The sequence below is a fragment of the Haliotis asinina genome, chromosome 16, assembly GCF_037392515.1.
Source record: "Haliotis asinina isolate JCU_RB_2024 chromosome 16, JCU_Hal_asi_v2, whole genome shotgun sequence".
Taxonomy (NCBI): Eukaryota; Metazoa; Mollusca; class Gastropoda; order Lepetellida; family Haliotidae; genus Haliotis; species Haliotis asinina.
Window position 1 is genome coordinate 11,658,194 of NC_090295.1, and position 60,948 is coordinate 11,719,141.

The window sequence follows — 60,948 nt, forward strand, 5'->3', positions numbered from 1 at the left end:
AGTAAAGTTGTTTCTTAAACATGCATATGCATGTTTTAAAAAGCACCATAACTTCTATCACAGTATAGAAACAACATGTAATCTTTGTTTCTTACATTTTGCATTAGAGCTACAATTTTCACACTACCCTGAAAAATGAACACACACACATTCTTTATATTCTCAACAGGTATGAGATCAAACAAGGTTCCAGTTTCCACTTCAACAAAAATGAGCTGGTACATGTAAATGACACTTAAGTTCTTTGATAAATCTTTTGATTAAGTTACAATACACTGAACTTCTCAGTGAATAACACTAGGTAATATTGAATCTGACCAAGGTAACGTTTCTGATCCATTCCAATGTACTGAATTGAGGACATTTTCCTCCTCGTAACATTTTTGTACATTTCTTAATGAAACATAATACCATTGCATCAGTAGCGGTAAAACTGTGCTGACCTTGTTATTGGGGCATTAACAAATTAATCAACCAAATGTTGTATTTCAACAGACAAGTTACAAGGTTTAATTGGGTTTACAGTTAACATGTTATCCTTTATCAAAGTGACGTTTTTTTTTCTGTGATGCTATTCCTTTAAGGAGAGATAGATATATTCAGCTTAAGAGAATTTTGGGATAAGGGCACATAATTGAGGTAGCTGTTTATGTATTACTACTGCCACGGAAAATTGAAATTGTACTTACTGTGTACCATGAAAAAAACAATGATCGCAAGTCCCCACTTAAACCTTCATAGAAAAAGCAAGAGTGACACCATCAAGGTCCAAGATCTTCAACTCTCTCAGGTAAGTGGAGGAGTGCATGCATATTGGATGTCATATTTCTCTCTGAATATAAGAAATCAACAGATGCACAAAACTTGGCAATAAGCACCTTAGCTCTTGAAGCTGTTTGTGTGTAATTGACCTTTGTAAAAGAATAAATATAGCTTCAACCAAACGGAGATAGTGTGTTAGATATTCATCTGGTAAAATCTGATAATGCAGCAAACAGAATAAAACAAAAGAAAGGACCTGAACTCTGAAGCCTTCCAATTCTTCAAATCTTCAATGCACGTAGGCATTCTTGTGATTAGATTTGGTGGAGAAAGTCTTTGTAATCTTTCATTAAGTATTCATGAGAAGTTTGTTCATGTAAAATTTTTCATGTTTGTTTGGACTCTCTGTCCAAAGATTCAATGCATATAATCGACAGTAACGCATCTTATCATATCAAACAAGAGTCGTCAGAAGATAACATATCCCCCCATCCCCCACATATTTAAAAGGACAAATCATCGGACAGTTACTTATTGTGTTTTTAGACCAAGTCTGAATCGTTTCCATGGAATACATGAAAAATGTAAATGTCATATATCTGTAAATCCGAAAAAGTCCCCATTTCATGATGTGTCTCGTTGAAAGATATGAAATGGTTTTCGAGCTGTGCTCCAGAAACGATGCAACATGTCAGCAACATGTTCACGGAACCGAGAAAATAATACATCACAAGAAAAAGGACATACGGAAAGGTACCACTTTGGGGTCTGCCACTAACTACCAAGTTTTACTGACAGATGTTAAGATGTTTTTGAGTTCTGCTCCGGAAACGAAACACACCTCTCACATTTCAAATACGTTTCCATGGGAACTGAGAAAATGATAAATCACTGAAACCTGGAAATTGTAAAAGGCACCACTTTAGGTTCCGATTGATATATTTACCAGTTTTGCTGAAATACATTGGATGTTTTTTAGTTCTGCTCCGGAAACGAAGCCCATACCTCCATTTTTAGGCTAAGTCCGAAATGTTTCCATGGAAACCAAGAAAATAATAAATCACAAAATCCTGTAAATACCACTTTTAGGGCCTGCCACGCATATCTACTAAGTTTTGCAGAAAATATTGAATGGTTTTTGAGTTCTGCTCCGGAAAAGAAGCCCATTCCTCCATTTTGAGACTAAGTCTGAAACATTTTCCATGGAATCCGAAAAAATAATAAATCACAAAAGCCGGTAAATAGCAAAAGGCACCACTTTGGGGTCTGTCGCATATATCTACCAAGTTTAGCAGAAAAAATATTGAACGGTTTCTGAGTTATGCTTCAGAAACGAAGCCTGCCCCACCACTAGACTAACACCAAAATGTTCCATGGAAAATTACAAAAAAATGAAAATGCTAAAATTCTGTAAATAGCAAAAGGCACAAAAACCTGTACTTATTGTTCTTTTAGACCATGTCTGAATTATTTCCATGGAATTCATGAAAAATATAAATGCCATATATCTGTAATCAGAAAAAAGTCCCCATTTCAAGATCTGTCTCGTATATCTGCCATGATCTTTTGAAAGATGTGAAATGGTTTTAGAGCTGTGCTCCGGAAACGAAGTCAGCAACATGTTCATGGAGCCGAGAAAACAATATATAAACAATATCAACTTCAGTTGTTTAGGTATACTGTAAATATTGTTCACATTTTTTTAAGTTCTGCTTTTTAAATTGAAAAGGTTATCTTACACAGTACTATTGTTATCTATTTTCTAGAAAAGTTCATTATTCACATAATTGTGACTACAAATCAGTAAATAGAATGTAGAGTTAATGGATTGTATTTGACATAAAATTATTTCTATTTCAGATGACCAAAATGCATTTAATGTGATTTACTGATCAATAAATAATTTTCAGTTCAAGAAAGTGTGCGAGTTGCACGTAAGAAGGCCGCCCTCCTGAAAGCTCGTCAGGAGAATGCTGAGACCTTGAAAAGATCTAAAGAGAGGGTCCTGGAGGAGATGACCGACGAAGAAACAAATTTTGAGGAAGATAAGGTACAAAGCATTTACTACATGAACGCTATGCCGCACCTCCTTAGGCCGCAATGGTGGCAATCCTTTGTCGCACTTTCGCGAAAAACTTTTAAAAAAAACTTGGCTTCTTTATACTTATACCTACATATGCGCCCTAGTTTCGTTATCATTATATTCAAAAATAAATATTTGCAAGCCATCAAACATCTCAGTCGATCGATCGCATGAGCGGCGCCATTTTTAAATTACGTGACTCGAAGGGATTCCCTCCCTAAAACAGTAACACACCTGTTCCAGACCTCGGTGCTTGTTTGTAACAAATTTTTATACATTTTTAGGTAATAAAAAGGATTATGTGGAGACTTTCTTTCCCAATCAAGATTGACTGACCACCCAACCCTTTCAACAACTGTTTTGAAAGTAATTGCTCTGGAGCTTACAATGCTTTCTTCAATATTCATTACATTGGATCATTGCTGCCACCTTGACAGTGCATAGGTGTTTCTGTACTACTCCTAAAAGTTTGGCTACAAAACATAGTTTACTAATAAGACACATTGAACGAAGGAACTATATAATTATTGAGTTATCGAAATAATTATCTCTAATTTCCATTTATGGTTTTAAAAAAAGTTTTAGTTCAGAAAAGTATGCTTTTCAAGGTGCAAATTTTACAGACTTATATTGAGAACTTTAACAATGATGAGTATATGAAATTGTACATGCACATAGCTCTCAAACGGTTGTTACTTTTCAGCATAAATTGGAATAAATAAGGATCAGTCTAAAGTGGTGCCTTTTGCTATTTGCAGATTTTTTGCCTTTTTATTTTTCTTGGTTGTTTTGGAAACGATTTTACTAAGTGAGAAAGAGCAGGATCAGTCAGTGTTAATTGGAAACGAAAGTCTCCACAAAATCCTTTCAATTTTTTAAGATTGTATGAAAATTTGTTGTAACAAACAACGAGGTGTAGAACACGTGTTACTATTTTCGGGTGGGAACGCATCACGTGATTCACAATGACGCCACTCACATGCGAGTGATCGACTGAGATGTTTGATGGCTTGCAAACATTGATTTTTTGATAACGAAACTAGGACGCACATGTAGGTATAAGTTCAAAGAAGCTATCCACATAAGTCTTTCGTGCGCAATAGTCGTAACGAGTGCGCAAAAGTGCGACAAAGGATTTCCACCATTGGGGCCTGTGGAAGTGCGGCATAGCGTTCCTGTAGTGAACGCTATGTATCTTAGCTAATTTTGATGGTAATTGAGAATCAGGAATCAAATGTGTATTTGTTACTTCCTTAAGTTGTTTTGAATTGCATGGTGATTGAAGTATTCTAAAGATAAACATTTGGAATCAATGTTCTATGGTCAGTGTAAAACCTGAAACATCTCATATAGCCAACTTTAAATTTGTTAAATTGAAAATGTATACGTGAATTGTATGCATCTCAATGACGGCGGTCCTCAGGAACAACATTTCGGCCTTCCGTTGCCGGGAAATAAAGCAGCTGAGCAAAGTTGAAGCTGTACTGTAGACCCTGCCCTTCCGTGACTATTTCTTCCCTTTGTCCATGATACCGATGTGTGTAGGAGGCATGTGCACAGGCTTCTGTGGAGGTGCATTTGTTGGTTTTCATTGAATCACTGAAGACTGAGTTGCCGGAAGTATACAATTTTCAGTTGTCAGCACAATCGAATTGTTTGATAAAATAGCAATCACTGAAGACTTGAGTTGCTATGCCGGAAGTATACAATTTTCAGTTGTCAGCACAATGAAATTATTTGATAACATAGCAAATATAAGTGAGAAAATAAGACGAATTTCAAACATCTTTCATACAAAATCTTGGTAAGAAGAATTTTGAAGATGAAAGAAAATATACTTTTACAGAATCACTTAAAAATCCATTCTTTCAGTCTAGTGTGTTGGCAAATCAGATCATCATTTGAGTTTGTGAAGTCAAGTGCTGACAATGTAAATTTGTATACCTCCGGCACAGCAACTCAGTCTTTGGTGATTTTATTAATAATAACAACAGATGCCTCCCCATGGAAAGCCTGTGTATATGCATCCTATACACATTTGAAAAATTGACAACAGCTTTTGATACTTGTTAAGCTTCTAAAATACAGTATATTAATTGATGTGTACATTATTGTCTGGTTGCCATATACTTCTGTGACGGACCTTTACATGCTATCTTCTAGAGAGGTTGGATAGTACACATGGGCTCAGTTTATTGATTTTCTGACCTTACGGTGGGTCATCATTTTCTTAAGGAAAAAATATATGCACAACTCGCAATTCTAACAGTTGAATAACATTGCATGGTAAATGCATATAAACTTAATGTGTGGGTACATCAGGGGTATATAGCATAAACTAATTGGTCTAAATTATCCAGAGAACATCTCCCTCTACACATTCCATGTTAAGTTTTATTCAGACCACTTATTATACCCCCACTAGGAATTAGCAGGGTCCATAGTGTTCATTCCGTCCTGCCCATCATTCCATCCTTCTGTCCTGAAACTTTGTCTAGAGAATATCTCTTAAACTTTACATGCTGGTTCACTAAACTTCACAAACTCTTAACCATAACCCATTGATGTGCCTTTTGCTATTTCAATTTTTAAGATTTTCTTTTGTTGTTTCCACAGAAACATGAATTGGTGCAAAGTATGTGTGATGGTTACCCGGCCACAGCGTATCACCAAAACTATACATGCTAGGTTCACCAAACTCAATACACAAGTAAATAATGACCCACAGATATGCCATGTGCAATTAATTTGCAAAATGTAATTATTCCAAGTGATGTTAACTTGTCATGGTCTTTCTTCACGCCAAGTGTACCAATATGTGGTAGATTCTCTGTATCTAGATTAGTAGTTTCCTTCATCTTATCAACATGTGATATATTTTCTGTATCTGCATGGGTCGTTTTGTTCATGTAGTAAGTACAAATAAAGTTCTGATTGATTCTAGTGAGTGAGTTTAGTTTTACGCCACTTTTAGCAATGTTCCAGCAATATCACTTCGGGGGACACCAGAAAATGGGCTTTACACATTGTACCCATGTGGGGAATCGAACCCGGGTCTTCGGCGTGACGAGCGAACGCTTTAACCACGAGGCTACCCCACTGCCCTGATTGATTCTGGATAGTTGTTTCATACATGCCTAAAGGGGTTCATGGCAAAACTATCTAACATGTATTTAAAATTTAATAAAGTCGAGAAAATCTTGTGAGCTGCTGATCACATATATCATTATCAGTCATTTCCATGTTCCAAAGTGGGAGGTGAGGTTATGTGAGCTGTGCTCACTTTTGCATTTGTAATGATGTTGTACACTGATGATTTTTCAACAAACGAAAGTCAATGATTGTTCATGGAATCAAAACGTTTGACGAGGTGGATTTATAGATTTATATAGCTGTACTTAAAAAATATATATATATATGTATATAATTCTTTCATTTTATGAAATTTGTTTATTTATTACATATATACACATCTGAAAGAAGCATTAGGGGGACCGTATGTAAAACCAGCATTAGTTAGACCAGATTTTATATGTTTAATATAAAAGCGTTAGGGGCACCAAATCGTATCTATACACACATGTAAAAGCAGGTATTAGGGGCACCAAATGATATATAGTAGTATAACTAAAAATAGCATTAGGGAGACCACGTGTATATTCTGTTACAAAACGTTTACCGACTTTAATGATTTATTGTCACTCCAAATCATCTCAACAAAAAGGATGATGCCAAAAATATTCATAAAATAAAGCATACACGTGTTTTTCGGTCTCCTTAATTCTCATACATACAGAACCAGCATTAGGGAGACCGGAATATATATCGGGAACCAGCATTGGGAAGACCGTATGTAAAACCAGCATTAGGGAGACCAAATGGTACATATGTTTAAAATCACCCATTAGAGAGACCAGTACAGTATATATATTTATACACACATTTTAAAAAGGGGCCTATGGGTACCAGATGGTATATATAATAATTTAAAAAAAACATTAGGGGTACCAGGTGGTATATATATTTAAAAACCAACATTTGGGGGTCCAAACAGTAAACATATTTAAAAACCAGCACTTGGTGGACCAGATGGAAGATGTTCTTGTATTATTACTCGCCCGTTGAAGATACAGCAGTGTCATATTTTCACTTCAGTATTTCACTAGTGTAATACCGCTTGACGTGTGACGTGAAAATGGTTCAAAGTTGTGACGTCACAATGCTAATGTTGATGTCGCGATTTTACTAGACCTTGCTTGACTTGAAAGCTGAGAGTCCTCACACGGAAGGTCGTTTAGTATCCTCTATATACCCAGCATTAGGGGGACCAGATGGTCGACATATTTAAATTTAAAGACCGGAATTTAGGGGGACCAGATGGTATGAATGTTTAAAGACCAGCATAAGGGGAACCAGGTGATACAGTTACGAATTGATTACCACGGCCGGAGAATTCAATCGAGATGGCGTTTTGTAACAGCGACGTACAAGTAAGTGAAGGCACATGGACACCGCATAAATTGACATACAGAGATCCGGCGACTATGAGAGCATGCATTCAAGCACGTCGATCCCAATGCGGAATTCGTCAGTTTTAGTGTGACTCTTCTAAACCGAAGTAGTCATTTGACAAGAGCCAGGCAAGAGGCAGATGCGTGATTGGCAACGTGTGATATTCACCCACAAGAGCAGGTTTTAATTTCACGGTAACGACAGCCGGATTTGTGCTCGCAGACGAGTAGGTAAACGCTTGGTGCCTGACTGCGTTCATCAAGCCTCGCTATTTGGAGCCTATAGCACAATGGTATGGAGTGAGCTCTGCGCGATCTAAAACAAGATGGAATGCTCGAGGATTTAGTGAGAGTTGTGTTACCTTAAATGTTAACCAGCAACAATCATGTAGCATTGTCTACCAACATGATAACGCAAAGTCTCATACAACAAGGCTAACAGACGACTTTCTGCATAACGCTATTGTTATGTTGCCGTGACCAGCATGTTCTACCCACATGAATCCGATAGAATTCTAATGGGACTCTGGATCGACAAATCAGAAAACCATCAACTGCACCTGTCAACGCTGAGCAACTGGAACAATGTTCCCTTCAGGAATGGCAACGGACCAGGTGTAACGTCATGCGTCCTGTTGCGTCATCATTGGGTCGACGTGGTTTGGGGTGTATTGAAGCCACACGCACGACTGATTCAATATTCGATGACATTTGTTACAAGGAACAGATGCCTACTGATGTGAAGATATACCAGTACTGATCATTTACTAATGAGCTGTATTGGCTCAGTTGTATAGAACATGTGTAACAATTTTGTACATTGTTTTTGTTCACTATGAGAATAAAGTGCTGTCTTATTGGTTCAACATCGTTTGTGTTTGTTACAATAAGTATTCAGCGGTCCCAGCGTCAGAACACCATTACCTGTTTTGGGAAGGGGAGCAAAAATTATACGAGAAGCAGGTACCACTATATATGACAGTATATTGATTATAGAGTATAAGAAAATACAAAGTACTTTGTATGATAGATTGAGTGGGACATATACGAGGTTTGGATAAGTCAGTTTTACTGTCCTGAGTTTGCGATGTTTGTGTAGGCCATGTCCGTGTAGGAGGCTACTGATCAGAAGTACTCTTCAAGCATCCTGCAAAACCCCATGAATGATGGAATCCTTGTACCGGGCATGGTTCTTTGATTACGTGTCCTCCATTCCTTTGGTATGTGTACCAAGTGGGGCATGGGAACAATTCTAACCATATCTGTTAACTGGAAGGGTCCACATATGGAGTGGTTCCCTGGATATTGTGGCACTGTCCGAGCTCACTTCAGACCTGTTCCGGTCGTAGAGACGAAGGCTTTGTTCGGTCGGTTAGTGGTTGTAGATAGGTCTTCAGACGTGCCACGGTTTTTAAATATTTGTCACGCTGTCACGGCCGACATTGATAATCTCACGCTTTGAAAAAAAATTAACATACATTTATCACTACCAAAACCTTTTACTGATTTTTACAGCACTTTTAAGGTGTCAAAAACACTACTTTTCTTCAGCTTCAGGAGGGCTTCCTGACCCCCCACCCGGTCTCCCCTGGACCCCTGGACCCCGGCTTCTCAAGCATTTTTTCTTTCAGGGTTGGAAGCTCTGGGTCTTCGATGTCCAAATATCTATCCAGCGGCGTGTTGATGTGACAAGCACGTGATTTCCGGAAGTGACGTAGGCAGTCATCCTCTCTAACATATCCGTAGACACACGCAAACGTGCCTGATGTTGTTGTGTATCGAATCAAAATGTCCTTGTAAAGTGTGAAGTACTTTTGATACAATATGCCATATCCAAACAACCAGGTGGCTTTCTGATGCGGCATAGGTTGATGACATCATAGTGTTTTGACATGGTAATAAATGAGTACAGTCGACTAACTTCAGCTTAACGTATCAAAAGAGATAGCTAGACCAAAACTGCATACCTCAGCTTAAACATTTGTCAGTAAGACCTTGCGGTTGGAACGTGGGTGTGGCTAAAATCTGATGCCGAATACGAAAACATAGTCTTAATATCTTCAACTCCATTTTGTGAGTGCACTGTTATACATAACCCATGCCTCTACACAGGCTACCTTTCTCTAGTATTCGGCAGTGTTTATAAACATCACCACGTGCTATTCTATTTTTAGCATATATTCACTGCGGATCTAACACCCGGAAGCTATTGAGTAGTGTGTAAATACACAGTCCTCACGTGAGTTGATAAGTAGTTTATTACGTCTTTGACAAATTTACACCTCCCATATATATGTATGCATTTATGTACTGCTTACGTGACTTGCTAGCGGAAACGCATCTGCTTGGGGTTAACGGTGAGTCGGTCAGACTAACAATGTCAATCTTCTCTGTCAATTATGTTCGACCTCGACCCTGAGGTCATGTTTATGGTTTTATCAGCCGGCACGCTTGTTGCCATTGGCTTCTGTATTGGGTATGAGAGTGCAGCGTCAATGCCTCAACTATGTTTTCTGTTTCTGTACATATTTTTGTTTTTTACTCCTTGTGTTTTCTTCGAAAAAGGGACAGGCCCAGTATTTTCACAACACTACCTTTTTTACATTTTTGTTCTCTACCACTTACTAGTTATGTTAAAGCAAAACTCTGTTCCCATTCTTTGAAAACTGAGATGACAGACTATCCGCAAACAACTTTTCCCTTTGTATGCTACATGAAAATTGTTGCTATTAATCGCTTTAATTTAAATATAAAAAAAACCAACTTTAGCCTTTGACGGTGGATAAAACTAAGGAAATTTGACTGATTTCCGCTAACTGCAGAGGCTTTGCTGATACAAATAAAAGGAGAGAAGTCATGAATCTGTACAGTAAAAAAAATAAATTCAATCATTTGTTTACAGGACATCCATGTGGCTACAGAAGAGGTAAATAGGATTAAAAATGAATGGGGTATAATTGCACCATTTACATCTAACTCTAGAGGGATGGCTATACTTTTTGATAATGACATTGATCTTACCATACACAGAACATTAGAGGATGAAAATGGTAATTTTATAATTGCCGATATAACCGTTGAAAATAACAGATTCGCTTCTTACAAATCTGTATGGACCTAATAATGATGATCCAAATTTTTATGTAAAACTTTTTGACAATATTTGTAATGTTGATAATGAATCCATAGCTATTGTCGGGGACTGGAATTTGGTTATTGATCCTGCCATTGATTTAGAAAATTATTTCAAAATATCAACAATCCCCAAGCCAGAAATACTGTGTTAGACAAAACTGAATGAATTGATCTCATAGACACCTGGAGAGAACTAAATCCTGATCTAAGGAAATATACCTGGTGGAGAAAAGAAAACAGATAACATCTTTACTGTTACATCCTGAATATACTGATTTAGTAAGATCAATCTTGAGGGATACAATTAACGAATACTTAGATTCTTAATGTACTGGTGAAAATGTTGACGATTCTGATATGAAAGTGGAGACTGATGACAGCTTATTCTTGGAAACTTTCCTGATGAAAGTCGGAGGAAAATCATTTTCCTTTTCATCCTTTTTCAAAAAGAAACCAGCAAATAAGACCAGTGAATTGGAACTTAAAATCAAAGATTGTGAAGACAACTTTAGAAAAGGTTTTCGTAATATCAGTGAAGCCCTCCTAGCTGAACTTACAAAATTAAAATTGGAACTGCTACAAATTAAAAAAGAGATAAGAAGAACTCAACTCAGAAATGGTATGACGGAAAGAAAGCAACAAAATACTTTTGTAATTTAGAAAATAGAAACTTTGTTAGCAAATCAATAAATAAGATTATTACAGATAGAATTGTGGCAATGATGCCCACCTAGACAACATAATAACTCCAGTCTTTAGTAACCAAATTAGAGACAATCTAGACAAAGAAATAGACATGACCGAAATAACACTGGCAGTCAAAAAATGAAGAATAACAAAAAGCCCCGGAATTGATGGATTTCCTATAGATTTCTTTAAGTACTTCTGGAAAGAACTCAAGGTTCGGATTCTTAGATTTATCAATGATGTTTCAAGAAGAAATAAGATGTCTCCTACTATGAAGAGAGGAGTTATTACTTGCATCCCTAAAGCTAATAAAAATAGAACCTTATTAAAGAACTGGAGGCCAATTACTTTATCAAATGCTTTGTATAAAATAGTTAGTGCTTGTATCTCTAACAGGTTGAAAATCACCTTACATTCTTTGATACACAAGAACCAAACTGGGTTCTTTATACCAGGTAGAACACTTTGTGAAAATACAAGGTTATTATATGATTTAATGTTTGAAACAAAGAATAGAGATGTCCCTGGTCTGCTGATTTTAACTGACTTGGAAAAAGCTTTTGACACAGTTTCTAAAGATTTTATCAACTTTGTTTTACTAAAATTTGTTTTCGGACCTAAGATTATAGGCTGGATTAATCTATTAACATATGATACAACGTCATGTGTTATTTAAAATGGACACCTCTCCGATTTCATCCCTAATGAACGCTGTTGCAGGCAAGGTGATTCAATATCTCCGTATTCGTTTCTTTTTGTAGATGAAATCCTTGGATGTTTGATAAGACAAAACGATAATATAAAGGGTATTCTAATTGATAGTCAGGAATATAAGTTAGGACAATATGCTGATGATACTGAATTATTTCTGGATGGCTCGGAGGAGCCTGCTATTGATACCATTAATACTTTTTATAATATTTCAGGGTTAAAGATAAATATAGATACAACAAACGCAATCTGGATAGGGTCAAACGCATGTAGCAGAGATAGAATTTGTCATGATTTCAATATGGAATGGCAAAGAGAGGAATCTGAAGTTCTGGGTATAAAAGTCACCCCTGATGTGAATGACGTATGGGTAATTAACACGAGAAAAAGAATTGAAGAAATTAATAGATTACTGGCAACATGGAGAAAAAGACATTTGACACTGATTGGCAAAATCACTGCAATTGAAACATTGGCTATTTCGAAATTGGTTCACATTTTCAGTTCATTACCTAATCCACAGGAGGAATTTATCTCTTCCCTTGAAAGACTATTTTTCAAATTTATTTGGAATGACAAAAATGACAAAATTAAATGGAGTACCTTAAAAAAAGATTATACAGAAGGAGGATTACGCATTATAGAAACCTCATATTTGCCAAAAATAGGAAGACCTATTTCATCATATTGATATGGACTGGCATATGAATTCCAAAACTTGAATCTGACCACGTGATACACAGCATAATGAGATTTTAGTATATCGTCATCGCAGGCTATATATCGTTAGATATCATAATTCACCCCTTGGCTGATTCTTTGAATAACTATTGGGCAAGCATTCTATGACTATTGCTAAATAGATTTTGTACTGATTCTGTCACCTGTAGTTAGAGAGACTGTTCTCCATCGAACACACGGCGTTAACATTCCTCACGCCCACCACTGACGCCTGTTCATACCAATAAATAGAGTCCTCTTGATACTAGTCTTCGTTCAATGTTCTTTTTGGTTACTTATTATTTGTATCTGAGAGTGTGCGGCCCTTGGTGTGAAATGTGAATAAATTGTTGTAGAGAAGTGTCTTGTGCGTGAGATACCTGAGGTGGGGCAACGCAGTGATTAGAGCGTTCATTCACCACACGCCCAGTGTTTGGAGCCCATTTCTGATGGTGGAGGTGGCGGTGCCTAGTGAGTAAAGCTGTCGCTCGTTACGTCTCAAATCCGGTTCTATTTAGAACACATGTGCACTGTGTGTAGTCAGTTTCTGACGTACCATCACTGATATTGCTTGAACTAATTGTTAAAGAACAGTTAAAACCTACTCACTCAGTGTGTGTAGTCAGTTTCTGACGTACCATCAGTGATATAGCTGGAACTAATTGTTAAAGAACAGTTAAAACCTACTCACTCACTCACTTATTGAGACGGCTACATTCCACACGGACACTGGTTACTTTTACACATTCGAGTTGTTTGTATTTGTGGTCACGGCTACACTGCATACGGACACTGGTTACTTTTACACATTCGAGTTATTTGTATTTGTGGTCACAGCTACACTGCATACGGACACTGGTTACTTTCACACATTCGAGTTATTTGAGTTATTTATATTTGTGGTCACAGCTACACTACATACGGACACTGGTTACTTTTACACATTCGAGTTATTTATATTTGTGGTCACAGCTACACTGCATACGGACACTGGTTACTTTTACACATTCGAGTTATTTATATTTGTGGTCACGGCTACACTGCATACGGACACTGGTTACTTTTACACATTCGAGTTATTTGTATTTGTGGTCACGACTACACTGCATACGGACACTGGTTACTTTTACACATTCGAGTTATTTGTATTTGTGGTCACGGCTACACTGCATACGGACACTGGTTACTTTTACACATTCGAGTTATTTATATTTGTGGTCACGGCTACACTGCATACGGACACTGGTTACTTTTACACATTCGAGTTATTTGTATTTGTGGTCACGGCTACACTGCATACGGACACTGGTTACTTTTACACATTCGAGTTATATATATTTGTGGTCACGTGTATTTATTCACAGCTCTAAATTAAATGAGTATTCGTGATTAATTTCTTATTTTACGCAAGCCGCAGCGTATGTGGAACTATACTGAGATAACATATATTTATTAATCTCGTATTCTAAGTTGCTAGTTGCTATGTGTGTAGTGATATAATATAGCCGGCCATATTTGCTCATGTGTTATTCATCTCTAACCTGAACCATGAACATGATAATAATGAACTCAAGAGACAAATGACTTCAGTATTTGTTGAATTCATTTTGTCATTCAACAGGTCATAAGACCCGTAAGATCAATTTTTCACCATTAGGTGGCCCACTCTGAGAGAGACATCTGGATTCTAAGCTTGCCGTATAACAGTATGTACACCCTTGGTGCCTTGGGATCATTGTCCGAACAACAGCAACCCTTCGTACGTTTTTTGTTTTGAGTTGGTCCTCAGCAACCCATGCTTGTTGGAATGTAATAAGGTTTGGGCCGGACAATCCTGTGACTCACATCATGAACATTGATCGAAGCAGCTGACATGTCCAAGTGTGACCGCTATCCCCTCGTACAACAGAATGGGAAGCTACACACTGTACCACATTACCAGTCAAGAACACAGACACAGGTTAATTGTTTATGATGTCATGTTATCGGTGCCTTTATTAAGACACATTCATCGTTGTTGTATCGTTTTTATTTGTTGTTTGTGTTTCGCTGTGAGGAGACATGTCATGTAGATCCGGCTGTCTTCCTTCAATGACAGATGAATCGTGTTTTATGCCGCAATCAGTCGAATATAATGACAACCTGACAACCTGGCCACGATAGCTGTAATGGGTGTCTCCTGGTACTGTGCAGCTAACTGGGCATGTTCGAGTGAGTGAGTGACTCTGGTTTCATGCCGCTTTAAGCTGTATGTTAGCAATATCACGAGTCTTGGGCGTGGACAGTGAAGGATTATGCTGCCCCACTGACATGCTTGAAATAACCGAGACTGAGTGTGCCTCTACACCAGTGTCTACGTCAAACCTACTGTTCACTGTTAATATTGAGTTCAGTGAACAGTTCACAGTGGCAGTGGATCCGCCATTGAAATGCTACACGCCGTTGATTGAGTTATTTCTTGAAAAACATCTTTCACATACACTTTTAATTCTTATGAGCGAAATGTACTATCAGGTGAAATGTGTTTGCAAGTAATAGTGATAGTTTCATAATCGAAAACAAAATGTTAGGGTGTATTTGAGGTGTGTAGAAAATATGACATATCGCCGATCTGATCTGATCCGCCATTGATGCTTGTGGGTTATAGTTCCATAACTTCTTTCTTTCTTGTTGATCCTATTATCTGACAAATCTGGAAATGTGTTAAGGACTCTTTGTGACAGTTTTACACGTTCTGCTTTTGAGGGGTGTGTGACAGTGTCAGTTGACATTCTGTTAATGTCCATTCCATTCACCACATGCAATAAGATATCTGAATTATTTACTAATGTAAACAAAATGTCTCAAAGTAGATTTTTTAAAAAGAACAGCTGGAGTTAACACATGTGTTCTCACGATACTTTTGCAATATTTAACATGTTGTGGGAGGGAAGGCCGCGGTGTATCATTTATTCTTTCATTCATTCACATATATACTTCTTTCTTTTATTGTTTCCTTTCATTCATTCACATAATTCTTGCTCTTAATTCTTACTATAATTCATTCATTCATTCATTGTAAAATTCCGACTGATACAATAAACTGGCTGCAGTTCTGGTAAACACAGCTGAAGTAGCGCTGGGAACGAGCCAAGTCACTGTGTGCGTCGGAGCATGATGAGGCACACGTTAATTAGTACAAATGGTAATCGAACAATCGAGTGACCTATCCCTGTTGTAGATTATCCCTGATTAAATACACTGACGGTAGAATCTCCGTATGTCTATCAGGCAACGTTCTTACCCTGTAACAGGCTGATACGTTTATCTGCCTGTGAGAGGAAATCAACTGGATCTTGTATTCGCCTCGACTAGAAGGGACCATTGTTTGCAATGATACTGAAATGGTACTGTAGACATGTGTGTGGTGCAATCCTCTCCCTTAAGCTTGTCACTCGCCGGTTTCCTATAAGCTTTCCAAAGACTCTTAATTTTACCTCCTAAATGGCAGATATTATGTGTACTAGATTTTTACCCACGTAGAGTTGTCAAGTATAGATGATAGCTCTCTTGGCACAAGGAAACCATCAGTGTTAATCAGTTCAGGAGGCAGCGTGGAATATAGCTTGGTCTGGACACACCATTGTTTGGTGGGGTGGGGGGTTCAAAGTTTCCCGAGTACAGATTTAGACATTAAGTGGTTGAAACGTTCTTCAGCTGAAGACCTGTGTAACAAATTAATTAACCCCTGCCCACATGTATTTCCAAGGCCCCGTTAGTGACAGTACATACCTTGATGGCAGTGTTTGCCGTTACAAGCCCCTGTGCATACCATTACTTGCCGGTGGACTGTACAAAGATTCCCGGGTACAGACCTGAAGTGGTTGAAGCGTGCTTCCCATGAAGACCGGGGTTCAATTACACACCAGTGACAGTTGTGTGAAACCCTCTCAATCCTTCACTCATTCTTGACGTTTCAACCAAGTTGCTCATCGGACACAACCTGGGTCAGTAATCTGCTAAGAAAGTATGGTGCTCCTTTTTTCATCTCACGGGTAACAATTAAAGGTATGTGTTAGCACACTGATGAAACAAATGATAGTCTGCCGGTTGAACTCGCATGGAAGAGATGGAAACAAAGCTGTTAAGGTACGAACTGTATTCCCGTAAACAAAACCTGTTAGTGTAGGGTATTCCTGATGAGAGAACCCAAATCAACATGTAAAAAACTGTTACACGATATGGGCCTGCCCACGTCATTGGATGTTGTCAACATACACCGCCTACCGCCACACATCACAAATGAGCACACCAAGAATTCCCCCAAACCTATAGTGATTAAATTTGTGCACACGGCAGATGACAAGGTGTGCTGCAAGCGAGCGTTAAACATACTTCACTGTTAAAACAGAGAAAAATAACAATCGGTACTGATCTACCAGTCCTTCTAAAGAAATGCAGCAAAACCTTTCGTGCGAAAAACCGGACACAAGGTTAAAACACGAATATATGTGAGAGGAATTCGTGTGATACATGACTATAGAAAGGACATAGAAAACTGTCAAGCTTGGTGATAACATCCAGTTGTAATGTAACTCGCGGATCGGTTAGTGCGTGCGTCTCTTTGTGAACGCAAATGTACCAGCATTTTACTCAGATTTTAATCGTTACTGCTAGTGAAGTGTGGGACATACCAAGTTCTAACCCTACCCAGTCATTCCTCGACCAGGTCCTGATTTACAGTAAGGTGAACCTTTCCTTCCCCACTGACTACGTTGGTTTGTTTATAAATAACACGTGACCCTAAAACCGGATGTTATTGTATTAAGGTCAAGGCCACCAGTTACACGTGATTTTGTTTCCAGTGTAAGTGACTCTTGAGGCAGCAAAACGTTACTTATTATCAGGAGACACCGAGTGAACATTATGGCAATGTCTGAACACGATGGAGTCCCGGTATGCGCTAGTCATTGAGATACATGACACTGTGTTTTTTTCATGTAAATATGGTCATTAATGAGGGCGGTTTCGGTTTGGAACAAACGGAAGCATAGTGAGAGTTCAGCCCGTACCCCAACTCCCATCAAAAACCAAAATTACAAACGGACATGCTAAGCTCACCCTAAATATGCATTTAGTAATCTATAACAGGTAGAAAAACAATCAATCGATCCAATGAACTTTTTTTCAGTGTTGGCATATTCCCCTGGAGCAATTTTTTACGTAAAAAGAGCGGGGGTGTACGGGCGGAACACTTCCCAAAGGGAAAAATTAAAATGCTATCATTAAATTGTAGAGGGTTTAATAATAACCTTAAAAGGATACAAGTTTCAGATTCGTGAGAAAGAAAAAGGCTCAAATCTGTTGTCTTCATGATGATCATGTTACAGCTGTCCAGGAACAAGTAACAACACAACAATGGGGATACAGTGGGGATGTATAGTGAATACTACCGTACATAAGCCCAGTTAACAATAAGGCAAGGGGGACAGCAATTTTATGTAGCAGTGGATGTGACTATCAATGATAAGATATATACTTTGATTAACTTAGATGGACAAAACTCTGATAAACCAGAATTCATAAAAATGTTAGAGAAATATCAGAACAATTAAATATTGTTACATGTGGTGATTGGAATTTGGTGATTAATCCTGATAATGATACCTTTAAGTATAAACATATTAATAACTTTTAAGCAAGGAAGGAATTCTTTACAGACAATAGACTTCCTATCTTAAAGACTCAACCGGAGAATTGGTCCCTCTGAGAGATGGTTCACCTGGCAACAACCACGAAAGCAAGCTCGAATAAACTGTTTTTTCCCATAATGCTTTCAGTTCTGTCGAGGAAAGTAATATACACCCAAGTATTAATTCAGATCTCTCAAAAGTGTCACTCACAATTACAGTGTCAGGTATACAAAGTGGGAAGGGCTTTTGGAAGTTCAAGAATTCACTGACAAAGGATACAAAATATGTCGAAATTATAAAAAGAATAAGTGATACCCTAGAAGAATATAAATAGAGGATGAAAGAATGTCTACATTTAATGATCAATTACTATGGGGAATGTTACTGATAAATAAAATGGAGCATCAATACTTTTTTATCTATACACATAGGAAGAAAAAAATGAATTAAACTGTCTTGAGAGTAAGCTAGGAGAAACAAAAGGTTGATAGAGAGGCAGAGTATATAAGGGAACAGTTTAAAGGAACTAGTTGAGAACTAGTAAATTTTACAAAATAAGAACTGAAGGCCTCTTTGTGCGATCTGATGGCAAATTGATCTAAAAGGTGAAAAAACCCTCACACTACTTCCTCCATGTAGAACACAGACATTTTATAAATAAATCCTTCCAAATTCTCGATTGAGAGAATGGAACAAAAGTAACACAAAAGAAAACAGAAAACGACAAAAACCTCAAAACAAAACAAAGTGAAATTATGCAAGAAGTAAGAAAGTATTACATTAAATAATACAAAAACAGAAAATTGTACACACTGACCTTGAGAATTTATTTTCTGATGCTTTAGTGCCACGGCCAGATCATCAAACATCACTCACTTCGGAAGGTGTACATACTTATCAAGAGGCGCTTGAAGCATGGGAAAAAATGAAAGTGATAAAAGCCCTGGCCCAGATGGCTTCAGAGCTGAATACTTACAAATGCTTTGGATGGATCTCCAGAAATATTTGATTAATACCCTAAGTTATGCATATATAACAGTATCCTGATGCATATGAAAAAAGTAAGGATTGATTACTTGTATACCATAAGAAAATAAATGTGAAATGTATTTGAAAAACTGGCGACCCGTCTCCTTTTTAAATACAACCTATGAGTTAGCAGCGGCTTCAGTTGCTGATAGGTTAAAACCAAGTGTACCATTAATCATTCATGAAGATCAGAAAGGATTTGGGAAAGGTAGATATATAGGTGATGTAACCTATTATATAATTTATGTTACACAGTAGTTGTATCAGATACCAGTATACTGTTACTGATTTTGAAAAGGATGTTTTACACATTTTCAACATTGGGCCAAGCATTCAATATTGGATAAAACTCTTTTCTGCAGACCTTGAATCTAGTGTTTTAGTAAATGGGTTTGCAACCACCCTTTTTCATTGTCCCAGTAGGTTGTCATCAGGGAGACAGAATATCGCCATATATATTTATTCTTTGTGCTGACATCTTAGCAATAATGGTTTGAAATAATAGTAGGTGAGGAATTAAAATAGGCCACTTAAAATCTACACTTACTTTAGATGGATGTGGAAAAAAGTCTCTGTGCTACAATGAACACCTTATCGTGTTTTGCTAGATTTTTAGGTTAAACGTTAATGCTTGAAAAAACTAAATTGATATGGATAGGGTAAAAAGATAAGGTCTAGATATAAAGTATGTGAAGATTGGAATTCTGACTGGACACAGACACAATTTAAACTACATGGGATTGAGTTTGATGTGGAATTAGATAATATGGTTAGCCTAAATTACACATATAAATTTGTTTAGGTAGAAAAAGAAATGGTTGGTAAAGAGTTAGTGAGTGAATGAGTGAGTTTAGTTTTATGCCACACACACCAATATCTAAGGTACATGGCAGTGGTCTGTAAATAATCGAGTCTGGACCAGACAATCCAGTGATCAGCAGCATGAGTATCAATGTGCGCAATTGGGAACAGATGAAGTGTCAACCAAGTCAGTGAGTATAACCTCCTGATCCCGTTAGTCACCTCCTATGCCAAGTATATTCGTCTTATATTGCAAGCATGGGTCGCTGAAAGCCTATTCTACCCTGGACCTTCACGGGTAATAGGCAAAGAGAACATTAACACCATTTGGCAGAAATGTAGTATTAATATGTTTGCTTCTACCTAAACATGTTTGCTTCTACCTAAAAATCTTTGCTTCTACCTAAAATTATTTGCTTCTACCTATGATTAATCATCTTTTCAGCAGTATACCTACTCCACCAAAGCATATAACAGAAAATTTTCAGAAAAAAATGTTTTCAGTTTATATCGAAGTTTAAACCAGAGAAGGGAGATAATATCACTACAGCCAGAATATGGTGGCATTAGTGCACCTGTTGTGGAAAATTGCACCTCAGAAATTAGGATGGGTTACTAGATTATTTAATAGTTAGTCTAAGTGGTCAAACATATTTTTTCAATCTGTAGTGAATGAAAACTATTGCGCCAAACATTCATAACAGTTTTGGGATGTAGATGTTGCTATTATGGAGCACATACTGACCTGTTTTGACTCTACAGAAACAACTACTGAAGACACTGTAAGCAAATCAGTTTGGTATAACAATTCCATCAAAAGTGGTGGTAAGCCCATATATACTGGACAAAATATGTTTGGGATATTGGTATTTTTATGATTGATATCAGTGTGTCAATGGATAAATACTTCATTATTGATAATTTCAAAATTTACATTTATCCCTATCTATTTGTGTCCAGTATATACTGCAACGTGGAATAAAAAGGGTGTATTATATGTCTCAACGATTCTATTGATGAACATGGTAAAATCATATGAGTTTGATGACTAGTTAACAAATCTAGAATTAGAACCAATTTCGTGACCTATCAATGAATGAAACAAGCTATGTTGAGCTATTTTTTTAAAAAAAAACATCTACAGGAAACATTGACTGAAAAGGACCAATATTGCCATTCAACATCTCAAACATACACAAACAATAAATCTTTATGTAAGGTACGTAATGAAATTCTGCATGAACCTAATATTACAAAATGTTAGACCTACACAAAGTGGGAAAGTTACCTTGGGAAAACATATACTGATTCAGAGTGGATAAGTGGTTTCTTATAGCACAACGCTTTCACGTGGTTTGTGATAGCACAAGGCTATTCTGGTAGTTTCTGATACAACAAGGTGATTCCGATGGTTTCTGATAGCACAAGGTGATTCAGATGGTTTCTGATAGCACAAGGCTATTCTGGTAGTTTCTGATACAACAAGGTGATTCCGATGGTTTCTCATAGCACAAGGTGATTCAGATGGTTTCTGATAGCACAAGGCTATTCTGGTAGTTTCTGATACAACAAGGTGATTCAGGTGGTTTCTGACAGCACAAGGTGAATCTGATGGTTTCTGACAGCACAATGGTTCTCATAGAACAAGGCCATCTTGAGGGTTTCTGACAGCGCAAGGTTATTCACATGGTTTCTGATAGAACAAGGTGATTCAGCTGGTACAGCAGAACCTAATATTACAAAATGTTAGACCTACACAAAGGGAAAAGTTCCTTAGGAAAACATATACTGATTCAGAGTGGATAAGTGGTTTCTTATAGCACAAGGTGATTCTGATGGTTTCTCATAGCACAAGGTGATTCAGATGGTTTCTCATAGCACAAGGTGATTCCGATGGTTTCTGATAGCGCAAGGTGATTCAGATGGTTTCTGATAGCGCAAGGTGATTCAGATGTTTTCTCATAGCACAAGGTGATTCAGATGGTGTCTGATAGCACAAGGTGATCCAGATGGTTTCTCATAGCACAAGGTGATTCAGATGGTTTCTCATAGCACAAGGTGATTCACATGGTTTCTCATAGCACAAGGTGATTCAGATGGTTTCTCATAGCACAAGGTCATTCAGATGGTGTCTGATAGCACAAGGTGATTCACATGGTACAGCAGAACCTAATATTACAAAATGTTAGACCTACACAAAGTGGGAAAGTTACCTTAGGAAAACATATACTGATTCAAAGTGGATAAGTGGTTTCTTATAGCACAAGGTGATTCTGATGGTTTCCTATAGCACAAGGTGATTCTGATGGTTTCTGATAGCACAAGGTGATTCAGATGGTTTCTTATAGCACAAGGTGATTCTGATGGTTTCTGATAGCACAAGGTGGTTCTGATGGTTTCTCATAGCACAAGGTCATTCACATGGTTTCTCATAGCACAAGGTCATTCAGATGGTTTCTCATAGCACAAGGTCATTCAGATGGTGTCTGATAGCACAAGGTGATTCACCTGGTACAGCACAACCTATTATTACAAAATGTTAGACCTACACAAAGTGGGAAAGTAACCTTAGGAAAACATATACTGATTCAAAGTAGATAAGTGGTTTCTTATAGCACAAGGTGATTCTGATGGTTTCTCATAGCACAAGGTGATTCTGATGGTTTCTCATAGCACAAGGCGATTCTGATGGTTTCTCATAGCACAAGGTGATTCCGATGGTTTCTGATAGAACAAGGTGATTCAGATGGTTTCTGATAGAACAAGGTGATTCTGATGGTTTCTCATAGCACAAGGTGATTCAGATGGTTTCTGATAGAACAAGGTGATTCAGATGGTGCTGATAGCACAAGGTGATTCTGATGGTTTCTCATGGCACAAGGTGATTCCGATGGTTTCTCATAGCACAAGGTGACTCAGATGGTGTCTGATAGCACAATGTGATTCACATGGTTTCTCATAGCACAAGGTGATTCCATTGGTTTCTCATAGCACAAGGTGATTGTTTCTGATAGCACAAGGTGATTCAGATTGTTTCTGATAGCACAAGGTCATTCAGATGGTTTCTGATAGCACAAGGTGATTCAGATGGTTTCTCATAGCACAAGGTGATTCACATAGCACAAGGTGATTCACATGGTTTCTCATAGCACAAGGTGATTCAGATGGTTTCTCATAGCACAAGGTCATTCAGATGGTGTCTGATAGCACAAGGTGATTCACATGGTACAGCACAACCTAATATTACAAAATGTTAGACCTACACAAAGTGGGAAAGTTACCTTAGGAAAACATATACTGATTCAAAGTGGATAAGTGGTTTCTTATAGCACAAGGTGATTCTGATGGTTTCTTATAGCACAAGGTGATTCTGATGGTTTCTGATAGCACAAGGTGATTCAGATGGTTTCTTATAGCACAAGGTGATTCTGATGGTTTCTGATAGCACAAGGTGATTTTGATGGTTTCTCATAGCACAAGGTGATTGTTTCTGATAGCACAAGGTGACTCAGATGGTGTCTGATAGCACAAGGTGATTCACATGGTTTTTCATAGCACAAGGTGATTCCATTGGTTTCTCATAGCACAAGGTGATTGTTTCTGATAGCACAAGATCATTCAGATTGTTTCTGATAGCACAAGGTGATTCAGATGGTTTCTGATAGCATAAGGTGATTCAGATGGTTTCTGATAGCACAAGGTGATTCAGATGGTTTCTTATAGCACAAGGTGATTCTGATGGTTTCTCATAGCACAAGGTGATTTTGATGGTTTCTCATAGCACAAGGTGATTGTTTCTGATAGCACAAGGTGACTCAGATGGTGTCTGATAGCACAAGGTGATTCACATGGTTTTTCATAGCACAAGGTGATTCCATTGGTTTCTCATAGCACAAGGTGATTGTTTCTGATAGCACAAGATGATTCAGATTGTTTCTGATAGCACAAGGTGATTCAGATGGTTTCTGATAGCATAAGGTGATTCAGATTGTTTCTGATAGCACAAGGTGACTCAGATGGTTTCTGATAGCATAAGGTGATTCAGATGGTTTCTGATAGCACAAGGTGATTCAGATGGTGTCTGATAGCACAAGGTGATTCAGATGGTCTGTGATAGCACAAGGTGATTCCATTGGTTTCTGATAGCACAAGGTGATTCCGATGGTTTCTCATAGCACAAGGTGATTCTGATGGTTTCTCATAGCACAAGGTGATTCAGATGCTTTCAGATAGCACAAGGTGATTCAGATGGTTTCAGATAGCACAAGGTGATTCAGATGGTGTCTGATGGCACAAGGTGATTCAGATGGTGTCTGATAGCACAAGGTGATTCACATTGTTTCTCATAGCACAAGGTGATTCCATTGGTTTCTCATAGCACAAGGTGATTGTTTCTGATAGCACAAGGTGATTCTGGTGCATTCTGACAGCACAAGGTTATTCACATGGTTTCTGATAGAACAAGGTGATTCAGCTGGTACAGCACAACCTAATATTACAAAATGTTAGACCTACACAAAGTGGGAAAGTTACCTTAGGAACACATATACTGATTCAAAGTGGATAAGTGGTTTCTTATAGCACAAGGTGATTCCGATGGTTTTTGATAGAACAAGGCGATTCTGATGGCGTTTGATAGGACAAGGTGATGCTTATGGTTTTTGATAGCAAAACGTTATTCTGATGGTTTGATGGATAATTATGTCTTTACTGAAGTTGTTCACATACAGACGGGTGTGGCACCGGTAATCAATAGTTAAGTCTCTGGTATTGTCATTCATACACAAATGGGTATTAGACAGGTGACAGATGGTTAAGTCTCTGGTGAAGTGGTTCATACACAGATGGGTGTGACAGAGGTGATAGATGGTTAACTCCCTGCTGAAGCGGTTTTTACACAGATGGGTGTGACTGAGGTGACATATGGTTAAGTCTCTGCCGAAGTGATTCATACACAGATGGGTGTGACAGAGGTGACAGATGGTTAAGTCTCTGGTGAAGTGATTCATACACAGATGGGTGTGACAGAGGTGACACATGGTTAAGTCTCTGGTGAAGTGGATCATACACAGATGGGTGTGACAGAGGTGACAGATGGTTAGGTCTCTGGTGAAGTGGTTCATACACAGAGGGGTGTCACACAGGTGATAGATGGTTAAGTCTCTTGTATAGTGGTTCATACACAAACGGGTGTGGCACAGGTGACAGATGGTTATGTCTCGGTCAAAGTGGTTCTTACACAGAGGGGTGTGACACAGGTGACAGATGGTTAGGTCTCTGGTGAAGTGGATCATACACAAATGGGTGTGACACAGGTGACAGATGGTTAAGTCTCTTGTATAGTGGTTCATACACAAACGTGTGTGGCACAGGTGACAGATGGTTAAGTCTCTTGAATAGTGGTTCATACACAAACGGGTGTGACACAGGTGACAGACAGTTAAGTCTCTTGTATAGTGGTTCATACACAAACGGGTGTGACACAGGTGACAGACAGTTAAGTCTCTTGTATAGTGGTTCATACACAAACGGGTGTGGCACAGGTGACAGATGGTTATGTCTCGGTCAAAGTGGTTCTTACACAGAGGGGTGTGACACAGGTGACAGATAGTTAAGTCTCTTGTATAGTGGTTCATACACAAACGGGTGTGACACAGGTGACAGATGGTTAAGTCTCTTGAATAGTGGTTCATACACAAACGGGTGTGACACAGGTGACAGATGGTTATGTCTCGGTCAAAGTGGTTCTTACACAGAGGGGTGTGACACAGGTGACAGATGGTTAGGTCTCTGGTGAAGTGGTTTATACACAAATGGGTGTGACACAGGTGACAGATGGTTAAGTCTCTTGTATAGTGGTTCTTACACAGAGGGGTGTTACACAGGTGATAGGTGGTTAAGTCTCTTGTTTAGTGCTTCATACACAGATGGGTGTGACAGATGGTTAAGTCTCTGCTGAAGTGGTTCATACACAAATGGGTGTTACACAGGTGACAGATGTTAACTCTCTGTCGAAGTGGTTCTTACACAGATGGGTGTGACACAGGTGACAGATGGTTAAGTCTCTGGTGAAGTGGTTCATACACAGATGGGTGTGACAGAGGTGACAGATGGTTAGGTCTCTGGTGAAGTGGTTCATACACAAATGGGTGTGACACAGGTGACAGATGGTTAAGTCTCTGGTGAAGTGGTTCATACACAGATGGGTGTTACACAGGTGATACATGGTTAGGTCTCTGCTGAAGTGGTTCGTACACAGATGGATGTGTCACAGGTGACTGCTGGTTAAGTCTCTGTCGAAGTGATTCAGTGACAGATGGATGTGTCACAGGTTATGTTTTTGCAGACGTCATTGAAGGCTTAGGAAGAACCACTTTGAGACATGGTAAGATGAAGTAGTGACATTTACTCCGGGAAACCCAGACAGTCTTTGTAGTGGCAATGGTGGAAGCACCGTCTCTCGTCCACACACGTCTTACGTTGCGTATTGATGCCTGAGGGCTCCAGGGCCAAGTGTGATAAATTCATGCACAACTTGAAGTGGCAGAGATGACTGACAGTTAAGTCATCCCTGAACTCCTTCAAGTTGTGCAGGAAATACCAAGCCCTGTTTGCCCGGAGTCTCATCCTTTTCGTCCGCAACGTCGTGTTGAGTACAGGGTAGCCATCCTTGTCAACTGAGCCTTCCCACAACTGACATTGGCTGTCTGGGCCTCCGATGTTAATTCTGCATCTTATCCTGCTCATCAGTGTCTGCATCTCAGTTTCCGTCAGGATCATTTCATACAAAGAACACATCTTAAGAATCGTATCTGCAACAAAGACAATGGTAGATTGAGTGAGCGGGTCAAATCCCCGCCATCAAGTCACCTTCACAGTCATCACAGGCTGATTTGTAATTGACAGTAAGGGAAAGGTTATCACATTAAAAGATTTTCAGAACAGAAACAGAAATAAATTCAGGGTATCTGTGCCAGTAGTTGTCAGTCAGGTTACCTGTGTCAGTAGTTATCATTCAGGATACCCGTGTCAGTGGTTGTCAGTCAGGGTACCTGTGTCAGTAGCTATCCTCCAGGGTACCTGTGTCAGTAGGTATCAGTCAGGGTACCTGTGTCAGTAGTTATCATTTAGGGTACCTGTGTCAGTAGTTATCACTCAGTGTACCTCTGTCAGTAGTTATCACTCAGGGTACCTGTGTCAGTAGTTATCACTCAGTGTACCTCTGTCAGTAGTTATCACTCATTGTACCTGTGTCAGTAGTTATCAGTCAGGGTACCTGTGTCAGTAGTTATCATTCAGTGTATCCATGTCAGTAGTTCTCTTCCAGGGTACCTGTGTCATTAGTTATCATTCAGGGTACTTGTGTCAGTAGTTATCATTCAGGGTATCTGTGTCAGTAGTCAAAAGTCAGGTTATTTGTGTCAGTAATTATCATCCAGGGTACCTGTGTCAGTAGTTATAATTCCAGGCACCTGTTTCAATAGTTATCAGTAGGGTGCATGTTTCAATAGTTATCATTCAAGGTATCTGTGTCAGTAGTCACCAGTCCGGCTATTTCTCAGTAATTATCACCCTGGGTACCTGTCTTAATAGTTATCAGTCAGGGTACCTGTGTTAGTAGGTATCAGTTAGGGTACCTGTGTTAATAGTTATCAGTCAGGGTACCTGTGTTAATAGTTATCAGTCAGGGTACCTGTGTTAATAGTTATCAGGGTACCCATCTCATCATTAAGCCCACTATGATAATTCCCTATCTTTGAGTAACCTCTGAACCTTCGCCATCAAACCCACTCCCGTCATTCTCCATCAAACCCCATCACATCCTTCTCCATCAAACCTGATCCCATCCTTCCTATCAAACCCCATCACATCCTTCTCCATCAAACCTGATCCCATCCTTCTCCATCAAACCCTATCACATCCTTCTCCATCAAACCTGATCCCATCCTTCTCCATCAAACCTGATCCCATCCTTCGCCATCAAACCCACTCCCATCATTCTCCATCAAACCCCATCACATCCTTCTCCATCCAACCCCATCACATCCTTCTCCATCAAACCTGATCCCATCATTCCCGTCAAACCCCATCCCATCCTTCTTCATGAAATCCCATCTCATTCTTCTCTATCAAACCCCATCCCATCCTTCTCCATCAAACCCCATCACATCCTTCTCCGTCAAACCTGATCCCTTCATTCTCCATCAAACCCCATCACATCCTTCTCCATCAAACCCCATCCTTCTCCATCAAACCCCATCCCATCCTTCGCCATCAAACCCACTCCCATCATTCTCCATCAAACCCCATCACATCCTTCTCCATCAAACCTGATCCCATCATTCCCGTCAAACCCCATCCCATCCTTCTCCATGAAATCCCATCTCATTCTTCTCTATCAAACTCCATCACACCAGTGTCCTACACTGCCATAGAGTTATTCCGCCCAGTAATACAGTCAATATATTTAGACCAATATTGTTTGTAGAAACTTTACATTTTTTTACTTCATTGCTTTTATAGACAGAGCATGCAAACACTATTCAGACAACTATTTCAGACAGTGTTTGATATTTGTGTGAACAAAACACTATGACTCCTTAATCTATTGTTATACATTTCACATGATTTCAGAAATCATTTTCCATCAACATTCCTATATACATGACCACAGAACGGCATTTGTTGAAGATAATGTTATGTTTCCAGGAAACAATAGTTATGACACACAAAATAAAGATGGGTAGCAAGAAATCGGCATATGATTATAAATTTTACCAATAAAGAAACAAACTCATAATAATGTACACATCAACATAATGGTCTCAGGTGTGCTCAATGACCACCCATGTCCTCGACATTGTAGTGTTCCTCACAGGTGTCACCAAGCACTGACACATAAACAACTGCTTTGTCAGTAAACCATAGATCTGCTCAATGACCACCCATGTTCTGGACATTGTAGTGTTCCTCACAGGTGTCACCAAGCACTGACACATAAACAACTGCTTTGTCAGTAAACCATAGGTCTGCTCAATGACCACCCATGTCCTGGACATTGTGGTGTTCCTCACAGGTGTCACCAAGCACTGACACATAAACAACTGCTTTGTCAGTAAACCATAGGTCTGCTCAATGACCACCCATGTCCTTGACATTGTAGTGTTCCTAAAAGGTGTCACCAAGCACTGACACATAGACAACTGCTTTGTCAGTAAACCATAGGTCTGCTCAATGACCACCCCTGTCCTGGACATTGTAGTGTTCCTCACAGGTGTCACCAAGCACTGACACATAAACAACTGCTTTGTCAGTAAACCATAGGTGTGCTCAATGACCACCCATGTCCTGGACATTGTAGTGTTCCTCACAGGTGTCACCAAGTACTGACACATAAACAACTGCTTTGTCAGTAAACCATAGATCTGCTCAATGACCACCCATGTCCTGGACATTGTAGTGTTCCTCACAGGTGTCACCAAGCACTGACACATAAACAACTGCTTTCTCAGTAAAGCATAGGTGTGCTCAATGACCACCCATGTCCTGGACATTGTAGTGTTCCTCACAGGTGTCACCAAGCACTGACACATAAACAACTGCTTTGTCAGTAAACCATAGATCTGCTCAATGACCACCCATGTCCTGGACATTGTAGTGTTCCTCACAGGTGTCACCAAGCACTGACACATAAACAACTGCTTTGTCAGTAAACCATAGATCTGCTCAGTGACCACCCCTGTCCTGGACATTGTAGTGTTCCTCACAGGTGTCACCAAGCACTGGCACATAAACAACTGCTTTGTCAGTAAACCATAGGTGTGCTCAATGACCACCCCTGTCCTGGACATTGTAGTGTTCCTCACAGGTGTCACCAAGCACTGACACATAAACAACTGCTTTGTCAGTAAACCATAGATCTGCTCAATGACCACCCCTGTCCTGGACATTGTAGTGTTCCTCACAGGTGTCACCAAGCACTGACACATAAACAACTGCTTTGTCAGTAAACCATACATCTGCTCAATGACCACCCATGTCCTGGACATTGTAGTGTTCCTCACAGGTGTCACCAAGCACTGACACATAAACAACTGCTTTGTCAGTAAACCACAGGTCTGCTCAATGACCACCCATGTCCTGGACATTGTAGTGTTCCTCACAGGTGTCACCAAGCACTGACACAAAAACAACTGCTTTGTCAGTAAACCACAGGTCTGCTCAATGACCACCCATGTCCTGGACATTGTAGTGTTCCTCACAGGTGTCACCAAGCAATAACACGGATACTCCAGGTCTTCTGTACCTTGACCACAGATGCAGGTCAGTCAGGTTTACTACGAGAATTTTACACTTGTGGGTGTGGTTGGAATACCACCAGTAACAGCTGTTATAGATTATCTCTCACATCATTCAAAAGAATAACGATCACAAACCCTGTTCAACAGTCACATTATCCTATTGCTTTATGTTCATTGTTACGTAGCCTCCCTGACTTCAAGCCTATATCATCGTTTGTACAAGTCCTTGTCTGCATCTTGTATTTGTTAAGCTGTAATGGAGTTTCACTGTGTTCAAACTGGTGCTGTAAATGTAACAGCCAAGCTAATAACTTCAAGCACTGAATACCTGTAGTTTATTGGAATTCTGTAATGTCCCACTGGACTATAAACATAAATGGCTTGGCAAACACAACTGAATCAGTAGCATAATTATCAAATGCGAGATTCAATATGTCTTGTTCCTTTTATGGCATGTACCTGTAGTCGTGTGTATTACACTTCAAAATACTTGAAAATTACTTAAATTAGCTATTAATTGAGTAGATCCGTGCGGCATAAAACTCACTCACTCATTAATTGAGTAGCATGGTACTGAAAGAATATGACAGTTCACAATCCTACTTTCTTATTACTCATCAACTTCTAATAATGCCAACCAAACAAATCACGGACAAATCAGATAACATTATTTGATCGCCCGAAATGAAAACTGACTTGTCCTGGGCGTCGGGCGAGGTATTTTTGAACAGCTGCAAGTGGTACAAGTATTTTGCAGACAACTGCTTGCTAAGCAAGTTAGTTTACCAGTAGTGTATCTCATGTGGTTACGTTAATGTGTGGTGAGACAGCGTTAGAGAAACATGAAATGTACTATCATTAAAGAATTTTAAGTGAGATAAATAAGAACGTTTTATGTAACATTGAGGCATTTCAAAACTAGTATCAAGTGTGGGGAGACGTAAACAGTTTTAATCTCTGTTACAAATGACTGTTTACAGCACACAGACCGAACACAACAAGATGATCTTGCTACCCACTTCTTTCATATCCAGAATATTTTTACCAGGATCCAGAGGAACAAGCCCATATGGACACTTACACCACAACAAATCCCAAGGAACTGATTGTAACTTGAAAGTCTCTCAGTGTTTTTTTACATATCACACGATTTTCAATGCTTGCATTTTTTCAACTTTCATAAGATAACAGTAGTGCTCCTCATTACATAGTCAGGGGATAAATGAGGCCTTATTAACTATTGAGGATGTTTCATTCAAATGTGGCACCAGTCAAAGGTGTTTCAAGGTCCTAATGTTCTTTACTTTCATCAGTAACCACAGATGATCTAATTTAATGTGATTTGATTTTAATTTGTGTCCACTTGTGTTTCATGTCACACTCTCATTCTCACATTCCATTAAACACGTGAAATCTACACTCCATATGTGAATGTGCCATATGTATTTAACATATTTTGTAGGGTATTCACTGTGTATCCCAAACTTTTGCAAAGGTAAATGTCAAGTCATGCTCTGTTGTTCCATTCCATTGCCAATGTTATGCATTGGAATATAATTTGTACTTCTTAGTATTCATAGCTTATTGTAATTCTAAACTGGGCACACACACTCACAAATCAAATAGAAAACACAAAAAAAAACCCAGCAAAAACAAAACAACCCCAACACTTTTGAATTTTAATTTCACTTTATTTTGTGTTCCATCTTACACAGTGCTTTCCCTAATACTCTTCTCCTGGCTTTGTGGTCCTATGTTTAAAGAACATTACCTCATTAACTTTCATATGATTCCCTACTATATGTACATTGTAAGGTTCTCTATGCCTAGGGCTGTGTATATTGCTGTTATCTGTCTATCTGCTATCTGAAGCAGTTGTCAGTGTACAATACAATGGCTTTAGCACCCCTTGCTTGTTTGGAGGGGCGTTGGACGCGTGACTGGAGGAAGAACTATGATGCAACTATGACAGATCACGTAATACATTGAAATAATACAACTAGCAGGAATTTTGTGTAAATACAAGTTGTGATTAGTAAAACATTGAAGATGTTACAGGTATAAAACTTTTATTTGGAAATCTAGTAACCCACAATTTCTTTCATTTACACCTTTTCTGTTTGATTCACACCAATGTGTTTTTACAGTAAATGCACTTCTCTATGGTTGTAATATTTTTCTTATTATTCAGACGTTTTTCCTGTGGCATTGTCAGTTTTTGAAACTTTTCATGTGATACACACAGCTGTTCAATTGTGTCATCACTGCCCTTTGAACAATGATAACCTTGTATTATTAATCTATTTAGTTTTGATACATATTTCTGAAGAAGTTCTCACTAATTTTAACCTCAACACATCATCAGAAGACACTGAATATTATAGTGCAGAGTTACAGGGAAAAGTTGGATTTTCAAAAAAGAATTCCAGAAAGCAGATTTCTTTCTATTTTAAATGTATAATTATGACAGAGCCGTTTTGACACATTGTTCCTGTATAGAGATGTGGCAAGAGAGAGATGTAGCTGGGGACATGTAAGATGTCATGTGATAATAGTTTTAGGGACAAAGAGATTTAAAGTTTGAAGTGCCAACAGCTGAACTGACAGATTAACACATGGCAAATACCCTTGATTCACACTGACAAGGTGACCTAATTATGGACATAGTGTTGACATGAACACGCTGCTATTCCCCATACCACTTACTGCCAAGTACACAGGTCGATGCTCATGCTGTTGATCACTGGATTGTCTGGTCCAAACTCGATTATTTACAGACTGCCGCCATTTAGTTGGCAGTTGCTGAGTGCGGCACAAAAGCACTCACTCACCCCATACCCTTCATTTTAATGTGCCTGGTATTTATTTGTGACGTAAATCAAAGAGTGGCCACACACCATGAATTCTAATGACTTTCAGACCATAATTAACAAGGGATAATTAATTCAAGGGAACTTATACAAGTTGATCATCACTTATATTGTGGGGACATGTATATATGTTTCATGTGTATAATATTACATATGTATTTGAAGAATATTTCTTACCAGTTTAAGTCTAACTGAATGGGGCTGCTGATCTACAAGGTGTCATACACTCATCCTCGTCATCATAACTTGCTGACGTTGTCTTGTCATCACGAATCTCACAGTATGCCTGAATATAGCAAAATCGCAAAAGACAAGCGACAAGTTAACTTCATCCAAGAGATAACTATGGCTTTCAGGACACAGCCTCTCTTTTCCCTCCTCCCCTGCCCCGCCTTTCCCCTTCCCCACCTCCAGATATTCCTCCCCCACAATCACTGCTCTCCAACTTCCCACACATACACCCACACATAAATCTAACTAACTAACTATAAAACTTTCACCCTAACCTAACACATCACCTCTACCATCACGCTATATGACTTCTTAAGATAATGTTAAGATTGGTTAAATCCCATATACCTGTTGATACTTTCTCCTTGTTCTGCAAGGCGACTGTCATTGCTGCTGGCTTTCCTTGAGTTGGCCATTTGATGTACAGGTGTGCATGCCCATGTTTCATGTACAGGTGTGCATGTCCATGTTTGATGTACAGGTGTGCATGTCCATGTTTGATGTACAGGTGAGCATGTCCATGTTTGATGTACAGGTGTGCATGTCCATGTTTGATGTACAGGTGTGCATGTACATGTTTGATGTACAGGTGAGCATGTCCATGTTTGATGTACAGGTGTGCATGTCCATGTTTGATGTACAGGTGAGCATGTCCATGTTTGATGTACAGGTGAGCATGTCCATGTTTGATGTACAGGTGTGCATGTCCATGTTTGATGTACAGGTGTGCATGTCCATGTTTGATGTACAGGTGTGCATGTACATGTTTGATGTACAGGTGAGCATGTCCATGTTTGATGTACAGGTGTGCATGTCCATGTTTGATGTACAGGTGTGCATGTCCATGTTTGATGTACAGGTGTGCATGTCCATGTTTGATGTACAGGTGTGCATGTCCATGTTTGATGTACAGGTGTGCATGTCCATGTTTGATGTACAGGTGTGCATGTACATGTTTGATGTACAGGTGAGCATGTCCATGTTTGATGTACAGGTGTGCATGTCCATGTTTGATGTACAGGTGTGCATGTCCATGTTTGATGTACAGGTGTGCATGTCCATGTTTGATGTACAGGTGTGCATGTCCATGTTTGATGTACAGGTGAGCATGTCCATATTACATAGTGGTTAAAGTTCAAGGTCATGTTACTTCCTTTGATCATGCATGTTTTTGGGAATATTTCTTATGTTGATTTGCATACATTTGGTATCAATGTTGTTTTTCAAGTTTTTAAATGCTAATTCATATTTACGTGAGCATTTGATTTGTACCTGTAGTAGCAAGACCAGTATGAAATTGCATCTTGTAGTATATCATTTGGGATGTGTTATTATTGGTTTGAGTATGTCCACAATGGGGGTGTCATTGTCAAGAGAAAAGGTACAGATAGGGTGCGGGTTGTTGGAATTTACTGTGATGTGACAGCTAAACAGGTATGTAATCTTTATTTTGAGGTGTAATAATCAAGGTATAATGTTCACAAATATCAATAAATTGTCAGTGCTCTGTCTTGTTGCCTGTGATGTTTTCACGTGGCGTTCTAAATTGGTCTCAAGTTATCTGGACGGGATGGATTCTGCTTTCGTTTCAGCTACTATGGTTATGTTTGGAACTTTGTGCATGTTATTTGATAATGGTTTTAGGATTATGTGTTAGTTTCGCGAAATGGGGTGGGTAGGTGAGAGTTATCTCTGTTTAAGACTTGGTATTACCACAAGTCATCTTCATTCAGTGAAATCCATAGAAATCCATAATTAGATTACAAAGTTGTTTACGAATTTGTTGTTGATGTGATGACCTGTAATGTAGCTTGTTTTTCTAGTACGGTTGGTATAGCTGACTGTGTGTAGGTTTACTTGTTCAAAAACCCGGGCTTGTTTAGTCTGGGACCATATTTCTGATAATTTTGTATTAGTAATGAATTTTGTTTGGTTGTTGGAGCTAGGTGTGCCTGAGAAGTGGAGTATCATTGCATTGCTTGTGACTATGCTTCCAATGTTCAGTAAAATGGAAATCTTGAATTTCAAATCATATGTTTGAATGTTTCCAACATTAATTCAGCATTTTGATTGCTCATTTCAAACAAGCTGCAATAAAGTTTGACAGTGGCTCTTGTTGGTTGCTATTGTGATTTGCTTAATTTATTTTCTCAGCTGTTTTGCAAAATGGAAGTTTGAAGGGTTAGAGAAATTGTCATGGATTTATTTATTTATTTATTTATTTATCTATTTATTTACTGGGCGCGTGTATGTGAGGGGGTTGAAAGGGGGTAGGGGATGGGGTGGTGTACAGGGTGTGGCGATGTTTCTGGTTGTGTGTATGTTTTGGGGTATGTTTCCGCTATACAAATCTGTACATTTCACATGAATTATGCGTTAATAAAATAAATTTATCACGGAAATCACGACTTGATTGACTGATTAATAAGTCGTGTCCTATGCAGTTTTCTTTTGCCAGGATATGCTATATAATGGTCAGTGAGTATTCCTTTAATCTGGGGGATACAGGACAACAACGAAGCAAACTCATTCAGCTAATGTAACTACAAATTCAGTACTTTTGTATTGCTGATAGTGTACCAGTATATAAATACAGCGCAACCAATCTCTTTTTAGCCATGTTACATAACAGTGAGGCGGTCAGTGATCAACTCGTCCAAGACATTTCTACTTACCTCAGATGCAGGCGCTCGACTGGCACGACCACGTCACGTGGTATCAAACATACCGCCGACCTTTGTGTGCTGCACGTGAAGTTTCTGCAAGATCTTCTACCGCAGAAAGCAGTCCCGTTGACATCAAGAGAAAGTACTGTTAATTGGCGTCTCTCCATATTTTCACAGACCACATTCGCCCTTGATTACTGTCCCAATAAACTATACAAGACAGCTTGTCAATTTGCCAGTAAAATGGACTTGATCTAAAAAAGCACACATTTGGTTACCAAAAACCCACAACAGCATGCTGATAGAATATTTACTAAATGAATAAACAAACGTCATCTCACAGACAGACAGACAGGTAGAAGTATTTTGTCTAAGTTTCAAAAGTCAGTCTTGGCAAACAACAGTTGTAAACGACCAGTTTAGAAGTTATTTGTTTTTACAGTCTTGACCCCATTCTTTGGTAACTTACCATTTGTACATCGCCGGGGTTTTCTGACCTTGGGAAACCATCAAGAAACGAAAATTCATGGTTAAGTCAACATGGTGTTAAGACCTTAAGTGTTTTGGCAACATTTTCAGCCTTGTACTGGTTTCACAACGTACGAAATATTTGTTATCCAGTTTCAAGTGTATCCTTTCTATTGGAGACTGGACGGGCATATATAATGACGTGGCTGACTACTTATCATCGAACTGTTTATTATCTATCTATCTGTTCTGTGGGACATATCAGAAGTATATCACGACGTGCATTGCATTCCGCCATTGAATACACTTACTACTTTCATTGTTGACACACAGACTATCATAACAAGTATGAAGTGTTGGCAGGCTGCCCACATTTCCTGTCACTAATGACATGTCATCTGTATATATGAATAAGCAGAGGGTGGGAATTAATATACTGAGATATTTTCAGCTGAAGGATTTCATGAAGTTTCTATTTTCATAAATTCGGCTACAATCCCGGGACAATTACAAATGTCATGCGAAATTGGCTGTCACCTTTTAAAGTTTTTTTTCAGTCCTTTGAACGAGATTTGTTCACCACAAAACAGATAATGGCTTAGAAAAATTCTTAAAACTAAGTTGGGTACACGAGTTCCATGTGGTCAACGTCGAGCCTCAAAGACAGTCCACCAAAATGGACCTCAGGGTTGGAGAATGACATTCGTTAGGAAATTAAGACAAATTTTGATCAGTGGAACTGCTCAAAATGGACAAATTACACAAGGACTATCCAGAAATTCATGAAGATACGTTGTAAAACTATTCATTTTTGTAGTGGTATAAATCGAGATTGATCATGCATTAATACAAAATAATACAAACGCGTTTTCTTCTTGTTTTCATTTTGGCCAACATTTCCCACAATCGCTAGCAGATGAAGGGATGGTGTAAATCCAACTAGGGTGCATGCAGGTAGCAAAGGTATAGTAAGTCGCAATAGCATCGAGTGAGTGAGTGAGTTGAGTTTTACACCACACTCGGCAATATTCCAGCTATATGGCGTCGGTCTGTAAATAATCGAGTTCGGACGAGACAATCCAGTGATCAACAACATGAGCATCGATCTGCACCATTGGGAACCGATGACATGTGTCAACCAACAAATCAACAAATGATTAATGCAACATACACCCTTGATAATCACCCTTGTAATGAAATGGACCGGGAGTGGTACCGTCGTCAGAGATCCGTGGTAGTCATGACACAAACATGACCAGACATGAATACTAGTACCCCTGTCTCTGCAGGACCGGGAGCATTATCACTTTCTCTGCCATCATCAAAGCAGTAGTTTGTAGATGTGATTTTTAAAGTTGTTAAGAGTTCTTTCTATTGGCTACTCTTTGTATATGAGTGAGCAGATGAAGATGATGCACCTCTTCTTTATCCTCGTGTCCCGGAGGAGAACTGTGCACTACATCATGGTTTTCCTGAAGATGTTTGAAAGGCTTCCCAGGCCATCAGCAATCAAGTCAGGGTTAGTCAGTCAGTCTCTCAAATTATAACTTCGTCTGTAACTTCACAATTGGAATTAAATTATTCACGCCCAATCACACACATACATATTGCTGAGTTAAAGATGGGACACCCGAAGACTCTTTGACCAGGCCATGCTGGTTGGGCCTGTTGTCGTCGAAAGGCTTGCGTTACGAGCCTCACTTTCGTTGCCAACATGGCCGCAGTGTGAGTATGGAGTATAACACACATCCATATTGCAATAATGTCACCTGGTATCACTTTGTTTGGTGAAATGTTATTCCATGTAATGCCAAAACATACTAAATAACATCGAACATTTGCACAATTCTTATAACATTTGCGAGTTTAAGATCGCGTTATTACATAATTATTAAGTTATGAAAATACGATAAAGTTCCCCCAAAGAGCACAGGGTTTGGCTTAACTTACACAGTTTGTGCGGCAAGATCACCTGGTGAAATTTACCTTCAGTCGTACGTAGGGAGCCGAAATGGTCACTAGCAAGCATTTGAAATATCACAGAGGCGTATTACAGGACAGGATATATCGGGTGTATATGGAACACTAACTCGCACACTCACCACTAACCCTCGTATATGGGAACCCCTCCCCACTAACAGCACTCTCAAACGTCATGGCCATAAAACATCATAACGACATATTGACAGTTAGACGACTACATGTGACCATCCAAGGAGTATCATGCCACGCCCAACCCGCCGCGCAGGATTCCCTCCAAAAGTAAATGCAAGCCTCCCACAGCCATCTCACCACCACCTAACCGTTACGTTGGTCTGGTAGGCGTGACGTCACGCCCGGCGATGCTGACGTCATAACCTTTGTAGTCGAAAAACACGTCTGTACACAGTACGTGTTGTGATCAGCTAGTGACATCTCATGTTGACAAACGTCAGCTCGGAATAAACAGAAGGGCTATATAACTGAAAAAGGAATGTCAGACATCTACTTTCCCCTAACACACATCAAGTATGTGTACTGTTCTTGAGGGTGTGTGCATACTGGCAACGAAGTATTCCGAAGGATTTAGTTTACAGTACTAAAGACAGCGGTGTTTCACTGACAATTAATACTACTGTATGCCAGGTGACTGACTCGACCGTCGCCATGACGTCATGCGGATAGCTCAGCGCCAGTAAGGCAGACACTAAATGTCTGGTAGCGGGGAGAGTGGTGTAGTTCCAACTCGGGACAACTGTAATAACATTATTGTTACTCCGGCTAGAAAGAGAGCTACAGAGTCGCGCTAAAACTATCCAGACACTTGATGTACTTTCCATATCTAGTTTAGCATTATTGATTTTCTTGCATTCCATTTTCGTAAGATACAGGGAAATTTTTTCGCATTTTGAGGAGTCATCTTACCAAAATCACATAATTTCAGATTACATTTTCCGTTGATTAGTTCTTGAATAGCAACAAGTTAATGAACATATCCTTCAACATGGTGCCCAGGGGAATTGTGCATTGTGCAACCATACGAAGTTTTACAAAAATGATGTCATTAGTTAAACAGTTATAACAGATATGATAAAGTTATCTGTCAAATGTGACAAAGATCCACCCCTAACTCACTTCATTAAAATTTATTTATGCCCCACGAACTACATGATACTAACTCCTCCCTCCCCAGAGATGGTGGATACAGATACATACATTGTGGCTAGTGTGGGTACGGTGGTGGATACAGATACATACATTGTGGCTAGTGTGGGTACGATGGTGGATACAGATACATACATGGTGGCTATTGTGGGTACGATGGTGGATACAGATACATACATTGTGGCTATTGTGGGTACGATGGTGGATACAGATACATACATGGTGGCTATTGTGGGTACGATGGTGGATACAGATACATACATGGTGGCTATTGTGGGTACGATGGTGGATACAGATACATACATTGTGGCTATTGTGGGTACGATGGTGGATACAGATACATACATGGTGGCTATTGTGGGTACGATGGTGGATACAGATACATACATGGTGGCTATTGTGGGTACGATGGTGGATACAGATACATACATTGTGGCTAGTGTGGGTACGATGGTGGATACAGATACATACATTGTGGCTATTGTGGGTACGATGGTGGATACAGATACATACATGGTGGCTATTGTGGGTACGATGGTGGATACAGATACATACATTGTGGCTATTGTTGGTACGATGGTGGATACAGATACATACATTGTGGCTATTGTGGGATACAGATACATACATTGTGGCTATTGTGGGTACGATGGTGGATAGAGATACATACATTGTGGCTATTGTGGGTACGATGGTGGATACAGATACATATATTGTGGCTAGTGTGGGTACGATGGTGGATACAGATACATACATTGTGGCTATTGTGGGTACGATGGTGGACACAGATACATACATTGTGGCTATTGTGGGTACGATGGTGGATACAGATACATACATTGTGGCTAGTGTGGGTACGATGGTGGATACAGATACATACATTGTGGCTATTGTGGGTACGATGGTGGATACAGATACATACATTGTGGCTATTGTGGGTACGATGGTGGATACAGATACATACATGGTGGCTATTGTGGGTACGATGGTGGATACAGATACATACATGGTGGCTATTGTGGGTACGATGGTGGATACAGATACATACATGGTGGCTATTGTGGGTACGATGGTGGATACAGATACATACATTGTGGCTAGTGTGGGTACGATGGTGGATACAGATACATACATTGTGGCTATTGTGGGTACGATGGTGGATACAGATACATACATGGTGGCTATTGTGGGTACGATGGTGGATACAGATACATACATTGTGGCTATTGTTGGTACGATGGTGGATACAGATACATACATTGTGGCTATTGTGGGATACAGATACATACATTGTGGCTATTGTGGGTACGATGGTGGATAGAGATACATACATTGTGGCTATTGTGGGTACGATGGTGGATACAGATACATACATTGTGGCTATTGTGGGTACGATGGTGGATACAGATACATACATTGTGGCTATTGTTGGTACGATGGTGGATACAGATACATACATTGTGGCTAGTGTGGGATACAGATACATACATGGTGGCTATTGTGGGTACGATGGTGGATACAGATACATACATTGTGGCTATTGTTGGTACGATGGTGGATACAGATACATACATTGTGGCTAGTGTGGGATACAGATACATACATGGTGGCTATTGTGGGTACGATGGTGGATAGAGATACATACATTGTGGCTGTTGTGGGTACGATGGTGGATACAGATACATACATTGTGGCTATTGTGGGTACGATGGTGGATACAGATACATACATTGTGGCTATTGTGGGTACGATGGTGGATACAGATACATACATTGTGGCTATTGTGGGTACGATGGTGGATACAGATACATACATGGTGGCTATTGTGGGTACGATGGTGGATACAGATACATACATGGTGGCTATTGTGGGTACGATGGTGGATACAGATACATACATTGTGGCTATTGTGGGTACGATGGTGGATACAGATACATACATTGTGGTTATTGTGGGTACGATGGTGGATACAGATACATACATTGTGGCTAGTGTGGGTACGATGGTGGATGCAGATACATACATTGTGGCTAGTGTGGGTACGATGGTGGATACAGATACATACATTGTGGCTATTGTGGGTACGATGGTGGATACAGATACATACATTGTGGCTAGTGTGGGTAAGATGGTGGATACAGATACATACATTGTGGCTAGTTTGGGTACGATGGTGGATACAGATACATACATTGTGGCTATTGTGGGTACGATGGTGGATACAGATACATACATTGTGGCTAGTGTGGGTGCGATGGTGGATACAGATACATACATTGTGGCTAGTGTGGGTACGATGGTGGATACAGATACATACATTGTGGCTAGTGTGGGTACGATGGTGGATACAGATACATACATTGTGGCTATTGTGGGTACGATGGTGGATACAGATACATACATTGTGGCTAGTGTGGGTAAGATGGTGGATACAGATACATACATTGTGGCTAGTGTGGGTACGATGGTGGATACAGATACATACATTGTGGCTAGTGTGGGTACGATGGTGGATACAGATACATACATTGTGGTTATTGTGGGTACGATGGTGGATACAGATACATACATTGTGGCTAGTGTGGGTACGATGGTGGATACAGATACATACATTGTGGCTAGTGTGGGTGTACTGGTGATACAAATATACACGGCATGCGTTTTCTGTGCTCCGTCGGCTGGCACAACAGCTGTTTTCTAAGCTCCGTCAGCTGGCACAACGGTTTTCTGTACAGTGCGCTGGTGTACCAGATTTAAATCTATATTTCTATATATAAGTGCAGAATATTTGCACATTCTGTACACCCATACCACTGTAGAATATCTGCACATTCTGTACACCTGTATCACTGCAGAATATCTGCACGTTCTGTACACTATATCGGAGTAGAATATCTTCACATCCTGTACACCAATATCGGTGCAGAATACCTGCACATTCATTCAATGGGTGGAGACCATAACAGAGTTATAGGCACAACAGCTGTGAGTCCTACTGATAAACCGGATAAAACCTGTTTTGAGATTAACAAAAGGGGCCGCTGCCTGTACACAACTGCTATTATGGATTATGGGGCGGTGAGGTGGACTAGAGGTTAAAGCGCTCACTTGTTACACTGAAACCCCGGGTTTGATTCCCCCACGGGTACAATGTGCAAGCCCATTTCTGGTGTCTGGTGTCACTCAAGTGATATTGCTTAAGTATTGCTAAAAGCGGTATAAAACTAAACTCATTCACTCAATGAACTCATAGATTACGAACGCGCATTAGCAAAACCTCAGTGTGCATGCAATATGTGTACGGGGCAGAACCTCTGTGTGCATGCAGTATGTGTACGGAGCAGAACCTGTGTGCATGTAGTATGTGTATGGAGCTGAACCTCCGTGTGCATGCAGTATGTGTACGGAGCAGAACCTCTGTATCCATGCAGTATGTGTACGGAGCAGAACCTCTGTGCATGCAGTATGTGTACGGGGAAGAACCTCCGTGTGCATGCAGTATGTGTATGGGGCAGAGTCTCTCGTCTAGCTGTGTCCTGTCCACGTGATATGACACCTAAATGTAAATTCAAACTTTTACGTGAGTTACATAGATGGTTTGGAGAAGAAAACTTCCTATTCAGTCGTGTTGTAATCATGGCAACCAGTTTAATAGATTTCTGTATAACCTCTTTTTCGTAAGTACCTCAGTGACATACACTGACCCAAAAAAGAAACGCATAGCTGAAATCTCATTTTTAAAGTAGATATTTTTCGGAAAATATGGAATGGAATGACAATTAATGTAAATATTAAGTGTTTTTATAGTCAATACAACCAAAACAGACAAACAAACACAACCTCTGGTGATTATTCGCCACACCACAGCACCTTGAAAACGCTTTGTATAATCTGCACGTGGGAAAATCTGAAAGCATTATGCACGTGCAAATGCAGGATCTCAATCTTGATTATGATGGCTATAAAAGGGGACAGGTCCTGTTTCTTTCTATGCGACGCGAAAAATGCCAAGGTTAAATGAAAAAAACAGAAATACAGCCATTGGACGTCTGGAAGCTGGGGAAAGTCAGTCATCAGTTGCCAGACGTCTGAATGTGAGGCAGAGCACGATTTCCCGTCTCTGGCAACGATACACGCAACACAACTGGACCAGAGACCGTCCAAGGAGTGGGAGACCAAGGGTGACAACTCCAGCACAAGACCGCTACATCCGGGTGCTTCATCTGCGTAATCGGGCCGTCACTGCTACGTATACCGCTGATCACGTTCCTGGGCTGCGTAGAGTCTCTCCACAAACCATCAGGAATCGCCTAAGAGAGCATGGAATTCGACCTATGCGACCTCATGCAGGACCTGTTCTGCATCCCCATCACCGTCGTGCACGTCTTCAGTGGTGCAGGAACGTTCGGGCATGGAACCTCTTGAATTGGAGGAGGATCTGGTTCAGCGATGAGTCACGTTTTCTGCTGTACAGACATGATAGAAGGATGCGTGTTTACAGACGTCGAAATGAGAGATATGCTCGACAGTGCGTTCGTGAGGTCAACAGACACGGTGGTGGAGGTGTAATGATGTGATGAGGCATATCTATGAACGGCAGGACACAGTTGGTGCATGTGCAAGGGAATCTCAATGCTGTACGCTACCGGAATGAAATTCTGAACCGTCATGTTGTTCCTACAATTGACGCTAGAAGGGAAATTTTCCAGCACGACAATGCAAGACCGCACACAGCACGCATTACCACGGATTTCCTTGCCAACAACAACATTACAGTTCTTCCATGGCCCTCAAAATCGCCGGATTTGAACCCAATTGAACATTTATGGGACCAATTGGGTAAACGGTTACGACGTCGACAGCCGCAGCCACAGACACGTCTACAGTTGGTGAATGCGTTGCGAGATGAGTGGAGAAGAATCCCACAAAGGCGGATACGAGGTCTTATACAGTCAATGCCCAGGCCCGTGGTGGTCACACCAGATACTGACTTTCTCACTATGCCATGGAAAATAGAGACGCTTAATACCACTGTGAATGATTGTATATGTCTTGACACACATTTGTTAATACCCGTGTGAATTATCATTGCTCAAGTTCCATTACTTTTTGTGCAATTTCAGTTAATAAATCATCTCTCATAACATTGGATTTTCACCTATGCGTTTCTGTTTTGGGCCAGTGTACATGTAACTTCAATTCCGATAATGAATTTAATTCTGTACTATCACGTCAAAATGTTTAAACCAGTGGAAAGAAGGTTTCTCCTGAAAAGATGTGCATTGAAGAGGTAGATCTGGACAACACGAAAATGTTTTGAAATTACCTCTCTTGAGAAACATTCAGTAAATGTTGTTTGTACATTGTTGTGTTACATTGACTACGTGTTCATGCTCCAAAAGAAATTCACATGGTGGAGTTACCATACAAGACCTCTAATACGAAGTGAAAAATAGTAATCACGTAAAGTCACGTGATCTTTGCAACTTAGGGTGCTAGAGTTAGTCTTGCTACAAAAGCGCCAAAGCAGGCAGATATAGTCAATTATCAACCACCGGCGGTATTGTCAGCTGACGTTTGATTGTTTTGAAAGCAACATTGTAGCACAACATATCGATGATGTTTCCCAACGTTGATTTGTACATTTATCCCTGTGTATGTGTGGCGTGGCGTGGCGTGGCGTGGCGTGGCGTGGCGTGGCGTGGCGTGGGTTGGCGTGGCGTGGCATATAATGTAAATGAATCGTGCTTTTTGTGGGGTCGGGGCTCTATTAACATAAACGTGTCAAGTCTTGTGGCATTAGATTTCACTCTCAGTGCAGCGTTTTCATACCCAACTCTCCACGAAATCTAGTATCTCACTTCACATTACAGCGGGGTAGAACTGGGGTCAAAACTCACTCTCACCGACTCACTCACTCACTCACTGACTCATAAACGCACTCACACGCACACTCTTACTCTCGCACACTCACTCACTCGCACACTCTCACTCACTCGCTCAGTCACTCACCAGGTAGCTCAAAGAGAAATTTTAAAAGAGTTGTGTTACTACCAATAAATAACTAACTGAATGAATAAATATAAGTAAATAAATGAGTATGAAGGGAAATTTGAATGGGAGTCAGAATTAGAGTGTGTTTATTCCAGGGTAAGTGCTGGTGTACCACATTAGACGTAGACTGTATCTGATTCCGGTACGTTGATAACATAAAAATGTACGTTCTGTTTTCCTCGACGTTGTGTTTTGAATGCTGCAGTTGTTGTTTTCGGTGGAAGAGTTCACATCAGTCGGTGGGAAAGGTGGGAAAGGTTGCATCAACCTCTAGCACGAAAATGGGGAATCAAAAGTATGCAAATACCTTCGGGTCCACCTGGCTAAAGGCTGTTAGTTACTGGTAGAGTGTAGGTATGTTATTTAACATGACTGTTCTGGCAGAAATGACCGAAGCATGCTTAATCACCGATTTTTGTAAACGTTGACAAAACTATAAATGTTGATCAAGTGCATGGGTGTTTGGGTCATGGTTGTGAAACATCCCGACGCTATTTTCAGTGAAAGTCTGGATCTATATAATTAAAGTGAAGTGTTTACATTGTGTAAACTTTAATACTGAGGGTAGCATAAAATAATCCCGGATCTGTGAATCAGTCAACGTAAGTACATCTGTTAAGTATCATTGTCTGTAGGCATGCTGATGGGATTTTGGCTTTTTATTGCCAACATTGAATTTCCCTGCACTCAGCTTCTGACCAACGAGGGTGATGAGTTTGTAGACGCCATTAAACGTAACATTGTGTAACCTTTAATATTGAGGGTAGCATAAAATAATCACTGACCTGTGAATCAGTAAACGTAAGTACATCTGTGAAGTATCATTGTCTATATGCATGTTGATGGAATTTTGACTTTTCCTGCACTCAGCCTCTGACCAACGAGGGTGATGAGTTTGTAGACGCCATTAAACGTAACATTGTGTAAACTTTAATATTGAGGGTAGCATAAAATAATCACTGACCTGTGAATCAGTAAACGTAAGTACATCTGTGAAGTATCATTGTCTATATGCATGTTGATGGAATTTTGACTTTCCCTGCACTCAGCCTCTGACCAACGAGGGTGATGAGTTTGTCGATGCCATTCAACGTGATTTGTACTATCACCAAAGTAGGCATCCAATTATTTCCATTGTTTTCTAATCAGTTCTGGTGTCCATCAAACACTTGCATAGACATAGGTGCTCCAAGACCTCAGCAACTGATTAGTGTCTCTGGTTTGACTTAATACACTTACTTTATTTTTTCTGTATGGATGGATCAAGGCATGGATCAAGGCAAAACCAAAGAAGAAGATGCTGAAATAATCTCTGAAAGTGTACACGTCAGAAAAAAAAAAACAAATAAAAAGTGTTGATTAGGTGTCTGTCATTCTTTATATTTTTTGTTTGTTTGTTATGTTTCCTTGTTGAGAGTAACACTGTCTATTGTCCATACACAGGCGACCCTATAAATAGTGTTTCACTGAAAGGTTAAAACCACATCTTGATTAAAACTGTTGTGTCGCAACGTTTCCAAAACCATAAACATTCACATGAATAAAACGCTTTTAGGGACCTTTTTGATGGTTACTCATTTTTAGAACCAAACTATCCTGGAACTGTTTCTGGAACCATACGGTTTCATGTGAAATTAACGTTTCAAAAACAAGAAATGTTTAAGGGATGTTTGTTTATTTCACATGGTTTTATTATTCTGATATGAAGAAGAAGAAGAAGAAGAAGAAGAAGAAGAAGGGTTTATTTGTATAAAGGCCATACGACCCATAGAACAAGATGGTACAATAGTGATCTTGGTGACCAGTTTCATGAAACAACGCTAACAGGAGCAGAATAAACATGTTCTAAGTACTTGACAAAGTTATTTATGATATTAATGTCTGATGATGTACATATGCTATGGAGGGAATAATAGTATCCATGGAACGTTTTTGGAATGTAACGCCGACGTTTACAAATGTACACAATATGAATTTCATCCTCGATACCTTTACAGTGTTTGCATAACACAATGTCGTCATTGTGGCAATACTTCGTCTATTATATTTGATACCAAGTGCACTACACTGTAAAAAAATTTCCTGTTAAAACAACAGTAAAAGTACTGGCAGCAGGGTTACCAAACATTTACTGTTGTTTTTACACTGTACCGTATACAGATCTGTAAATTCTTTTGATTACAGGCAGTCGTTGAAATAACAGTAAATGACTGGTATCCATTTCACGGTCCGCTTACCGTTAAATGGCGGCATGGACCATATACAAATATGCCAGTGCATGCACATGTAAGAAACTGGTTCTTGTCATTCATGTGCTCATGATCTTGGACTTCGTAGGTTAAAACACTTATGTGAGAACTCATCCAGGGCCAAAGAGAAGCAGATGACTGCATATTCCATTAGTAATAAGAGCAAATACAACAAAATATAATAACATTTAATGTATTTATCCTTTATTGAGAAATATCCTACATATTACACTGTCTCATTTGTGGAAGATTATTAATATTGTTGATCCTGACCAGAAACTAAACTAAAAGCATACAACCATTCACTTTTAACTGATTTCAGCTTATACACTGACCTCAAACACGAATACATGTATCATCATGTCATGTATATCTATTGCACTGAAAGTTATATGTTCTGTCATGATTAAGCTGTTTTCATTAGTGATTTGACAATATTAGCTTAAAGCTAAACTTAATCACTAACAGTCTATAATCCTGAAATACTCAATAGGTCAAATTAAAAGTTGTTTTGAAATATATGGTGATCATGTCCCTAAAACATCATTAGGAATGTCACATAATTTTCAAAGTACATATTAACTGACTCTTACAGGCACTCATCATATCATGCCATTGTTTTTAGAATTTCTTAGAAAATAAATGAAAAGATTAATCAATACCACTGTAAGATATTTGTATGACCTAGATGTTTGTAACACAATATAACATGCCTTCCATTTTGCTTGAAGTCTGTTAGCAAGCTACAAAACTAAAATAATGGGACATTCAAAATATTCAAACACAAGGAACATTGCCTCTAAAACATTAAACTGAAAAATCAGAAGTTCAACATCTTCAAATACCCTGGTTAGGAATATCGCATAATTTTCAAAGTACATATTAACTGACTCTTACAGGCACTCATTAAATCATGCCATTGTTTTTAGGATTTCTTAAAAAATAAATGAAAAGATCAATCAATACCACTGTAAGATATTTGCATGACCTAGATGTTTGTAACACAATATAACATGCCTTCCATTTTGCTTGAAGTCTGTTAGCAAGCTACAAAACTAAAATAATGGGACATTCAAAATATTCAAACACAAGGAACATTGCCTCTAAACCATTAAACTGAAAAATCAGAAGTTCAACATCTTCAAATACCCTGGTTAGGAATATCGCATAATTTTCAAAGTACATATTAACTGACTCTTACAGGCATTCATTAAATCACGCCATTGTTTTTAGGATTTCTTAAAAAATAAATGAAAAGATCAATCAATACCACTGTAAGATATTTGCATGACCTAGATGTTTGTAACACAATATAACATGCCTTCCATTTTGCTTGAAGTCTGTTAGCAAGCTACAAAACTAAAATAATGGGACATTCAAAATATTCAAACACAAGGAACATTGCCTCTAAACCATTAAACTGAAAAATCAGAAGTTCAACATCTTCAAATACCCTGGTTAGGAATATCGCATAATTTTCAAAGTACATATTAACTGACTCTTACAGGCATTCATTAAATCATGCCATTGTTTTTAGGATTTCTTAAAAAATAAATGAAAAGATCAATCAATACCACTGTAAGATATTTGCATGACCTAGATGTTTGTAACACAATATAACATGCCTTCCATTTTGCTTGAAGTCTGTTAGCAAGCTACAAAACTAAAATAATGGGACATTCAAAATATTCAAACACAAGGAACATTGCCTCTAAAACATTAAACTTGAAAATCAGTAGTTCAACATCTTCAAATGACATACACTGGTTGAGGAAATATGACTAGTTTCATACACAGCTGACACCATACTTTTAAAGGTTCTATGGCGTCCATTCAAACTGTGACAGATGATTTATCAGCCTCAATACTTTGGCACTGACACCTGATGTGCGCTTGCTCCGTTTTGTTTTGCAACCTCGGTCTGGATTAATTCCAACAAAGCATCTGAAATTTAAGAAATATTATATACAGTATACATGTAATTTCATTAAACACATTGTTTAAGTATCACCTGGTTAAAATGTGAAACAATAAACAAATGAAAAATAATATCCATATGGAATGGTTACAAGGGTAAATTTGAGTTTTGCCACTTTCTGTAGCATCTTAATTCCTAAACTACTCCCTAAAGTAACGATTCATCAATGAAAAAATAAAGATTTTTAATAATCAAAGGATTTTTGTATAAAAGGACTTTCTATATGGTAAATCACTCCACATTAATATTAAAAAATACAAACAGATCTGTTGTTTTAGGGTATCAACAGTATCTCCAAATGAAACAGCATATCCACATTAAATCTGATACGAGGAGGCAATTCCTGATCAGGCTTACCTCAAGATAAAGGCTTGTGTGGCCAAACTATCACAAAGTATGATTAGAAGCAAGTGTTTGCACTCCTACTGTCACATTCCGTGCATACTGTGTGCCCACAAACCACGGTATCCAATCTCTTTAGCATACCTCTGAATGAATTCCAGTAATGGTCCTGCTTCAGCTGGGTACTCTATGTTGAGGACATAGTAGGAAGAAAATAATGCAGTCAGAGCCAAGCCAAAACCAGGTATCCGATCTGTCACAACAGTCCCATCCACGATCAGCGAATAGCTTGTAGAAGCAAGAATAGTTGGACCTATAAAAGCACACAATCCTCATTATTCTTTAGTGATATACCATAATTTGTTTTCATTTCTAAAAAGGCAGGATACAGAGTGTATTGTGGTTTCCACCTTGTTACACCATGCGCTGTGTTGCACACTCGTTTGAGACATACTTTCCTACAAAACTGTAATATCCACATTCAAAACAAAAATCCATACCACCTTATGTGCAATTGCTGTTATCCTCATAAAAATGTTTACCATAAACAGCCAGATGTGGATAATTCTTCTGACAAGCTGCTTCAGTTTCCTTCTTGTTAGCCGTGTCCTGTAGTAAGAAGGTAGTATATCATTCATACATCATCATGGCTACAATATCACCCTTTCACATTAGCATGTTATTTCGCAGGTCTTGTATTAAAGTTAGAGGTAAAATGGCTCTTGTGTATACTTTCAGCACTTTACAGTGGAATAAACTCATACTAATATAGTCTATTTGACATTAGAATTATCTTTCAATTTTCAAGTGCACATCCGAGTTTGTTCTATTTTGTTTATATTTTCGCACAAACTCTTATCAAATGATACCATCATGATATTGCTGATATAGGAAACACCAAACTTACATCATATACTTGAAAGAGTACAGTTTCTTCTATTCCACAATAGTGCCCCACACACAGAATAACAGAAATAAGCCACACTTTCACATTGTCTATCTTGCTCTGACGGTCAGCTTCTTGAAACAATGCTTCTGCTTTGTCCTTGATTGACGATAATGCACTCCGGAAAAAACACTTTAAACGAGGAGCTTTATCCAAAAGGGCATTGTAGACTGCATCCTTAACGTTGATTCCTAAAAGTTCATTGACATGAATAAGCATGCCTCTGACTTCGAACAGAAAGGGCCACATCTCCATTAACTCTATTACAGGCTTAGCATCATTGATAGTTGCTCGCTGTAATGGATATGATTTGAGGATAAGGCCTTCGATGGTATCCCAAGACCAACGTCCAGGGTCTTCTTTATGAATACGTTTCAGATCATCTCTAGCACTTTCAGCAGATGTAACATCTGTTATTGGAGGTGACCAGTTTGCACATCCATAGGCATCTCTTGGACAATTCTTCTGTTTCTCAGTTCCTTCACTATGGTCAGTGTCCGAACCTGACAATTTCCTCTTGCTTGTCTGTGACAGACAAAGGTTTGAAGAATTTCTGTTCAAATTGTCATTTCTGTTGACAAATTGCATCATCAGTGAGTCATACCCTGTCCCAACAACATCGTTTTCAATTCTATCTTGAAGACTTTCAGGATACATATCCACAAGTCTTTGAGCAACAACTTCCAAATGTCTCTTTGTGGGACGCCGGTTAATTTGACGAACTTGGTCAACAATACCTCTAACAAATCGCAGTCTGATACCTCCTGTTAAACGCTGATTGGTCCTTAAACATCCCAAAATATCACCAGGTAGACGATCCCACTGGAATTGAAACTTTGATGCCCAGGTCAGATCTCTATTCCCAATTTCAATATGGATGGGACTTGGAGGTGGCGAGGTAGTGGAGCAGGTGGAGGATGATGCACTGCTGGGTGGAGGTGCAATACTTCCTGGCAACAGTGTTCTGCAACTGTCTGTAAGACTTACGTATGTGGAACGGGAGCTACCAAATTCAGAAGTTGATGCAGCACTTACATGTGGTTGAGACTGTATGTTCTGACCTGAGTGAACTGGTGAAGGGGTTGAGCAACATGTTCCTGGAAGTTGTGTCGTTTCTTGAGTTGCATTGATTGATGAAACAAACATTGGGGGACACAATACTGCAAATGAGAGAGTGAAAAGGATATAGGACATAAATGATTTCATATTTCAATATCTTGTAATTTGTTGCCTCACTCATTCTTATAGTAACACATCAAAGTCTACTACATTTGTGTCCCAAGGGACAATACATGCTTCAAATATGAAAATGAATCCTAATCGTTCATTGACGATATGGTGAGAGCTGGTCATCAGTATGATGTACCAATGTTCTATTAATGCTACAGGACAAGCACTGAGTTCAAATCAAGCATGAAATGTATTTATGTTGCAATGTCCGATTAACCTTGCAACAGTATATTTCGGTATTCCAACAAACTGTATACCAAGCCATGTGATAGATCATTCCAACTTGATGGTATATTACCTTGTGAATGTGTTGTGCGCCGAATATTGCACATTAACCTTCTGATGGCAATGGGTGTCAAAATGTCATCCAAGTCATTTTCTTCAATGAAAGAAAGGTCTGCAATACACTCTACTCCTAGCTTCTCCAGCTTCAACATGAGGTTTTTCAGAACTGTCTCTTCAAGATTTGGTAGTATTCCACACACATAATTCCTCAACTGCTGCCCTGTCTCAGGCAGAGGTAAGTCTGTCAGAGGGGATGCTACCATGTCCTCCATCACCGGTACATGGGACTGAATGTTTAAGAGAAAAATACGTGTTTCCATGAATATTATATGCTGCTATAGGGAAAGGTTCCAACAGTTCAGAGATACTCAGGCACAAAGTATCATCACTTTCAGTGTCAAAAGCATGCAAACCCATTGTAGGTACAGGTACCGACTGTGTTAGTGGGTTTAATATGAAATGTGGGACACCATCTTTACAAAGAATGACTCGTATCTTACCAATCATCAAACCTCTTTCATTTTCAGATATGATCAGAACCATCCCACTTTTTTAGTCTATGTACCTAAACCTCATGCTTGGAGTAATCATAGTATTTGAAGAATGCATGTTTTTAGTTGCAGCTTCCTTGTGTATATCTTCACTATAGATGCTTGGGTCAAATGGAATTGCATTGTCAAGCTCAATGCTGTTTGAGAATAACGAGCCTGTAGAGAGGTAGCACTGAAACAACTGGTGCCTTGATGCAAGGGTCATATCAAGGTGCTTGTAATTTTGTAATTTCCTTGCACACTGCTTGAAATAGGAATGTTTACTTTCGAACCGCATAGTCCAAAGTCTGATAAGGGGACCAAAAGCTAATATCATTTCTGGGTAATGTATCAAGAAGTGATGTTTAGGTCTCAGATTTACATTGGGAAACAACCTCTTCCTCTGAATAATATAATCCTGGATACATACATCCAAAAATGCAATATGTGCTTGATCAATTGATTGACTGCAAACATTTTCAACGATCATTTTAAGATTGAGGTACATGTTCCACACTTCATCATCGACATGGTTAATGTAATGACCAACAAACATTGGGAACAGACGCAGAAACACCCAATTCTGAACAGCATGGCCACCAATCTTCTCACTCACCGTACAAGGCTTATCAAGGGCATCTTTTCCAAGAAATTCAAACTTTTCTATGCATCTGTTCATTTGATCAAATGAAAACCACTTTTTGTTCTGAACAAAATAATCTATCATGAGTTTCATGTCAAATGCGACAACACCCTCAAACAAATCATGTCCTAAACAGGGCGGAAGACCAGGTGAACAGACATGATAGTATTTGAGACTGTTAAACACAGATTCTGTCTTCACGCCAAGAACATGCCTTGCCACAGTAACATCATCATCAGATGCTATAGATAACTGTCCAACATGATCTTTATGCATTTCTACTGTCCTTTGTAGGCCTCTAAGAGGAACCTCAGAAGCTTGTATCTGTTCTTTTGAAGCCAAACAGTATCGACAATAATGGGAGCCAGAAAAACTTTCAATGAAACCTCCTACCATATGGGATCCCAGATTGTCTCCAACAATGCAGAACAAACTACCTGTTATTTTCTTCCCATTCGGGAAATCAATCCCCTTTATTTCAAGATCTTTTAAGTCCGATATGAGTGGAGCAAATATGCAGTCTTGTGTATACTTCTTTAGGTCATTCACTTTGCACAATAGAACCAACTGCATGTGATCAATACTGGATCTAAGATGTGGCTCAAAATTTGCAAGTGTGAAATACATCCCAAGAAGTTTATGTTTCTTTTTGCCTGAACCAAGTGGGTTGACAACCTCAAATTCATCTTGGTACAAAATAATTTGAAGAGTGTGATCACTGTTTTGGAAAAGGACATTTTTCTGATAAACATATCCCTGATGCACATCACTGTATACTTTGTTCGACATGTCCTGATATCGTGCCTGAGAAAAATTAAAGAATGAAGGATAATGACTGTACATCATTGTTAAAGTTTCCTTTATTGGGACATACTGAAAGGAATGTCTTATGCCTTTAAGGTCATATCCCAAGTACATATCTCTAGGTGGGACATAAGCAAAGTTTTGTCGATAAAACACCTTTCTCATGTATTTATTCCTGAGTGGCCCCTGGTTACAGGCAGAAAATAAATCTGATTTGTAAAATTCTTCCTTAATGTCATCAATGACTTCCTCTGAAATGGAGTATGTCTTTAATATATCCTTCATTTTACTCTCTGATATACACTGACTAAAATTGTGAAGATCCTGAAACCCTGATATAATATCCTCGATGACAGATTGTGGTAACAAATATTTCCCTTCCAGTTTCATGTAAAACACAGCAAGCGATCGTTGGAATTGTGATGCAGTTTCAGTACTATGATTTTCTGTATCATGTTCAAGGTTTTCACTGGCAGCTAAGTTAGACGCTTTCCTATGACCATCAATGCTGCCATCATGATTTTGACTGTCTCCCATTTCATTTGATTTACTGTCCTCACTAATGTCTTTATCTATCTTAACAGCCTCATTCCTAATTCGTGTCTGCACACATGAATGTTTGTGTTTTCTTGACAAGTGGGATGAAAATGAGGATACATTTACAAACTGGGAATTACACTCATTAATAGGACAGTTCACTTTCTCTTTCTGGCGAATGTGCGACTTCAAGTGGGCTATAAGATCTGCTTCACAATCAAGGACAGCATCACACATACGGACATTGCATTGGCAATGCTGAAATACAGGGATATGAATTCCTGAGGGTCTTGAATCTTGATTTTTGTGATCTCTAATTATGTGTGATTTAAAGGATGTATATGTGGAAAAGAAACGGAAACAGTTATCAATCCCGCATGGAAATGAAATATTGGCAACATTCTTGTGAATAACGTAATGATCCGTGTACTTCATCAAAGATACTGTTGAAAAACAACACTGTTTGCAACGAAAACTGTCTACATCCATTTGAGAAAGATCGCTGAACACTGACACAATTGACACTATGGAGAGAAAATGAACCATTGAGCATAACATTTTCATATACCTACGTTATATTCCATGGATTAAAGTCGGTACCTGTATTTTGCAAGGAATGATGCAACCGATTTTGATTTTTTTCAAAGGTCCACGCTGCAATAACGTCCTGTCACGTCGATTGAAGCTACCCGGATGCTATCCCATAATGTTATGAAAAACGTCACGTTTACGTTATTTCTACCGTTACCCGCAAGCAGATCTGCAATACTAACAGCAAATCAGCCGTAAGGTCAATAACGGTGGCCAGATGAGTGAAATAACGGGGAAACCGCGTAAAAAGAACTGTAATTTTTACGGATTTTTTTACAGTGCAAACAATTTCCCCACAGTTTTAACGCTACCACAATAGGAAATAATTCAAGGAGTGTCATATCCTTGGTGTAGCCTTTTTGTATCCACGTTTGGGGCCAGGACGCACATGTCCAGCTGCCCTGGAAATACGCCCCGAAGCCGTGTGTGCTAGATGCATCCGTGAAAAGACGTAAATGCTGACCAGACAGCCAAATAGAATCATGAAACACAGATACGCCATTGTAATGCTGCAGGAACTGTAACCATACTTGCAGGTCCTGTTTCATACCGTTAGTGAGTCTTATTCTATGATAGGAGTAGACGTTTCCGCAAAGGGCATCAGTCAAGCGTCTACAAAAAGCCCTCCCGCACCTAACTGCGCGACACACAAAATACAGCTTGCCTAACAAAGATTGTAACTGGTGAACTTTTAGTTTACGCTTTTGTAACTGCAGTAAGGCGACAATTTCTTGACACAAGTGATTGATTTTTTCAGGTGGTATCCTAATCTCCATAGAGATAGTGTCTATGGTTAGGCCTAGGAATTTGATGGTCGTGGTTGGTTGAACTGTTTTTTCCTGGGCTATGGGAATACCGAAATGTCGAAAAAGCTGAATGCTTGAATCTAACAGGTATTTACATTTGCCTGATTGGGCGCGACCTCCCACCAGGAAATCGTCTAGGTAATGCATGATGGATGCACTGTGTGTGTGTTTAGTTATGCACCACTGCAAGAAACGGCTAAATGTTTCAAAAAGAGCGCATGATATCGAACAACCGAAAGGGAGACGTCTCATTTGTCAAAATAGTAATTTCCTTCAAAGTACATACCTAACAGGTGGAAATCTTCCGGACGGACTGGTAGTAAATGGAAGGCTGACTTAACATCAAATTTTGCTAACTGAGCTCTAATTGCCTAATTGCTGCACTAAACTAACCGCCTCATCGAATCGTGAGTACTGAACGGAGCAAAATTCCGCGGAAATTCCATCGTTTACGGACGATCCCCGGGGATGGGAGAGGTGGTGTATAAGACGGTAGTTATCCGCGATTGTGGTGACACTTGATGTGTCTGATTTCTTTTTGACTAAACCAACGGGAGAAACCTTGAGGTTTTGAATCGGGCATGAGGGGAAAGGCCCGGCGATACGACCAAGAGAGATTTCTTTTTGTAGCTTGGTGTTGACAATTTGAGGAAACTGCCTTGCTGATCTAAGGTTGGGAGCGTTGTTAGGAGTGAACTGTAAATTAAAACCTGAGGTAAAACCTACCCGTAATAGATCGGCATCTTTTGAGCACACTGCATAGTACGCATCGATCCATGGAATCAGTGTGTTATATTTTATGGGTACCGGAGCTAACGACATCGGGAGATGGGGGTAAGCTGGCCCTGTTTCGGAGTTGCACTTGTGCATTGTTTGTTGGTTTGCTACGAAAAGAATTGCACTGACGGGCACTATGGTTTGAACTTTTACATTTGGAACATTTGTGGGGGTACTTGCAAGATAATCTTGAACATTGGGAAAAATTGAAATCCCAGCAGACTTGCTTATCAGTGTCAGCAGTGACGGAACCAGCAGTGCTGGACTTAGTGTCTGTGAGATTGTAGGACTGCCTACCGTGAACCATGTAACGGAGCCACAGATCGCCGTCGATGGCTCCCCAGGAACGCGTGGGATCTCTAGCCATTTTATGGCGGAAATAATAATCATAGGTGTACCACGAGTCATTACCGTACTTGTGTGCGGCGCCCCGAACTGCGTCAACGTATCCTAACAGTTCTTGAACTGCACCTGGGTGTTTTTGCAGGTAAATACTCATAAAAATATGGAAGGCCGTAGTCCAGGAGGCAATACTGAGGGGTTTAGAAGATTGTTTACTTGCCGGTTTAAACATGACCTGACCTGCCTGGTTAAAAACCATTTGAGTATTGCCTCCTGGACTACGGCCTTCCATATTTTTAATGTTTATAAACAAAGGCACGTGGTATGGCCACGCCATCAAGAACACAATTTAGCGGTTAACGCTAAATGCGATTATCAAACATCACTCACATTGGAAGGTGAACATACTGACGAAGAGGTGCTTGATGCATGAAAAAAAAATGATAAAAGCCATGGCCCAGATAGCTTCAGAATTGAATACTTAAAGGTCTTTTGGATGGATCTCCATAAATATTTGATTAATACCCTAAATATGCATATAAAACAGGATCCTTATCCATGATTACTTGTATACTAAAAGAAAATACATGTAACATGTATTGGAAAAACTGGCGACCCATCTCCTTTTTAAATACAACCTATGAGTTAGAAGAGGCTTTTAATGGCTGATAGGTTAAAACCATTCATCATTCATGAAGATCAGAAAGTATTTGTGAAAGGTAGATATGTAGGTGAAGTAACCTATTATATATGTTGCACAGTAATATAGAGAGTTATACCAGTATACTGTTACCCGTTGATTTTGAAAAGCAATTTGATTCTGTCGAAAGGAAGTTTATCCAAAATGTTCTATACATTTTCAACATTGGGCCAAGTATTCAACATTGGATAAAACTGTTATCTGCAGATATCGAGTCTAGTGTTTTAGTAAATGGGTTTGCAGCAATAGACCGATCCATTCTGTCAATCAAAATTGGCCCATGCGTCAATTTCGGCCAATCAGCAGACAGGGCGTGCATTGTGGAATTGTTAGACTTATTTCCGGGTCAAACGATGCCTCCAAAGCGATGTGCTAGGAGTTATGCCATTCACCCTCGCTATATCTATTATACATTGTTGCGAATTGATACATTGGTGGATCAAGGAATGCGATCGACGTCACGATCAGTTAAATGTCGGCGCTATCGTTCTCGAAACCTACGTCTGCTCGAAGTTGAGAATTTGTATGAATTTCCACACTTTCTCACTCATGTAAATCATTACCAAATATATGACAACTACTAGCAGTTTAAGACTTCACAAGGGTTGTTAACACGGACAATTTTTTGTAACTGCAAAACGTTTTTGTTAATCGTGTTTAGTCAATACTGGACATTGAGTTGGTAGACCATAAAGTTGAAACGTGACAGGCGAAAAGGCCGTGACACAATGTAAACAAATCTGACAGCGACCTCATTTCGTTTAGGGACGACCAAAACAGCAAAACTTCTTACAATAAGGAACAATGTGGTGATTTTTTTTGTTTTCGATCTTACATATTCTTAAATTTGTCACACATTTCAGGAAGTTGTTGAGTTTCAAAAGCATAATCTGAGGGGCTACTGTGCAGTACAGTAACTGTAAATAGTACTAAATATTTGAGGAGTAATATTTGTTTATTCAAAGGGACAATGTCAGCAGACGTCCATCACGCAACATCCAAATATGAAACGTATTTCAAATGAGTGTTTATAAAACCATGTCTTAAATAATTTATTTTGGAATTTCTACAATGAGATGTGGATCGAGACGAAAACTATGCGAGAAGAATAGTGGCTTTGTGGGATACTGGACGGAATAAACTAAAGTTGTATTCCTTAACTAAGAGAACATTATTTTCATGCTCATATTAAATTTATTTCAACATCCAGCAAATTGGTTTTGGCCACCCTGGTCAGGCATTATTCAGTTTTGGAACAGAATAACTTGCAAAATCTCAGATGACTATTCGCGTAAATGGATAAATGAATACTGAAACATAACCAGATTTGATGTAATACTTCCTTAAAAACATCAGCTTTTGCGGAGGTTACTAATGTTGCATGATCGAGTCAAAGTGGTGTTTATTAATTTGTTGGTTTGAACAAATTGTTAGAGGGTTTGTTGATGGTTATTTGGAAAATTAGCTTCATATTAAGTTGCACACTGGTTCGCAGGATGTGAAAGCTTTAGGACATTTTCATCTGTGGTTCCTAAACTTTTGTTAGGACTTTTCCCACATTTTGAAACAACTTAAATATATTTTTTTGACACTAGTAAGTATCTCCGAAAAGGATATATATCCGATTTAGGGTTTTGTCCTCTAAGATATGGTCTCAGATATTATAAAACAAAGATTACTAGCATCATTGCTCAAGAAGACAAAATGCTTTGAACGTAGGAGATATTATTTGGCCCTTATGTACATTAGTAATTATCTTGGAAGAAACCTGGTTAGTTTTGGTAACTGTGGATCCTCTGTTCAGAGATTTTGCTGTTTCTGGAAGATGGGTGTGTACAGGTGCAGACTGTATCTTGGATCTTCTTTGTGTTATAGTGGTGTTATATACCTGAACATAAATGCTAGTACTTCATGAAGTCCAGTATTGTGGATGTTTGTAAATTAGGATTCCACAACAAAGTACACACCGAAAAATAAACTGGAAACGATGATTGAAGAAGATATATTTCCATGTAATCAGGGTCATTTTAGGATGGTGTACAGATTTGAAGAGGGAAATTTTACTGAGATTTGCTGAAGATTACCTGCTGAAGATTACCTGCTGAAGATTTGCTTCTAGGTACATATACTGGTACTGAAACATACTGCACTGTGTACACGCTCAGTCAACTCTTCTAGAATCCCCAAATAAGATCAAATAGGTCATGCTGTGTTTACATTTAACACGTCCAGAAAAATAAGGTGCACGAAGTAGTAGAGGGGAAATATTTCTCTGCATTGTTCATCAAAGTTAGAAACCCTTGATTTCACATAAATGATTGAACTAATTTTAAACATCGGAAA

General features: G+C 39.2%; 1 protein-coding gene across 1 annotated transcript; it reads right to left on the bottom strand.

Moving 5' to 3' along the window:
* Positions 1–26,516: 26,516 nt before the first annotated feature.
* On the bottom strand, positions 26,517–53,147 carry LOC137267615 (uncharacterized). Its single transcript, XM_067802102.1, has 5 exons — positions 52,889–53,147; positions 51,400–52,310; positions 50,957–51,023; positions 50,533–50,727; positions 26,517–26,923 (listed from the first exon to the last, which is right to left on the bottom strand). The coding sequence occupies exons 1-5, from the start codon at positions 53,145–53,147 to the stop codon at positions 26,517–26,519; spliced, it is 1,839 nt and encodes a 612-aa protein (XP_067658203.1).
* Between the last annotated feature and the right edge of the window lie 7,801 nt (positions 53,148–60,948).

Excerpts from the sequence above, each read along its gene's own strand:
- LOC137267615 (XM_067802102.1), bottom strand. The coding sequence starts at position 53,147 with ATGGAGGACATGGTAGCATCCCCTCTGACAGACTTACCTCTGCCTGAG. Across the intron at positions 51,024-51,399 it reads GCAAGATAGACAATGTGAAA|GACACGGCTAACAAGAAGGA; the intron begins GTGTGGCTTATT and ends TTCTTACTACAG. Across the intron at positions 50,728-50,956 it reads TCCACATCTGGCTGTTTATG|GTCCAACTATTCTTGCTTCT; the intron begins GTAAACATTTTT and ends GTGCTTTTATAG.